We start from the raw sequence: 72,089 nt of genomic DNA on the forward strand, positions 1-72,089 counted from the left end.
GCTGCTGCAGCATCTGTTACTCGAAGCAACTATGCCCATTTTCGTGATTTCTCATTGATCTAACTAGTATTCATCATACATATCACAAAATATATCATGACTAGCCATACCAAAGTAATTTCAACTTTAACACATATTAGCCTTATACATGCCAAAATGTTCTCCCTAGACTGACTAAAAAGAAGATTACCAAAAGTTTGCTAGCCGGTGTGATGACTCTGATGACGGCCCGATCACGCAAAAAGAGACGAGTCCAAGAAACCTAAAATAGGTGACAAGGAAACACCGAGTGAGTATTATAACTCAGTAAGTCATAAGCAATGCACTACCATCCATTAATAACATTATCACAAGAGGAAACAAAATGGAACGAGGCTAGTTACTCCATCCATACCGAACCATACCATAGTTCCTTAAACCTATCGGTTCAATCTCTACCAAGTCATGCATTCACATTCCATATACTATCAATAGGATATTGAGGCATTTTCATACATCATTTTATTTTCGTTACATCATACAACTAAACGACCTTTCACTATTCCACGATAAATCTTATGTACGTGACTTCAATTATAATTGTCACATAGGTTCAAACTTACCAAGCTCAACTTCAAATATAAACATAGCGCCTATTAGTCACGAACTCAAGGTACTTACCCGATCCGCTGTCCGTGATCAACTCAATAATGTCGCACACTTAGTGTCCATAGTGATTCAAAAGTATATATTAAGTCCGCACACTCAGTGCTATATAATCAACTCGCACACTTAGTGCTATATAATCAAACTCGCACACTTAGTGCTATATAATCAAACTCGCACACTTAGTGCTGTACAATTTAAACCCGCACACTTAGCGCCAATCTCATGATCATAAATGTTTATACCCGCACATTAGTGCGAGATCAACTCAATACATCACCTCTTTTTTATTCACACTTCATACCATAATACATGTATATATATATTTATATCCATTCAGCATCATTACATAGACGTTATGACATTAAATAATAAAACTATATGCTATGATTCTTTATGTTGGTAAATAATTCAAGTCGGCTACTCGATGACCTTCGATTTCCCCTTGTTGGACGCCTCTCCTTTAGGTTCTTGAGCTTAAATAAATAAATCAACTAGTTTAATTACCTTGCTAGTTATTTATATCCCATAACATTAATAGTTTCATATCAAAAGAAGCATACGGCAACATTTTATTTTTATTCACCTTATGCTTTTTACTAACTTTAAGCCATTCGGCTATTGATCACCTAAGATCAATTACTAAAATTAACCCAATAAATATTTCAATAAACACACATAAATATTATATACACGGCAACCACCCTTGTTAATTACTCATATATATTTTAATAATTTTCGTTTCATCTTACAACCATTCTTGTTCAAAACATTAGAACCTTAACTAATACTTATAAATTGTCTCAAGGCCGAATGCATTCTTACTTCCAAAGTAACATAGTCGATGATATATTTTATTTCAAGGTACATATTCATAAATCAAATTCACCATATAAACCAATATCACCCACTTGATCAATTATAGAGAATTAAAGTTAATATCACAATGTGTACTCTATATGGCCATATACATAATCAAATTTAACATCATCTATATATTTACTCATATGGCCGAATATACATACCCCCATATAATATCATTTTCATTCCATTTAACACTTAATTTCCACCACATAAACACTTGGCCGAATAATCCTAAACTAGCAAAACTCCACATTTGTTCATACCATCTTTTAAATTCACATATATCTATTTAGGTAGCTCATATTTTCCCCTTTCTAATATTTCAATCCAAATATCAAAACACCATCCTTTTAGCATTTATCCAATAATACCGTATGCACAATTTGTCACCAAAACTAAAGAAAAATCAACATATGGGTTACAATAAGAGCTTGACTACTACTAGATTCTCATAAAATCAATAGAAATAACATGAACTCCTACCTTATTTAACCTCCAAGATAGCCGAATGCCCTAGACAAATTCCTTCCTCTTTCCCTTTTGTTTCGGCTTTGCAAGAAGGTAAGGAAGATGAACACACTCTTTCTTTTTTTTTCTCTTTTCTTTGTCTAGTTACGGCAAATGGAGGGGGGGATGGATGAGACAACTTTGTTTTCATCACCCCTCCCTTTTCATTACTTAATTACTAACCCTTTTATTTATCTTTCTAACATAACACACTAAGCCACATGTTCCCAACATGTTTCCACCCATAGCATGGCCAGCCACTAGCTCAATTTTGGGTAATTTGACATGCAAACCCATCATTTTCATAACATGCATTAATAGGCCACTTCACATTTGCCTAGCACATTTCTAAATTTTCTCACATAAGTCCTATTTAATAAAATTCACTTACAATTAACAAAATTCAAGCATGAAATTTTCACACATGCATATATACATATAATAAGCATCAAATATGATGGCTAATTATTAGTATGACTCGGTTTTGTGTCCGAAACCACTTCCCGACTAGGGTCAATTTTGGGCTGTCACAACTCTCCCCACTCAAGAAATTTTCGTCCCCGAAAATCTTACCGGTAAATAGGTTTGGGTATCGTTCTTTCATCGAGCTCTCGGTTTCCCAAGTAGCTTCCTCGATCCCGTGTTTGAGCCATAACACCTTTACTAACGAACCCTTTTGTTTCGCAACTCCTTCACTTCACGAGCTAGGATACGCATCGCTCTTCTTCATAACTCATATCGGCTTGAATTTCAACCTCCGACGGACTAATTATGTGCGAAGGATCAGATCTATAGCGTCGAAGCATCGAAACATGAAAGACGTCGTGAATCTTTTCAAGTTCGGGGGTAAATCAATCGATACGCAACTGGACCGACTCGTTCGGATATTTCGTATGGCCCAATGAATCTCGGACTCAACTTGCCCTTTCGGCCAAATCTGAGTACCTTTTTCCAAGGCGAAACTTTAAGAAACACTTTATCTCCCACCTGATATTCAATGTCTTTTCGTTTCAAATCCGCATACGATTTCTGACATCTGTGGCTGCCTTTAGACTTTCACGGATTACCCTTACTTTCTGTTCGGCATCTTTAATCAAATCGACTCCGAAAATTTTACTTTCACGAGCTCGGTCCAAAACAATGGTGTACGGCATTTACGACCGTACAAAGCCTCGTAAGGTGCCATCTTAATACTTGATTGAAAACTATTGTTGTAAGCGAATCAATCAAAGGTAAATACCGTTCCCATGACCACTAAACTCGAGGATGCAACTCTCAACATATCCTCAAGTATCTGAATTATCCGCTCGGATTGACCATCGGTTTGTGGATGAAACGGTGCTAAAATGCAGCTTGGTACCCAAAGCTTCTTGCAATTTCTTCCAAATCGCGAGGTGAATCTCGGATCTCTATCCGACACGATAGAAATAGGTACCCCGTGTAATCTCACAATCTGAGAAACATAAATTCGGCTAGTTTTCCAATGAAAATCCGTACGCACGGGGATAAGTGAGCCGACTTAGTCAGTCTATCAACAACAACCCAAATCGCATCCTTCTTACTTGCTGACAATGGCAGTCCGGACACAAAGTCCATTGTGACTCGATCCCATTTCCACTCGGGTATCATGATCGGCTGAAGTAATCCTGAAGGCACTTGATGTTCCGCTTTCACTTGTTGACATATTAAACATCTCGAAACAAAGTCGGAGATGTCCCGTTTCATACCATGCCACCAAAACCGACTTTTCAAATCGTTGTACATTTTCGTACTCCCCGGGTGAATTGACATTCGGCTACAATGGGCTTCGTTCAGAATCATCGAAATGAGTTCTGAATTTCTTGGAACACACAACCGACTTCTGAACCTCAAACAATCGTCATCATCAATTTGAAATTCGGATTCCATATTCGGAATACATTCAGCCCGTTTTGCAACCAATTCATCGTCGACTTTCTGAGCTTCACGAATTTGATGAATCAATAATGGTTTGGCCTTTAATTCAGCTACTAACACATTGTCGGGTAGAACAGACAAGTGCACATTCATCGTTCGTAAAGCAAACAGCGATTTCCGGCTTAAGGCGTCCGCAACCACATTAGCCTTTCCGGGTGGTAATCAATGACAAGCTCGTAATCTTTCAACAACTCAAGCCAACGTCTTTGTCGCAGATTTAAGTCTCATTGAGTCATCAAATATTTGAGACTTTTGTGATCCGAAAATACATGGCACTTTTCGCCAAACAAATAATGTCGCCATATTTTCAAAGCAAATACGATGGCGGCTAGTTCGAGATCATGGGTTGGATAATTTCTCTTGTGTGGCTTCAATTGTCTCGACGCATAGGCCACAACTCGACCTTCTTGCATCAATACGCAACCCAACCCGAGTAGGGATGCGTCACTATAAATGACAAACTCTTTGCCTGATTCGGGTTGCACTAAAATTGGAGCTTCAGTCAAATGAGTTTTCAGTTGATCGAAGCTTTTCTGACATTTCTCCGTCCATTCGAACTTAGCATCCTTTTGAAGTAGCTTCGTCATTGGTGTGGCTATCATCGAGAAACCTTTTACAAATCGTGGTAATAACCGGCGAGCCCCAGGAAGCTCCGAACTTCGTAACATTTCTTGGAGGCTTCCAGTTAAGTATGGCTGAAATTTTACTCGGGTCAACTCGAATACCCGATGTGGATACCACATGACCCAAGAAACTAACCTCTTTAACCAGAACTCACACTTACTGAACTTAGCATATAACTTCTTATCCCGCAAAATTTGCAACACTAATCTCAGGTGCTCAGCATGTTCGGTCTCATCTCCTGAATAGACTAAGATGTCATCAATGAACACAACTACGAACCGGTCCAAATACTGTCTGAAGATCTGATTCATCAAATCCATAAATACCGCAGGGCATTAGTGAGCCCGAACGGCATCACTAAGAACTTATAGTGACCGTACCTCGTTCTGAAAGCAGTTTTGGGTACGTCCGAATCTCGAATCCGCAACTGATAATAACCCGATCTCAAATCTATCTTTGAAAACACTGAGGCTCCCTTTAGTTGATCAAACAAATCATCAATACGCGGTAATGGATATTTATTCTTTATCGTCACTTTATTCAGTTGACGATAGTCAATGCACAACCTCGTGGTTCCGTCCTTCTTTTTCACGAACAATACTGGTGCACCCCAAGGTGAGAAACTTGGTCGAGCGAAACCTCTATTCGTCAACTCTTGCAATTGAGCTTTCAATTCCTTTAACTCGGTTAGTGCCATACGATACGGAGCTATCGAAATTGGCGTAGTTCCAAGTACAAGCTCAATACCAAACTCTATCTCCCGAACAGGTGGCAAACCAGTAACTCTTCAGGAAAAACATCCGGGTATTCACAAACCACCGGCATAGATTCGGGTTTCTTTTCTAATTCTTTGTCATCAAGTACATACGCAAGGTATGCTTCGCACCCTTTTCTTACATATTTCTGGGCCAACATTGCTGATATTACAGCTGGCAACCCCCTTAAGTCCGTAGACTCAACTCGGATTATCTCGTTATTTGCGCACCTCAAATCAATAGTCTTGCTTTTGCAATTCACAACCGCATCATGCGCGGTCAACCAATCCAAACCAAGAATAACATCAAATTCGTCAAACGGCAAAAGCATCAAATCGGCCGGAAAATAGGATTCTCGGATTATTAGAGGGCATCTCTTACACACTTTATCAACAAGTACGTATTGACCCAAAGGGTTTGACACTCGAATTACGAACTCAGTGGACTCAATAGGTAGAGTCTTGCTGGATGCTAAGGTTTCGCATACATATGAATGAGTAGAGCCAGGGTCAATCAATGCAATCACATTAGTATCAAAGAGAGTGAAGGTACCAGTGATGACGTCAGGGGAGGATGCCTCCTCTCGTGCGCGAATGGCATATGCTCTAGCAGGAGTACGGTTCTCGGCTCGAACAGCCGTATCAGAGGCCCCTCTCTGACTACCACCCCTACCTCCTAAAATTCTCGGTGGTCTACCTCTAGTTGTCACTCCACTAGGTCTTGCACCTTGAATCTTATTCTTCTCATCAAGCTCCGTGCAATCTCTAATGAAGTGGTCCTTCGAACCGCATCTGTAACAGGCCCTGTTAGTAGACTTACCCCAACATTCACCTAGGTGTCGTCTTCCGCATTGGGGACATTCAGGTTTCTCTTGACGATTATTGCCCACACTAGCTACCGAAGTAGCTCGGGAGTCCGTCGATGGTCGTGCTCTGATGGAAATTCCCGCAGTCGTCCTCGACTTATTAGTGTCCTCCCTGAACTTCTTTACAGCTGAGAACGGAGCTTTACCCGTCGATCTTTTACGATAGTCTCTAGCTTCAAATTCAGCCTTCTTCTTCTCCTTTCCAAGTTCTTCCGCCTTGCAGGCCCGTTCGACTAGTGTCACGAATTCTTTTATCTCCAAAATACCCACTAGTAGCTTTAAATCTTCATTCAATCCTTCTTCGAATCTTTTGCACATAGCAACCTCATCAGCTACACATTCCCGGGCATACCTACTGAGTCTTACGAATTCATGTTCGTATTCAGATACTGTCATACGGCCTTGCTTGAGTTCCAAGAATTCCTTGCGCTTTTGATCAATGAACCGTTGACTAATATATTTCTTTCGGAATTCCGTTTGAAAGAAGTCCCAAGTAACTCGTTCGTTTGGGACTATGGAAATCAGGGTCCTCCACCAATAGTAGGCTGAGTCCCGCAACAAGGATATAGCACACTTTAGACATTCATCGGGTGTGCATGACAGTTCATCAAACACCCGAATGGTGTTATCAAGCCAGAACTCGGCCCTTTCAGCATCATCAGTAACTATGGCCCTGAACTCCTCAGCCCCGCGCTTCCTAATCAAGTCTACAGGTGGCTTACTCAGCCTCACAGGATCAGTGACTGATGGCATTACGGGCTCTTGGGGTGGATTATTCAAATTCGGGAATTGTTGGACAGCCGGATTGGTTCGGGCATATTGCGCGACCCACTCATTCATCATGGTAAAGAAGGCTTGTTTAGCCCCCTCACCTTGATTATTCGCAGATGACTGAGGTTCAACAGGCGGCGTCCCTTGTGCAGGAGCAGCCGCTACACTTTCAACGCCATCCGCCAAGGTTCTCTCTACACCGGGATCCATTTACTAATCAAAACAAAAATTTTAACCGTCAGAAGTCATCACACATTTAAACATTAACATTAAGGCATGTATAGCTAGACTCATACGTGCTATGGTAGTCCTAGAACCGACTAAACCATAGCTCTGATACCAATAAAATTGTAACACCCCGAACCCGAGACCGTCGCCGGAGTCGAACACGAGGTGTTAATAGACTTCAAACCACTTATTTGACATTTCCCAGACAAGCTGCCAATCTGCGTACTAGTCGCTTTAAAAATCATATCTTGAGTTCTGAAACTTGAAATCCAGTTCCGTAAATTTTCCATGGAACTAGACTCACAAACCTATATGCTAGAATTTTTTTAGGATTTTTTGTCGGGCCAATTAGTACAGTTTATTAGTTAAATTATTTCCTATTACAGGGTGTGACTACACTGACCTTCATGCATTACGATTTGGATAACTCCCTGCACAGAGCTTCAATACTGATGCCGTTTGTTTCTATAGAAACTAGACTCAGAGAGAAATCTATACATATATGGCATGACTCCTAATTATCTCTGTTTAATTTATAATGAATTTCCAAAGTCGGAACAGGGAACCCAGAAACCGTTCTGGCCCTGTCTCACGAGAACCTGAATATCTCTTAACATACTGTCCATATGATCGTTTCGTTACTTCTATATGAAAATAGACTCATCGAGCTTCGATTACATAATTTATTCACTATTTAATTCCATTCCTACTAATTTTTGTAATTTTTCAATCCCACGTTACTGCTGCTGCCAGCATCTGTTACTAAAGCAACTATGCCCATTTCGTGATTTCTCATTGATCTAACTAGTAATTCATCATACATATCACAAAATTATAATCATGACTAGCCATACCAAAGGCTAATCATTGTCAAACATCTCCCTACTACACTATTGCCATATCATGAATCTTAACACCAAAATTAATCAGCCATGACATATGGCATAAAAATCGAATTACCAAGACTTACGACCTAACGTTATAAAACCAAATCCAACCGAACATTTATGCCATTTTCGCATGGCTAAAAGTTTACATACCAAATTTCAACAAAACATATTAGCCTATACATGCCGAAATGTTCTCCTAGACCGACTAAAAAGAAGATACCAAAAGTTGCTAGCCGGTGTGATGACTCTGATGACGGCCCGATCACGCAAAAAGAGACGAGTCCAAGAAACCTAAAATAGGTGACAAGGAAACACCGAGTGAGTATATAACTCAGTAAGTCATAAGCAATGCACTACCATCCATTAATAACATTATCACAAGAGGAAACAAAATGGAACGAGGCTAGTTACTCCATCCATACCGAACCATACCATAGTTCCTTAAACCTATCGGTTCAATCTCCTACCAAGTCATGCATTCACATTCCATATACTAGTCAATAGGATATTTGAGGCATTTTCATACATCATTTTATTTTCGTTACCATCATACAACTAAACGACCTTTCACCTATTCCACGATAAATCTTATGTACGTGACTTCAATTATAATTGTCACATAGGTTCAAACTTACCAAGCTCAACTTCAAATATAAACATAGCGCCTATTAGTCACGAACTCAAGGTACTTACCCGATCCGCTGTCCGTGATCAACTCAATAATGTCGCACACTTAGTGTCCATAGTGATTCAAAAGTATATATTAAGTTCGCACACTCAGTGCTATATAATCAACTCGCACACTTAGTGCTATATAATCAAACTCGCACACTTAATGCTATATAATCAAACTCGCACACTTAGTGCTGTACAATTTAAACCCGCACACTTAGCGCCAATCTCATGATCATAAATGTTTATACCCGCACACTTAGTGCCGAGATCAACAACTCAATACATCTCACCTCTTTTCTTTTCATTCAACACTTTCATCACCACATACATACATGTATATATATATATATTTATCATTCCATTCAGCATCATTACATAGACGTTATGACCATTTAAATTAATACAAACTATATGCTTAATGACTTACTTTATGTTGGGTAAAATAATTCCAAGTCGGCTACTCGATGACCTTCGATTTCCCCTTGTTGGACGCCTCTCCTTTAGGTTCTTGAGCTTAAATAAATAAATCAACTAGTTTAATTACCTTGCTAGTTATTTATATCCCATAACATTAATAGTTTCATATCAAAAGAAGCATACGGCAACATTTTATTTTTATTCACCTTATGCTTTTTACTAACTTTAAGCCATTCGGCTATTGATCACCTAAGATCGAATTACTAAAATTAACCCAATAAATATTTCAATAAAACACACATAAATATTATATACACGGCAACCACCCTTGTTAATTACTCATATATATTTTAATAATTTTCGTTTCATCTTACAACCATTCTTGTTCAAAACATTAGAACCTTAACTAATACTTATAAATTGTCTCAAGGCCGAATGCATTCTTACTTCCAAAGTAACATAGTCGATGATATATTTTATTTCAAGGTACATATTCATAAATCAAATTCAGCCATATAAACCAATATCACCCACTTGATCAATTATAGAGAATTAAAGTTAATATCACAATGTGTACTCTATATGGCCGAATATACATAATCAAATTTAACATCATCTATATATTTACTCATATGGCCGAATATACATACCCCCATATAATATCATTTTCATTCCATTTAACACTTAATTTCCACCACATAAACACTTGGCCGAATAATCCTAAACTAGCAAAACTCCACATTTGTTCATACCATCTTTTAAATTCACATATATCTATTTAGGTAGCTCATATTTTCCCCTTTCTAATATTTCAATCCAAAATATCAAAACACCATCCTTTTAGCATTTATCCAATAATACCGTATGCACAATTTGTCACCAAAACTAAAGAAAAATCAACATATGGGTTACAATAAGAGCTTGACTACTACTAGATTCTCATAAAAATCAATAGAAATAACGTGAACTCCTACCTTATTTAACCTCCAAGATAGCCGAATGCCCTAGACAAATTCCTTCCTCTTTCCCCTTTTGTTTCGGCTTTGCAAGAAGGTAAGGAAGATGAACACACTCTTTCTTTTTTTTTTCTCTTTTCTTTGTCTAGTTACGGCAAATGGAGGGGGGGGATGGATGAGACAACTTTGTTTTCATCACCCCTCCCTTTTCATTACTTAATTAGTAACCCTTTTATTTAATCTTTCTAACATAACACACTAAGCCAACATGTTCCCAACATGTTTCCACCCATAGCATGGCCAGCCACTAGCTCAAATTTTGGGTAATTTGACATGCAAACCCATCATTTTCATAACATGCATTAATAGGCCACTTCACATTTGCCTAGCACATTTCTAAATTTTCTCACATAAGTCCTATTTAATAAAATTCACTTACAATTAACAAAATTCAAGCATGAAATTTTCACACATGCATATATACATATAATAAGCATCAAATATGATGGCTAATTATTAGTATGACTCGGTTTTGTGGTCCCGAAACCACTTCCCGACTAGGGTCAATTTTGGGCTGTCACATTAACCTTGAAGTTCAAACTTCAATTCTTTCTGAAAATCCTCTTTCAGTTCCTTGAATTTGTCCTCGATGTAGTTATCCAACTGGGAGAACTCAGAATAAAGCCTGGTAACTTCTTGCTGTAGGTGAGTGACCTATTGCTTCAAACATGTGGAAACCCCAGCCCTGGCCTTGAGAATCGACCAGCTCTGATACCTTTGCTATGAGAAAATTTCCGAAAAAGAAAAACCAGGAAGAATAGAGAAGATACAAAATAAAGAATAGATGAATTTCACTGATTTAATCAATGATTGAAAACATGCATTCCTCCTTCCCTCTGGTTCTATTACATCAAGGAAGAAGAATTGCCATGTGGAACAAAAGAAAAGAAACAGTTACAAGGCTAAGTAAAACATAATGTTTTGCACCAACGGATTAAAACAATTCGTTTCATTAAAGTCCCCCCTAAATGTTGCATTGCATACTAAACTTAAAACATAACAGAATAAATAGACATTTAAAACCCATTTCAGCTTATTAAATTATTCCTTAACAAAATCCTTCATGTGATAATAATTTACAGTGTCAAAGAAACTTTTAATTTTAATTTCAGTTTCACACTAAGAAGAGTTACCTCAATTGGGAAAGATTATCATTAATTTATAAAAACGACAATTATTTAGAACGAATTTTATAAAATTTGCGTAAGAAGATTGGAAAAAAAATTATAAAATGTAGGGGTAAAAGAAAAAAAAATATCTTAAAAGAGTTTAAATTAAATTGTCAGTTTTTTTTTTAAATGTAATTGTTATTTTAACTAATTTAGATACTCCCTTGATTTTCTCTAGCAACACTAGTCCTTTTAAGGACATACATGTTAGCTGCGAGACAAGACAAATTTTAACGGGCAGTGATACAATGAATGAACAAGGTTAGAAAAAAAATCTTATTAGAACTTATACATATTTGGGTCATGACATTTGTTGAGAAAACTTGTTAAAAGTTAAGACTGATGAAAATACCGAACGTGAATGTTTAATCTTCGAAGCCAAATAGAATGGTTAATCATGTGGAAGACATCATATCGCTTTGGAGTCGCATTCACCACAAAATGCCTTTGTACTTGTTTCACTCTCCTTTGCATTCTCAAATATTGCCTTTGAGAAACACCCATCAATATCTTTTTTATGTTGGGGATGTCCTTCACTGCAATCTGAATGGAGAAAGATTTCCAATTCAATACATCACTGAATGGGGGCACATAGTTGTCTGAAATCAACACCGGAACACATTCAGCATAGATTGCCTCCACAATTCTTGGGCTCGCCACTTCGTATCCGCTAGGACATAGGCAAAACCTGCTGTTCTTCAGCTTGGACATGTAGGAAACTCCCTTGGGGAGTTGGTCGAAGACTTGGACATCGGGGTCCCGCTTGTCTTTCCACTCGTTAAGAAGGAGGTACCGGATGTAACCATGGAGACGGCCTGCAAAAAGGCGAGAATGGACCGATGAGATGGAGAAGGGCCTCCTAAGAGACCTTCCACTTCACCTGTTAAGAGATTGATTTCTGGGAATGAGGCATCTTTAGATGGATTAAATCCTTCAGACGTGTTTGCATTACATAAAACTCTAATGGATTTATGGAACAAATGTGGAACATAGGATGATGTTCGCGGCCCCTGCAAAAAAAAATTCATTCAAATCCTTGTAAGAAATTTTTTTTTAAGGCTTGATTGAAGTTAGAACAATTAGTTACCCAATCATGGCAGGAGAGCATGAAATGGTCAGCTCCGAGGCTTCGATTCCAGTAAGGATATTTACCGGAAATGACATCGATGTAGTCTACAACAGTCCGTCCGATGGCATCGGTGTTAGAGGTTTCTGGTTCGTAGAGGTATTGAACCAGCATGACAACACTGAAGGGAAGGAAATAAACCAATGCCTCATCAGGGTCTTCAGTTGTATAAAAATTGCCCTTTTCCAGTTCGTGAATGAACCTTCCCTCTGAGGAATATATACTTCTGCAAGGACCGTTATGGAATATTGGTGGTTCCCCTTCCTTGTACACATAAATCTTGAACACCTTCTCCATCTCCAAGTAACTCCTGAATTATCCAGGTTAATATATTTATAAATTGTGAATTTGTAATAAATAAATACAAATTTGATGTCATTTTGGAGTATACCTGTGAAAAGCATTGGCATTCCTATAGATTGGACCATGGGGCACATAGTCAGGGTCTTGATGGGTCGATGTCAAATTCCTAACTAAAGCAGCTTGTTTTATGGATGACCGAACTCTTGCCAAATTTGCTTCATTCCTCTCCAACTTACTGTTTTTCTTTACAATTTTCGACGTAACGATAACAACGGATTCAGATTCATTATTCTTCGAAATGTCCTGCTTTTATCCCACAGTATAGAATTTCATGTAAGCAAACATAGAAAGGGGTTCTAAAAAGAAAATAAATAAATAAATAAATAAAAAGTAAAAGGAAATTTTTACAAGTTGAATCGTGTGTTTCTCAATAATTGCATCCGGAAGGGGCATATTAGAGACAAAATAATCAGTTTCAGCTTCCAGCTGGAAAGAAGAATCAATGGAGGAGCCATTGAAGATGGAAGAGCCTTGGAGGGAATTATTAGAAAATGACACTTGTAGAAGCGAAGAAAGAGGGGAAATAGAGGGTCGATGAGGACCCAAAGTAGAAACAAGAAAAAACACAGTACTAGGTACAACAAGGAACCAAACCAAATTCAATGATGAAAAGCGGAAAGATGATGGAGTGTGAGGCCTCTTGTGGTCAGAACTAGGAGGTGTCATTGCAACTTTGTTGAGACAAGTCATTCAATAAATTTCAGACAGTGTGGTAGTTAACTTGGGTTATGTCAGAAAAAGACAAGTGAGTGATCCATTACTTGGTTGCTGGTTATACTTATTCTTTGCTGCTAGCCAGAGAGATTCTCGAAACAGATGGGATGCTTGCATTGCATGGTAATGTTCAACGTGGAGAAGTTAAATGAAGTTTTCTTCGACTCACGCTTCCTCTTTTGTTTTTCAAAGTTGGTTCTATTTCCCAATGAAAACAATATAATACTTTGCACTTCCTCTAATTTTATGCCCATTTATTTTATTTTATTATTTTCTCTTCTCAAAGTTACCAAATTAATTTATTACTTGCTATGCGTATCTGCAACGTTGCTCCTGGGAAAATAAAGTCAGCTCAGCAATTCAAGTCACTGGAGAATGACACGCCATATTAAATTTCTATAAAAGAATTAACCTCTTTTTTTATTTTCAACAATTTAGTCCAATTGGATTTAAAATTCTAAGTACAATTATTATCATTGTTTAAGTTTTTCTGTTAAAATTACTAGCCTGACATTTTAAAATAAAAAAAAATCACTTGATAATTATGTAACAATGAAAATAATGTTAAAATGTGGGTGTATAAGGACTAAAACTAAAATTTGATCATTGTTTTATAGTGTAAAAAACTGCGTAAACCCAAAATAAATGGAAAATATGCGTCAGTCCTGAAGACCTTCAAATTATATATAATCATGTAACATTTTAATAAAAAATGTTAACGGTATGAACTATTATAGGAACCAAATTATGTTAGAAATTAAAGAATGAATATTAAATTTCAAATTTAGACATAATAGAAAGACAAGAAATCATCTTTGGGAATGGAGTATATTTCATGACTAGTCGTTTACCTCTTTAGAGAGCACCCGTAACAAAAAGATTACTCACTACTACCAACAATGGACATCTACTTTTGAAAAAAAAATCAAAAGTGAAATTTAACCAAATTTGCATGTGGAATTAAAAAAAGTTGCACCAATATCAATATATTCACATGTTAATAAAAGAAAATATCTTAGGAACTTCATTTTAAATATAGTTATATATTTATCTATATATAAAGTAAACTCATTAATAAAGTTAGTGAATCTAACTATTATTATTTATCAAAATTGATCAAACTAGGCTGAATTAATTAATGCAAGTTCTTTCTTTGGATAGTTCCTCTTTATTATACTTTTTTAAATCATTTCACAGTATTAAATTTAGGCTTTACAGAGGACTAGGGACAGGGGATGCCTCTGGTTTTAGTTAGAGGAACGTCGCCATCACGGACACTCCTGCATTGGATTTAGAAATTAGAAGCATTGATCTTTGAGACGTAGAAACGCAGAACAATCTAAGCTTATTAATTTTTTATTGTAAATAAGGGTGTTTTTTCACTCCTATAATATAAAAATTAAAAAAATATATTCAAAATAGTATTTCACCACCATTAATTATAGAAATGGTATCTTGAAGGTGGTGGAAGGTAGTGGAGAGGCAGCACTATTTCATTTTTTGACAAATGTCGGTAATTTGCTTTAAAAATTTTAAATATTTTATTGATGGAGGCTGACTGTAGGCGACCACAAATTTAAATACAGGTTTAAATCTTAACCCAAATGCAAAAAATACAAAAAATTAGGGAAATCGTAAAAGGGATTAATGCTAGTGAAGCCTTCCTGACAGGCGGTACCAGTGTCAACCCTTGACTCCATTAAAACATTGTTGTTGGGTGATGGGACGAGACCTTTAAAGGTTTCTTAAATTAGGGGTTTGGGGACCTTAAAACTATGGACCCCAATGTGAAAAAAAATAGAAAATAGAGTATAGAAGAGAAGAGAAGAGAAGAGAAGAGAAGGCAAAAGGTTAAAAGAAAAAAAGAGAGAGATTTGTAGAGAATATAGAAGAGAAAGAAAGGAGAACGAAAAAAAAGTGGGTTAGAGAAGAGAAAGGAGAAGTTCAAAAAAAAAAGGTTGTGTTGGGTTTTGGGGTCTAAAAAAATCAAAAGAGAGTTTTGTTTAGAGTTTAAACAAAAAAAATAAAAAAAGATTAAAAGAGGATTTTACTTAGGGTTTAAATAGAAAATATCAAAAGAGGTTTTTTTAGTATTTATAAATTATTTGTTTAGTTTAATGTTTATTTTGATATATAGGTTATAATTGTTGTTTTTTTGTTGTTCTTTATTTATTTTAGAAATTTTTTTTGTTTATTCATATTTAATTTTTATTTTTTGATTTATTTTTGTAAGGTATTATTTTTGTAAGGTATTAGTTTTGTAAGAAAGGAAGGTTGTTTGAAAGAAAGTTTGTAGACATGTTTCTGTTTTATTTTTTGATCGGCATGTTGTTGTTGTTATTATTATTATTATTATTATTATTATTATTAGATACAAATAACAACATATAATCTCTTAGGTTTATTTTGTTTTGATAATTTCTGTTATTTTAACATAATTTTTCTTTTATTTTTTACGTAGGTAAAAGATGAGACCATTGAGTTGGAATTTATGAGATATTTTTATTTTGTTATTTACTGAACAAGTGTAAATAAATTTATTATATAATGCAATAGTATGACAAAAAATGTGATACGGACAAAACTGTTTAGTTTTTTTGTAATGATATTATTGTACTATATTTATTGTAATATTTATTGTATTATATTTATGTGTTTTGATAATTATTTAAAATGGACCATCTTAGAAATTAATTACTGAAATATGTTATTCGCAACTCCGTGTTAGGGTGTCTCATTTCTGTATTTTAATAATACTTTTCCTATTAGTGAGATAAAAATGCCCAAATTACAAATTAATTACCGAAATGTATTTTTTGTAACAAACTAATTGAACTCATTTTTTTTAAATTACAGATATCCAAATGGGTTCTTTGATTAACGATAATAATCACATATAAAAAACGGTTAATGTGATGGTAATAAAATTGTTATTTGTTACTCATGTGTCCCTTTATAAAAAGATCCAAATCATTTATGGATTTAAATTAGGTTATAATCACTATTTGGTAATTTAATATTGTCACGGCTCGTACCTCGCATTGAGGGGTCGTGTGAATGGTGTAGGCTATCTATCGGATGAACGCCTTATGCCATACTTGGAGTTAGCGGGATTCGAATCAGCGGCATTGATCCGGACTTTTGATTTGCGATACGACTTAATATCCGCTTTGGTCGAGCGGTGGCACCCAGAGACCCACACATTTCATTTGTCGTGTGGGGAGTGCACCATCATTCTGGAGGATGTTGCACTGCAACTCAGGCTCCCAATCGATGAAAGTGCGGTCACAGGCGTAAGTACGATCTCTGAGCTGACCGCCCTTTGTTATGACTTACTAGGATGCTTGCCCGGTGATATTGAGTCAAAATTTACGAGTTTGAGGATTTCATGGCTAAAAGCCAAGTTCAAGCATTTACCGAGTACTTCCACTGAGCAAGAGGTCATGTGCGTCGCTCGAGCATACATTATACACATTATAGAGGGTGTACTCAAGCTAGATGCAAAAAACAACAAGGTCTACTTGATGTACTTGACCTTGTTAACTAATTTGCATAACATTCGTTCGTATAGTTAGGGTTCAACAGTAATAGCTATGTTGTATCACGAGCTTTGTCGAACGACAAAGCCTTGTGCCGTGGACATATACGGGCTGCCTGATATTGTTGCAATCTTAGGCACTTTACCAAATGCTTTTCTTAGCATCAGTTAGTCACCAAACATATGTATTCCTACTCGTGAGTAGGTGATAAAATTTAAGCTTTATAGAAATTATTTGACATTTTTGTGTAAATTTGTTTTAACAAGTTTTCTTTTTCGTAGATGGAGTACTTATCCGGGTATCGGGAGGTCATACATGGTTCCGATATACCGTCAAATGATTGAGACATACGCCGGGAAGGGGGTAAGTTATTAGTGACATGCAATTACTTTATTTATCTTATTTGACCCGTGTTACTATAATCATGTTATTAATTGTGCAGTTCATCTGGATGCCCTATTCCTTCCTAGACATTACGGTTGTTATTCCCTTGTCTACTCATATCCACTCACACATTTAGTGCATTAACGCACCATAGTTCGGGTGCATATAGTATATCCCGTCACTGTTAGTGGAATTGGGGAAGATCCATGGAATTAATAAGAGGGCGAAATATGGAATGAACTAGGCGGTAGTGCATCAACAATATATTGCAGTGTGGAACAACCAGATAGGGCAAAGACCTCATATGAATCTTTCTTTCGTTTTGCAGCCCTCATTAGAGTACTATATTTAGTACACCCCCAGGTTCGGCTGAGGATAATGTTGATCATTGCGATCATCAGCAACGTCAACATCAAGCACCACAACGATTTTACCCCTAGGACCATAGCATTGAATCATCAATTTTAGGGGTTTCTGTAATTGCAATGTTCAAGTTTCTTTTTATTTAATTATAGTAAAATTTGGTTATTTTAACTTATTTTTACTTAAATTTCATATTTATATCTAACTTAATTCTTTTGGAACAAACTTTGGATATTTTGCTACTAAATTTAAATGAAATGGTGTCTAAGATATAAATTATCGACTTATATACATGCAAAAATGAGATGCGTTGTAATTTAAATGAGATGTAATGGAACAAACTTTGTAATTTAAAAGAGATGCTTTGGAATAAGCTTGGAACAAACTCCGTAACATATATATCCAAATTCCATCATGGAGTACATTAGCTCAATTCCTACCCGATCGCAATAATTGTCCAATATCTTAAGTTCGCTGCAGACATTTATTTCGAATATGCCCAACTAATCTACACACACCACAAAGCTTCCCATCGGTTTTCTCCCTCATGTCCATTTAATTATGGATTCTGGTCACTTGCGGACGACCTTTCGAATTCCTACGCAATCCTTTGTTCAGGACAAGCTTAAAAGTTGACGGAAGCACCTTACATGTAGAAAGATCACGCAGGACGGGGAACTCATTTTCCCAAACATGCAATGTGCGCTCGAGAGTGTACACCTCACTGGTAAACTATTCAGCATTGATCGAGGCGCAAGCACAAGCTACAATGGCATGCGCACAAGGATAATAAAATGAATGGAACTTCCCACAATTGCATTGTCTATTTCGGAGATCAACTCCGTAGGACCTAAGTGGGATCTTAGGTCGATGATCAATGACTCCGTAACTCTAAACATTTCAAACTATCGAAAAAATATTTCTACATTCATCAACCTTGTCCTTTGACGGTTCGTATCCATTGCATTCCTTACATGTTCAGTAAATACGTGTCCTGCCTCCATTTGGTTGACTTGTTTCAACCCCATTCTTGGCATCAAAGTAGCCAGCCTGTAGAACATAGCTGAGAACACATATAACATAAGAAGATGTCGTGTTTTCCTCAAGACGGAGTTAATCGCCTCTGCTAGATTGGTGGTTATTTGCCCATATCAAAATCCGTCATCAAAACTTTAAGCCCATTTCCATGGTTTCATGGTACCTAACCACTCTTGGAAAGGAGTGTTCATTTCACCTTACATGTCACCCTCAAGTCTGGTCATCTTTTGCTAAAAAAGGTGTGGCTCTAGCTCATACGTTGTGTATGTATTAAGAAAAGACAAGTTATAGTCTCATATTAATTTATTCTAGTATTAGTAATATTAAAACATATTTTGAAACTAAATTTTACCCATTTTCACAACTTGTCTCTATCAGTCTGTATTCTTGTACTCTCGGTGAAAGTTAGTCGTGATGTACCGGATGTAATAAATAGATCTCCAAGGAAAATCGAAATGCCTAATGGCAGAAATTATTCCCTTCACTTTATCAGATATGATACAAATATTATCGTCCCTAATAACATACGTCCATAGGTTTGTGAGAAATAATTCACATGATTCCATGTTTTCTTGTCCACAATGGCAAACATTATCGAGAGCACGTTCTTGTTCTCGTCTTGAGCAACCGTAATAAGTACGACCTACGTATATTTTTTGTATAGCATTGTCCCATCTACCTGCACAAGTGGCTTGTAGTGGGGAAATGTCCATACACATGGATCAAACATCCAAAACATCTGGTGGAAAATTTTTCTTCCCAATTGTAGTTGGTCATCGAAGGAGTAATAAAGTCGTGTCTCCAAGTCAATGACAGTCCCCGTCATGTACTTTCATATAACAGCTATCCACCTCTGTAGCTCATTGTACGACGTATCCCAATCTCTGTACTACTGCTCCATTGTCATTTGTTTAGCTATCCATGCTTTCCGGTATGATACTCGATACAAGAATCATGCTTGCATTTCAGTAATCAGTACTAAAACAGGAATGGTCGGCATGTCATTCACCATTGGCATGATACAGGTGCATATAATTTTGGAATCAAGTTTCTGTTGATCTTGTGTCACATGTGTTGAAGTGCATGTGTGAGGCCTAACAAATTTTTTGATCTCTCACATTTGTGACTTTTGGATAAATGCGGCTCGTACCCCTCCAATTGTAGCCTTCTGTCGACCTCCAACACTCCTCAATATACAATGTCAGTTTAGACATGATAACTTTATAGTCCACCGACACATTCATGCTATACCATTTAATGGTAAATACACATTCTTCCTTAGTTGCGAATTTTTGGCTCACGAACAACTCTTCAAGTTCAAAATCTACAGTTAGCAAATGAGCAGGTAGTATATCAGGGTACTCTAGGAACTCGGCTGCATGCGCCACATCAGGGTCTATGAGCGACATGTGTGCCCTAGCATAATTGCGTATCACAATGCATTGAATCGAGTTCTCGACTGAAGACGTGTTAATATTTCCATCGTCATCGCTCCTTCGTCATTGATATCATCCGTGACCTTATCTAGATTAGGAACACTATAATCTGTAACTTCATGATCAGAAGGACCACTATTATCATATCCATCATCACCATTCACATTAGTCTCAAACACCACGGGATGTATTTGTAAACAGGGGCCCGAGTTAAGGTTCTTAGACGCAGGTGCAACATTCAAATCGATGTCGATCCTATGTAAAGTCGATCGACTATCAACGTACGCTATCGAAGTGGGATCTTGAACTCCATGTTCTTCACCTAATGAAGTGGAATCTTTAGTTGGCTCCATATCAGCCAATTCAGCAAATAATTGAATCAATGCATTTTGGTGGTTCTGATTTCCACAATAAAGATCAACTATTGTCTCCACATCTTGATCGCCTACAAGTTCCATCTCGGTGAATTTGATAGGACCTGTCGAAACTGGATACTTGTAGAATAGTTTCGAGATTCTTCTTCTACAATGTCTAACAATTTTTGCACTAATCATTTCTTTCATATCATCAATCAAGATATTTCTATTAAATCTCATTGCTATTTGTTGGCGACATTCAAATATACATCCAACTGTTGTTGTCAAAATTAATCCATTGAAATAAACGCATATGAAAAATTGATTATCCATCTTCAATACTAAATATGTTAAAAAAGAATTAAAAATTCTCAATACAATTTAAAAAAAATACTGTAAAAAAATGAAATTCATATATACTAACCTTGTGAATTCTTCTTTGTCTGTTTACTCTTCTTCTACAAATTTTCTTTTTTGCTATTCTTGAATTTTCTCAATTTTTTTGCACTAATTTTTTTGCACAAAACACTGGTTAAATACTAGTATGGCCATTGGTGCCGCCCCCAAGAAAGGCTTGACTGGTACTGCCTCTAAGAAGGGCTTCATTCCACTGATACCTTCTCTAGAGTGCCCTTAACCACATCGCCTGTTAAGAAGGCACCACCAAATCGTATTTGACCGATCTAAACCCGTATTTAACCTATATAAATAACTCATTTTGGTCTTGCCAATCAACAAGCCTTCACCCACTATAAAATTATTTTTTTTGTTTAACGATTGTTGACAAGTGTCAGAAAAGAGGGGTGGTGCCGCCTCTCTAACACCCTCCACCACCTTAAACATCCCATTCCCATAATTAATTGTGGTGGGATACCATTTAGATATTTATTATTTATTTTATATTATATAGGTAAAAAATCCAAATAAGGGTAAACTATCAAAATAGTCATTTTTGTTTACCTATGGCTATACTTTAGTTATTTATATTTGAAATGTTACGTTTTAGTCACTTACATATCATTTTGTTATGAAATTGTCACATTTTCATTCAGATATGTTATCTCCCAAATAGTAGTCCAACGAGGCAGTTAAAATGAGTTTTAAATGCCAGCATGAATGTCCAATCAAGTAAATTAATTGATTTTTTAAATTAATAAATTAAATTAATTAAATTTTCTAAATTACTTAAAGGAAATTGTTAATTTGATTTCTCGAAATAATCAAAACCAATGCATCAGATTAATCATTGAATGAGAAAAAAGAACCTTTAGTCTCATTTTCCTTTTAGTTTTCATTTCCATTTTGACTGAAAAAACCATCCATTTTCACAGCCATCTTTGTTGCATCGAAACAATAAAAATCAAATTGAGTGTTCCATCAATTGGTTGGAATTTTTTATTCAAAATGGATAAACAAATGATCGATTCAATGGAGGGTCTAGGTATGGATTACAATAAGTAATAGTTTTTTTTGTTCTTTACTTGGGTTTTGGGTTCAGATATTTTTTTTTAAAAAGGTGGTCCATGTTTTCATGTTTTTCTATTTATGTGACAGAAAAAAGGGACATGCTTCATCTCAAGCAGATATAAAGGTTGGTGCGTCCATTTCTTCTTCTTCTCCTTCTTCTTCTTCTTCTTCTTCTTCTTCTTCTTCTTCTTCTTCTTCTTCTTCTTCTTCTTCTTCTTCTTCTTCTTTGTCGATCTACTCTTCTCTTCTCTTCTTTGATGGTAACAAAAAAACCCAGTTGTTACTTCTTTTTAAATTGGTGAAATTAGGTTTTAGGGAAAAATTTTGTATTCTATTTTCATAAAAAAAAATTTAACTTTTTGCATCCCAACTTGACATCCACGTTGGCATTTAAAACTCATTTTAACTATCACATCAGGCTATTGTTTGGGAGGTAACAAATCTTAATGGTAGAGTAACCATTTCATAACAATACAATAACGTGACTAAACCATAACATTTCAAACATAAGTGACTAAAATGTAACCTGAGGCAAACAAAAATGACTATTTTGATAGTTTACCCTATGAATAATAACACTATCCTAATGAATGAAGTAAGCATCAATGCACATTTCGAAAATTTTAAAATTAAAACTGCAAAAGAAAATATGGAAGAATTGAACCAATATAAATATTACTGAGAACCTCATAAAGTTGAATTTGATTTAAAGGAAACTAAAGTCTTGTTAATTTGGAAATTAAATTAAGACATCAATATTATTTACTAATCAAATCTAACTAATTATGCCCTATATAACTTTAAGACTTCAAGAACAAACAACTATATTCTTAATGTGTTTTTGGGTGATTATCTGATGTTAATTATGAATTTTATGCTCCTAATCCTTTAAATTCATGTTTTAATGCTTAATAGAGCACTTGAGAGTAACAAGAGCGAAAAACGAGTGAAAATTAGAGTGTAGGAGTAAGCTGCAGGAGCCACACAAGTTAAACCATTCCATATGGCTAGAACACATGGCCGTATGACCTATATAGGTATGTGGTAGGCCATGCCAATTTCACAGAATTACACATCGAACTACAGAAAATCACGATTTTTAGGTTTTTCAAGCATTCTAAGACGTATATATGATAAAAATAAGAAGATAGGAGGGAGCCGTCAGAGAATATTCAAGAAAACAACTTGAAAAAACACCATTGAAGCCGAATTTGAAGCAGATTTTTGTCAAGATTGAAGATTCCTAGTTGATTTCTTAGGAGATTATAATGAGTTTCTTTATTTCTTTTAATTATAATGTATCTTGGATGTTTTTATTTTCAAGCATGAACTAATTTTCTAAATACCTAGGGAGATGAACCCTATGATGGATTATGTCATTTGATTTTTATTTTACGCAATAAATATTTAGTTTCGTATTCTCGATTATGTGTGTTTAATTCTTGGTTTGTTATTTTTAGATTATTAATCCATGTTTGAAGTGCTTAAATCGGTGGTTAAATAGACCATGTTTAAGAGTAGATCTTGCGCAATTGAATGGAGTTGCATGCAATCCTAGAAATAGGATGATTTAAATCTATTGGATTAGAGTCAAATCAAATAAGGGAATTGATAGAACAAGTTAATGCAATAATAGGAGTTTTAATTAGAAAGAAATTTCAATTAATCAACCTAGAGTAAAAAATATTAGGATAATTTAGAGGGTTTCTACAGATCAATGTGCTAAGTAAAAAAATTGTGTAATTTAGATTGATAGTGACAGATGAAACCTAGGTAGATTGTAACACCCCTAACCCATCTCTGTTACCGGATTAGGGTTACTAAGTTTATGACACACATTCAATCAAATCATATCACAAAACCATTCAAATATTAATTTAAATAGCAATATTTAATCCATATTTAAACATAACATATATATACACTTTTAGGTCTTAAATCGAGCTTACGGGACCTTAAAAATAGTTTGAAAATAATCAGAGGCTAATTTGAAATTAAACAAAAAAAACATGGAAAAAATTGAAAACCTTAGAAACAGAGGTCACACGACTGTGTGGCCAAGCTGTGTGACAAAACCCAGACTGTGTGGCTTAGAAATATGGCCATGTGGCCAAATTGTGTATAATTCAAAATTTAGGTCACATGACCGTGTCACAAACTATGTGCTAAACCATGTGAGATTTGAAATAAGGTCACACAGCATGGCCATGTGGAAAAACCTACACTTAAAATCAAAATGACATAGGGCCGTGTAAGGAAACCGTGTATGGCACATGACCGTGTGACGACCCATGTCTTAAGCCGTATGCACTTAAAATGACTTCTAAAACAAGCTAAAACACTACCTATTTCTTAGGTGCCAAGCCAAACCAAAATCAAACATTTAAATAACTTCACAACACATTCAAATAAGCTTAAAACATACCAAATCATTTGGTATGTTTTAAACTTGTTTGAATAACACCACATTTTATACCCCTGGTAACATGCTAGAATCACTGTAAATATAACACGATAGTCTGCATCAAATGCTGAACTCTGGTATATTTAGTGGATAATAACAAGTCAGGAATCATCATCTCATCACAAGTCAATCCCGTATGTAACCTCCCTAACCCGGCCTAGACGTTATGGCTAGATTGAGAAGGCTACATTAGCCATTGAAATGGCTAAGCTAACTTACGTTACTTTTGAAAAACTTAAATAAGCTCATTTTAGAGAAAATCATAGTTGTACTTTGAGTTAGCGAAAAGGCATTCATTCATTAGGTCCTGTATACTTAAGATTCATTTTATTGTTGATAGCGTTAGTTTCGAAAAAAAAATTTCTTGTTGCTCTTCTTTAAAAGAAAAACTTGATGTTAAACTAATGTAGCGAAAAAAACCATTGTTCAAGTCATTTTGGAAACTTAGTTGCCTTATCGATTTGTTTTTCAAAAACAGTTCCTTTGCAATGCAGCGGAAACTAGGGAACAATATCAAATTTTACTTAAGCCCAATATCATGCATTATCTGGTTATTATGCTTGAGTAATCCATGCATGCAAAAAATCCAAGAAGAAAAGTTACCAAGCCACAGGCTAAAAGTCATTAAAAATTACAAACCAAAACCATTAGAAACTGATTAATACTTATTAAAAATAGTCTGAGGTTCAAGGTGATTCTCCGGATGCTGAGTCTGATCCTAATTTCAAGGTTTACCTGAAAAGTTAAACTCTATTGGGGGTGAGCTTATGAAAAGCTCAGTGTGAGTCGAACAATTATTTAATCAGATAAAAAAATAAATATCGAATACAGTGAAACATATTAGCATTAATAGAAGAACACAAAACCATCATTGGAATTTCATATCATTACATAGCCATTATTAATATCGATGTCAAACGGTGTATGAGTATGGGACATCCTTCATTCGAGTAACAATCATTAATTTCGATACCATTCAATGCAACACAATGCAACACATATCATGAATCAATAACATTTGAATATGTCGTGAGCATGATGCAATGCAAAAAGGTTCCTACCCACACCATCCGCTACACACCACGGGTTCCCCAAAACCTGTATCCGAACTCCAAAACATTATGGGCTTAAGCCCGTTGTGGTTAAAACCACCGATAACAATATACAGAAAATTTTGCCAATAAAAATACAGACAAGATGCCAATAAAAATGAGATAAATCACCATTTCCCTCAATACTCCAGGTGTAGTGCACTGACTGTGAATAATATGGACTTAATATGCCGCCAGTACTCCACGGAACTCCTCCGTCAACCACAAAATCCCAACCCAATGCATATGCAATATGTCACAGAATTCCAAACATAATCATATCTCAATACTTTTCACATTCATTAGACATGCTAAGCATGTCCTCAATAATCACATACTTTCAGTAAATGGAAACAGTGTTCCAATCTTTCAAATTACCATTGTGCTAGTATCAATCAATATCGCTCAATTTCACATACTTTACGGATTTTCATTGTGCATAAATAGCACCCTTTTCAGTACACAATATAACAAATATCTCATGCATTTAAATCATACATAAACTTAATATCTCAACACATTATATCATTCAGTCAAACATTCTCATATCTCATAACTCAGATATGCAATTACAAACTAAATCAAACATTCATACTATCAACCTAGCAATATTTCCAACAAGTTAATCTTTCAAGGCCCGAAACATGCCTAGTTCAGCCACTCACAAAATCAATAATTTAGATATTAAGCTAATCCAACCAGCAAGCTAATTTATCAAATATAACATGATATTTAATATTTTCAAACAATTTTATGAGTTTAGGACCCACACCTTATTTTTTGCTTCCTCGTAGTACACTAGCGAATCTTCCAAATTTCCTTAATAATCCCTTAAACGAACCAAAACCAAAATTCAGTATAAATTCAATAAATTTACCATTAAAGAAGCCCCCAAACACCAACTTATGAGTTTAAAATAATTCTTGAAATTATAACAATTTTATGAATCGAAACTAATTAGACTCCTTACACTGTATCAATGTTAATCGTACATACAATCGTTCTTCGCCTTTACGGATGATTTGGGGCGTTTGAGTCAGCACCTAATTCAATAATATACTGGAAAATTAGTAGCTTATTAATGATTAAATTCCTTAATTTAATCAATTCATAACCTTTACCCAACAACTATGTCGAAATAACAAACTAGCTACCTTTAATTGCACTTACGCTTCACGATTTGTAGGTTCCGAATGACCAATTGGTCAAGAATTTTTTCCCTAATTAAAATGGGTTTAAAAGCTGATTAGGAGGGTTCAAGAACTCAAATTAAGTCTGGAAAAACATAAGCAAGAACCAAGAAACAAAACAGCCCCCTTTCTTGCACATAGGCGCACGCACTACCACCCATGGTAGCCAAAATTGGGGCTGAATTTTAAAACGGTTTGAGATCTCATTAAAATCTGGAAAAATAACTTTGAAATCATTTAAAATCCCCTAAATTAAATATCTATAAAAATTTTGGTTTTTAACTTACATTATTAATCAAGAAATTAAAGAGAAAAGAGATCATACCCAAGCTAGTTAAGAGAAACGACAATGACACTTTCTTGGCAATGTTCGGGATCGATCTTGGGGTTCAAGATTTTAGATTTGGGGCTGATTTAGATGAGGATATATTTCAGCAATAGAGTAAATGAGATTGTGCACAATCTTGATGCAAAAAAGAAAAAGAAAGAGAAGGGAAAATGGCAGGTGTAGGCGACGACAACAATGAGAGAAAGAAAGAAAATTAAAAAGAAAATGGGAGAGGAAGAGGGTGAACGACTAGGGTAGGAAAAAATTGAACTAAAGGATGAAAAATACAATAAAAATTTTTATTTATACTTAGGGTTCAAGGGTATGTTTGACACACACATTAAAAAAAAGGGATTTTGCAAAATTTATTTATTTTACAAGGGAAAGGTTTCAAACTTGAGACCTCATTTAATTTCCATACTTTCTCATATTTCTTTTAACCATTAGGCTTTCTCCTCATTCTTGAAATAATTTTGCAATATTTACTTTAAAAACAAGGCATGCCACATACTACGGTTTAAGGCAAAATTAGCAAAATAATAAAAATGATGCGAGAGAAGGGATTTGAACTTGGGTTTCAAGAAACGTTTCACTAAAACTTAACCAAAAAACTAATACCTCGTTTATTTCCTAAAAATGCATAGATAATCTCCAAAATTAAGGCATGACCACTCTCTCTCAATTCACAAACCCGATTCTACTAACCCCCGATTTTTGGGATGTTACACTGTACACCGTGCAATATAACCTATTGGCATGCCAATTATACTCTATCCTACGTTCATCTAGGCTCTAAACATTTCATCGTTTAACAATATTCAAATCTATTACTTTCTCAACTCACAACAGTTTATAACAATTCAATTATACTATAATTTATTCAACAACCACAATTCACAATCAATATAACATTTCAAACTATACTAAACTAAACCAAACGAACTACAGAGAGATCGAAAAAACTACTTGCAGAAATCGTAGAGAAGTTAGAGAAGCAAGGCAAGGTCAGCATATTTTAATAGATGATCAAGAGCAAAATGACATTATTGTGGAGATGGATAATAATCTTGTTAATCAACAACCTCCTGCACGTTTTGCTCCTTGGACTATGTATGACTGTGCTAAGCTTACTCTAATTGGGGTTGAATCGAGTATTATCAAACGGACTATTGCTGTAAAAAATTTTGAGATTAAGTCAAACACGATTTAGATGGTGCGACAATATGTTCAATTTGATGGCTTGCAAGATCAATATCTAAATACTCATTTAGCTAAATTTTTAGAGATCTTGGACATATTTAAGATCAATGACATTACTAATGATTTCATACGCTTACAGTTGTTCCTATTCTCTTTGAGGAATAAGGCGAAACAATGATTAAATTCACTTCCATGTGGTTCCATCACGACTTGGGCTCAGGTGACTAAAAAGTTTCTATGAAGTATTTTCCACCACCCAAAACAACTAAGTTGAGGATTGACATCTCTTCTTCTACTCAATTTGAGCTTGAGAAACTATATGATACATGAGAGAAATTTAAGGATCTTTTGAGAATGTGTCCTCATAATGGGTTACCTTTGTGGCTTTAAGTTCAAACATTTTACAATGGTTTGAATCCCTCAACTAGGCAAATAATTGATGCAGCGTATGGTGGAACACTAAAAAATAAGACACCTGAGGCAGCCCAAGAATTTATTGAATTAGATGTCATTGAATAACTATTAGTGGCAAGTTATGAGAACAAAGCCTATTAAGGCAATCAGTGTTTTTAATATGGATGTAATTGATGTTGGCAAGTCAGTGGAAGCGCTAAGTAAAAAGATTGGTGGTTTGAGTTATAGTAAATAGGTAAATCTGGTAATGCAATGCAATACGACTGGAGCGGGGATGATCAATCTAGAGTGTTTGTCCTTCAAGTCTAACATGGAGCATGAGCAAGTTAACTTTATGGGTAACAATTTTAGACCTCAGAATAACCTCTACAACAAAAATTATAATCTGGGATGGAGGAATCACCCAAATTTTTCTTGGGGTGGTCAAAGAAACCAAAGGTCATAACCCCCTCTAGGTTTTCAACAACCTTAACAGCAAGAAAAGAAGCCACATCTGGAAGAGATGTTGACTAAATTTATTTCAATGTCAGAAACTAGACTTTAGAACACTGAAACAACTTTGAGGAATCAACAAAAATTTATTCAGGACCTCGAAAATCAAATTAGTCAGCTTGCTAAATTAGTTTCGGAAAGACAACAAGGCAGTTTACCTAGTAACACTGAAACCAACCAAAAAAAAAAGTTCACACAATCACTATACGAAGTGGAAAGGTCTTAGTCGATCCTGAAAAGAAGCTGAATCTAGAATCTGTTGAAAAAATGGAGTTGAGGAATGAAAGAAAGAGCATAGTCCAGTGATTAAATAATACAAATCACTAATTTCATATCCAGTAAAAGTGAAGAAAGACCACATAAATGAATAATATGGTAAATTTCTTGAGCTTTTAAAAAAATTGCATATTAACTTACCTTTTGTTGAAGCCCTTTTGCAGTTGTCCAAATATACAAAATTTTTAAAGGAGTTGTTAACAAATAAAAGGAAGTTAGATGAATTGTCTACTGTAGAGCTTAATGAGAAGTGCTCGGACATTCTTCAGAACAAACTACCCACCAAGCTTAAAGATCCAGAGAGTTTTACTATCCCTTGTTTTATTGGTAGCTTAAATGTTGAAAAAGCTTTGACCGATTTGGGTGCTAGTATAAATCTAATGCCTTATAAAATGTTCTAACAACTTGGTCTCGGGAACCAAAACCCACTAGGATGAGTATTCAATTAGCTGACAGATCAATTAAGTATCCTAGGGGTATTATGGGGATGTACTTGTTAAAATAGATAAATTCATATTCCTTGTTGTTTTCATTATAGTGGACATGGATGTGGACGTTGAGATACCCATGATTTTGGGTTGACCCTTTTTAGCTACTGCGAGAACTGTTATTGATGTGGGTAATGGTGAACTTGTGCTGAGGGTGTTATACTAGCGATTAGCTTGAGAAAGGTCAATCAAGCTGAAAGCTAATACTTTTTTCACACAGCAAGAATACACTAGGTTTCTTTTTGAAAGAACAAGGATGAATAAAGAAACGAAAAATAAAGTCCTTCTCCGTTAAGCTTTCATCCTATTTATATAGGAATTTGCTCGTAATCCCACTATAACAAGTTACCTAATTACTTTTCATGCACACACAGTTCCACTAATCAGACACAATTCCACTAATCAAACACCATTAACGAGGTTTTACAGGTCTCATGCTAAATGAAACGTTCTTTATTAAGAGCTTGACACATAACTGATATGTGTCCCACCTACCCCAGATTAAAATCTTGAAAAATTAACTCGGCGATAAAAGGATCCGCCCTTAGCGTGTTCACACATAGGAGAATTCACCAAAGTAAGAGTTCGCCAATACTAGAGAAGAAAAAGTCCACTAAATAGCGGATCACAACGACATAATTATCCAGACGATTCCGCCCCAAAAATCAGTCTTATCTTGTTGATTAGACGAACTAACTTACAAGATTAAGCCACCGCGTCAACCAGTCAAAATATAGATTCTAAGACTTGGGGTGTGACAAATGGAGACCATCTCCCTCATTTGTAATCACTCAATGTAATTCATTAAAAGTAACCAAACACTTTGAGAGCATTTGCTTTCTTTTGGCTTTTCTATCGCACATTACTTCTTTACTTTTGAGAGTTTGCTTCTGCTTAGTTTCAGTGCTTTAGAGAATTTCTTTGAGAATTGTTGCCTTTTCAAGAGATAGGGTAAATTAGGTGAATTTGAAGTAAATGAAACACCTAAAGTGGCGTGGTTTGCTAGCCTAAAGTTCTAGCCCTATTACACCATCACTTGCATAGGAGGATTCAATTATAAGAATTCAAATTTATTTTGAACATTCAATTAATTTGATGGTAAAAGTATCATAGAGGTTCCTATATTAATAGTCTGTTTGCATTTTGCCCCCTCTAATTAAAAAAAGGGCAAATTAATTTTTATACGTTAGATAAAAAGCAAACTAGTCTTTCTGTTAAAATTTTCATCCATTTCTATTGTTAAAATTTGGTCCCTATACATCAACATGGGGTACAAATGGCATGCCATATATCATTGTCTGGTTATTCTGTCAGGTACACTAGTTTTTAACAATAGAAATAGATGAAAGTTTTAACACAAAAGACTAATTTACTATTTGATCTAACATACGTAGTTTAATTTACTTTTTATTAGTAAAAGGATAAAATGCAATCGGACTTCTAAAATTATGGCTTCCATAATACATTTACCTTAATTTGATTTGAAAAAAATAAATAAATCCATCCAAATAAAATATCAAGAGATTAAATGATACGATTTACATAAATTAAATGAAAATTCCAAAAATGATAGGATCCAAGTTCATTTAGAATAGATCTAAGTTTCCAACATCACTCGATGTGATGTGTGATGTTGGCTAAGTTTCATTACCAAATTTTGATTTTTTTTCTTTGTTGTTGCAATATTTGGTATATGCCAAAAAAAAATCAGCTATAAATTCGTACATTCAACCTACGAAGCCAAACCGAATGAATAATCATATTAAACACGTCGTATCTCTTGGGAGGATCATTCACCAAGAAATGCTTCTGCACTTTCTTAACATTCTCCACCATTCTATCATATCGTTCTTCAGATATCCCCATCAAAATGTTCTTCAGGTTGGCTATTTCGCTCACTGCTACCTGGATCGAGAAAGACTCCCATCTCAGAACATCACTGAAAGGAAGAACATAGTTCTGCGATATTATCACCGGAACACATTCTGCGTAAATTGCCTCCACAATTCTTGGACTGGCAACTTCATGCCCGCTCGGACATAAGCAAAACCTGCTCTTCTTCATCATTTCACTGTAGGAAACCCCCACCGGGAGTTTTTCGTAGATTTGTATGTCATTATCTTTTCCCTTCCAATGCTTAAATACAAGTGCCCTAATTTTACCGTGATATAAGTTGCCTGCGAAGAATGCTAAGATGGAACGATTTGAGGGAGGCAAATGGGCTGTTAGGTTGGTGATTTCCCCCGTCACAAGATTGATTTCAGGAAAGGATGCGTCTTTCTTTGGATTGAAATACTCTGAAGTATTGGCATTGCATAGAACTCGAATGGAATTGTAGTAAAGTTCTTTCACGTACCAGGTTGCCCTTGGCCCCTGTCAATCCATCATCATCAACAAACATTATTTCACTTCCATTTGGGATTCAGTTTGATTAGTAGTATGGAATTATATTATTTACCCAGTCATGGCAGGAGAGCATGAAATGATCAACCCCAATGCTTCGATTCCAAAAAGGATACTTGTTGGATATGATTCCAACATAATCGACAACCGTTCGCTCCATCACAGCTTTATCGCGGATGATGGGATCGAAGAGATGCTCTAGTATCATCACAACACTGAAAGGAAGGAAATAAACATGTGCTTCATTAGGATCCCATGTACGATACCTTGTATCCTGTTCCATCAAGCTCATGAACAGTCCTTCCATGGAGTATATATCTTTGCATGATCCGTAATGAAATAAAGGTGGTTCCCCTTCTTCGTAAACGAATATCTTGAACATCTTTTCCATTAACAGATAACTCCTGATAAAACACAGCCAAAAAACAAAGCAACTGAGAATCCAATCCAAGTATTAGTCCAAGCTTGACTTCTTCAAGTAGACAACATTTTAATTTTATAAAAAATAAATATAATATAACATTTCAAAGCAGGTAATTTTTTTTGCCGACAGGGTTAGGCCGGGTGTAAAGTAATAAATTTAGTTTAGGACGAAGTCGGTTCAAGTCTATATAAAAGTAAAAAATCAAAGTTGAGGTTGAGCAAGCTAGAGAACCACCTCATATAGTTGCCATTAAAGATTGAAAAAAGAAAAGTTCATGAGCTAGCTTATATCATTACATTTTTAACTAAGTTGGAAAGATAAGTTTGTCCAATATTTCTGTTTAATATTTAGTAATTTATACATCTTTTATTAAAATTTTAAATATAATTTGTTAATATTTTCATATTATAGTAACTTGATTTGTTTAAAAAACAAACTTCGAAGTCCGGTCGGTTGATTTAAGGTCACTGGACTTTAAAGAAAGACGAAAATGAAAAAAATATTGGTAGAGTACCGGTGAAATGCGTGAGGGTTCCTGTAAATGTCGCCTTGGGGAACGTAATCGGAGTCGGGAAGTTCCGAAGTGCTGCTGTTACTGGGGTTTAACGACGCTTCCCGTATCAAAGCTCTAGCTTTAGCAAGAACCGCTTCCACCATCTCCAGACTTCCATCTCGGTGTTTACCTCTTCTTTTAACGGAGTCGTCGTTCCAAATCCTTTCCAGATTTATATATTCTTTGGCCTTCTCCTTTCTTTTATCCTGCATAACCAACAACGGCGAAATAAATGAATTAACCTAAATCAATGGGTACATAGAGGAAGATGGAAATATATATACAATGACATGACGGGAAGAGAAGGGTCCTCCAAGTGTTGAAGTCCATGTCCATGGAGATGCCAAATAATGCCATGAAAGTCCTTTTGAAACCTTGAAAACGACAATGGCGGAAGCCACGGCTATGGATATCACTGCTAAAAGAATTAAGCTTGAATGATGTTTTCTCGTGTACCTCCTCATCTTTGTTGGGGATTTTTTTCTTATAAAACTCCCCAAGTAATTTGGGCAATGTTGTGTTAGATCAGTTGGATTCGGCTCCAACTTAATAATGAAATTCCAGTTCCTGTTCATACTTAAAATATCAATTTTTACCTATTCCTGTTCATCATTAATTTTACATGATTTGGATTCTAAAAGTAATAAAGAATTGATGGTTTGGATCCAGCAGTTCAATTGTTTTTTTTTTAATTTAATATTTTATTAGAATCTTACTAAATATCAAACAAACCATATTTTAAACGAATTACCTATTTATTTTTATTTTAAATCAAAATTGGGTGGATCAAGATGGCTTGTTCATGTTCAAGTTTTTACAGCATGATCAAAACTAACAAATGTAAACTAAGCATGACATATCTAACTTCAAAAATAAAAATGAAATCAGATTCACCTGTTGAAATAAATTAATAAAGCACATTAAACTACATAACCATTTTTAGCAGATTTTTTTAAGTATCGTCCTATATTTTTAAGATAGGAAAAATACAATATCATCATTTTAATAGTTTATATGTTTATAATTTTTAAATGATTAAATTAAATTTTTTGAGGTAAAGTGTAATTTTACTGTATATTAATTTAAAATTTTATAAATTATAAAAGATCTAAACATTAAAATTTTCATTTTAAGAGGACCCAAACTCTTGCCAACCCCCTTCATTCAATTCATTCAGAATTGGACCATTCAAGAGACAGGACATGAGCCATTAACGGTTCTCATAGCCACCTAGTCTGCCACTCTATTTACGATATGAAGAAAATAAACGCACATTGTAAATACAAATTTCAAGTTTAAATAAGATATAAAAAAATTAGAGTAAATAAAAGAATTCGATTTATAAAATTTGAGTTGTAATCTTTAAATAAATTCTTTGATTCTTCTTTTGAATGGAGTTTCAAATGTCATCTAGACTTTATTTTAGATGGATGTAAGGGTCGTTGATACTTGATCTTGAAATTAAGTTTGGAGAGATGCTTACTTGAAATTTTGATTTGATTTAGATTAAAGAGTCTTTGAGACTTAATCTTGAATCAATGAACTCTACTCCAAGCGTCATCAAGACTTGATCTTAAAAATAAGTTTGAAGAGAGTTTGGATCCAAGGGTCTTCGTAACTTGATCTTGAATGGTTGATTCCACTTTAAAGGCCACTTGCTAGGCTTGATCTTGCTGAACGAATTTGCTCTCCTTCTATTGGTTGCACAAGATTGGAGAGCAACTTTCTTCAAAACTAATGCGGCGTTCTTTAAAAGTTCTTCGAGTTCTTCAAATGTTTCTTGAGATTTTGGAAAGGATCTCTAGTCTTTAACATCTTCTCTCTAAGCTTTGATTTCTAAACTTCTAGACTTTTGAACTTCTGAAGTTGCGTTGAATGGCTTAGAGATGACCCACTCAGTCAAGTAGAAGACAGTTCTTATAAAATGTAACATCTTTATATGAGTGATCTACAAGGAATAAAATATTTATTTATTATTTTTCTGATGATAATTTAAATCAATTAAAGATAAATAATCCATAAAGAATACAATTTATTTATAAAGACTTTTAAAAAAGTTTAAATTATGAAATTATCTCTCAATTAATTTAAGGCTTAATATAATTTTTGGTATCTAAACTTGATTTTTTTTTTAACTTGGTACCTAAACTTTTATTTTGGCCCAATTTAGCATCTGAACTTGACGCTTTTTCCTAATTTGGTACCTAAACTTGGTATTTTTTTTCCTAATTTGGTACCTAAGCTTTCTTTTTTAGGTTCAATTTGATACCTAAATTTATTAAATGTTATACAAATTATGCAAAACACTAATGGTGTTAATTTTTTTTGTTATGCTACAAAAATATCGTCAGTATTAGAGGAAATTCATGTTAACAAAATAGGTATTGATCTATGCTTAACAAATTAATATTAAATAAGAAAAAAATACAAAAAGAATAATATCATCTATTACATGTCGGTCATACATTGATTATTTTTGCTACCTCATAAAAAAATTACATTACTAGCATATTGGAATAATTTGTAAAACGTTTGACAAGTTCAAGTATCAAATCGAACAAAAAAAGAGATTAGGCATCAAATTAGGAAAAAGAGTCAATTTAGGTACCAAATTGGGTCCCAAAAAAGATTAAGTACCAACTTAAGAAAAATTGTCAAGTTTAGGTGTCAAATTAGATAAAAAAAATATTTAAATATTAAATTAAAAAAATATCAAATTCAATACCAAAAATTATATTAAATCTTAATTTAAAAATAATAACATAACATGAAAGTAGATTGATACAAATTTTCTCCTACTCATACGAACCAAAGTTTGAAGTATGAGAAACAATGTCCCTAACAGTTGTACATACAGTCCAAGATTTCCTCAAATAATTCATATAGTCATAGAGTAGTTGGATTCAACAATAACTTTTGCCGGCCATTAGAACCTAACCTTATAGCTAAAGTTTTAACCACAAACGCATTTGAAGATTTTGTTTGTGCGTTGATTCTGTCAATAACTTTGTTACTGTTATTCCTAGAAACCACCCTAAGATTAGCTGTGCTTGAGTTACTAACAAATCCAACTCTCACTCTTATTTTTAGGGTAAACTACATTTACTTCACAAAGCTAGATATTAGTAAGTTTACGATTTGATCATTAACTTTTAAAATGTTGTAAAATGGTTATTGAAATATTTGAAAGTATTTAAGTCACAATGCTGTTAAGTTTTTTTTTTAAAGTTCGGTAGTGAGCTTTAAGCGAAGATTCGACGATTCATTGATCAGTACGGTGGATTAGTAGCCGTCGAGGAGTAGAAGATTATACCTTAAATCTAAATTGATCTAATGGCCAATGTTGAAGATTGAAGAAAAAAGCTATTTTGATTTTAGTTTGTAGATTTATATCGCTTAAAATTTTTTTATGAAAAATAAATAAATTGTATAAGAGAAGAGAAATGAGAGCTTTCGATTGGTGCAGACAATACGAATAAAGAATGTCATATAACAATGATTTTAATATTACAATGATTTAAATGAAAACTTTCGAATAGTTCAATAATCATTTCGTAACTTTTTGAAGCTGAACGATAAAAATATAAACTTACCAATAGTTTAGTAGCCTTGGGTGTAGTTTACCTTTATTTTTAACAACTATTTTTAGCTTGAAGCATAATAATTTGAAATAAAAATAAGAGGATGGATCCATTTACATAGATGTAATGTAAAACTTGAGTAGTTTTACACTCTTTTCTTGTTTTTTATACGATTAATATTTTAACAATTTAATTATCATATTTTATGTCCCGTTCATATAAATAATGCATGTCAAGTTTTTCATAAATTAAATTATTTTAACAATTAGCTTTATCTATTGTTAATGTTGGCACTCAATTAATTGATTGAATTATTATATTAATTATGAAAGATGGATTGTATTTGATAAATAATATGAAGTATAGGTTGCCCAAGGCAGAGCAATTACTTACCACTGAATTATCATTTTCGAAACAGTCCTTTACGATCTCATCACTTTCTAGGAAAGAATCCAAGCAGATGCAATGCATTAATTGAAAACCCAAAAAACAATATGAAGAAGTACGCAAACACCAGACAATTCAAGCATCATAAAGTGGTTGGAAATTGATTCCTGTCAAAGAAAATGTCTATTTCACCGACACAGCAAAAAAGGAGAACAAAAATAGCTTTTACATTTATTGCCCTTGGTACATCTCCAAATTTACCCCCTCTCAAAACCTCAATTGAAACATCCATGAAGGTTCTTGTCTCATAATTCCCACTAAAAGCCCTGTGAGAATTTTGAGTTGCCACTCTTTCATGGTTAAGATTAAATCCCAAGTAAATCTAAATGTTTCTACTTTAGATCACAGCCACAGACAAAGGCAAAGTCAGAGGGATTCAACCATTAATTAAATGTAGAGGTGAAGGTAGAAAAAAATTTTAGGGACTAAAATTAAATTATCATTTTTACAATGTGAAAATACAATTTCATCATTTTAATAGTTTATATATTTTTAATTTTTAAAAATTTAAATTTTATCATTTTTAGGGAGGGTCAATGTAAAATTTTACTTTTACTCATTTAAATTTTTAAAAATTTTAAAGAATTTAAATGAAAATTTTTATATTTTAATGGGACCGAGACCTTGCTAGTGCCCCTAACTACACTCCTGATTAAATGTAGATTTTTATTTATACTCACTTATCTATATCATTTTTCTAACTCTTTGATAAAATGAAATAAAAAAAATTCGGCCTCTTCAAAAACTTAGACAGTTTAATTTAGATTATCTTAATGCATTTTAGCTTTGATTTTATATTTGTCCAACACAAAATTTTTGGCTTTTATCTCTTACTGCTGATTTAGATTGTGATTGTAGACATGCTTTTATTGATAAATTGTTCACAAATGTGTTCTTGGTTTTATGATTTTTTTCATTTTGCATAATTTATTGCAAAACCTTTAAATGTTATTTTCCAAATGGTGTAGGATATTATATGATATGCTATATTTTATTTATAAAAAAGTATGTATGTATATTATATAAAATGTTTAAATGAATTTGGTGATACTTAGGATTGTGCAAAACTTGGCCCAACTCGTTTAAATAGACCGAATTGACTCCGTTTATGATCGATTTTTAAAATCGACTAAATCCATTAATTCGAGTGGAATTGACTCATCTTTGACCGTCAGTCGTCGGCTGCTTGCCAATTAACGGAGGCCTCTCTCAATCTTTCAAATATGTTGTAAGGTAATTTGTAGAGTTTTATCGATGCTCCTGGTTCCTTTCATGTTCACCAAATGTTACACATGTTTGAGTTAATTTTCCTCGTTCTAGCATGTAGGTTTTGTTGATTCATGAAGTGGGGATTTGTGAAAGACCTTTATGCTTTGGTGATTTGAAAATAATAAACGATAATAATATGAGGTTAGGCTTAACAAAGTTAGAATAGGATGGAGTGATTTTAAGTTAATTTCTTTCGTTCCCTTCTGCTTAATTGTGCTTTTATCATTTGCAATACAAAATGGAAGAAAAGAGAAGCAACTCTCTACATTTTCACTTTATTTTCTGCAGCATCCTGAGTGATAGCTTCTTACAAATGCTGAATTGTGAATTTGCCAATTGCTATATTCATTTTATCATATTTGGCAGCAAAAAACAAAACAGCATATTAATTTCGATTTGATCAGTCGGCTTACCAAACTGACTTCCATAAACTTGGGTAAGTTTTTTGGATTTTAGCCCAAGGTTAGTTCGATTTCGGTTTCATCAAATGGGGAAGTTGTTTTTGTCCGTTTTCGATTTTTCTACACAGAACTGTTCAATTGCTCACCCCTAATGATTAGACATGTTCAAGGGTTGAGTAGCCCACCCGCCCCTGTAGGCCTGAGTTTAGACAAAGATTTTCACATGTTAGCTTGATCAAACAACCGAAATAGTCAAGAGGGGGTGAATTGACCTTTAAAATTTTGTGGAAGCAAAAGACTAAAGTATGAAACAATGAACAAAAGGATTTAGAGTGGTTCGACCCCAATTGTCTATTCCATTACCTTAGTTTTCCACAACTAATGATTTTTCCAAATTCACTAATTTGATGAATCTTTGTGGACAAAGTTTAACTTTATAACTCCTTTAAGATTTCTACTAAAATCTTAAGATACAAACCCTCCAAAAGAGCAAACAAATAAGTAAGCTAAGAAACAATCCTTACAATATGAGAATGTTTGTCAATTAAGCACTAATACAAAGAAAAACACTTGAGCTAGGTTAAACTAAGCTGTATTTGATAAATTATTTGATATAAAAAAGAAAATGTTTTTGAATAAAACTTAATTAAGTTCAAAGTCAAAATGTTTCAAACACTTTGAGAATCACTTGGAACACTTAAAAAACATTCCAGACAAATTTCAAATTTCTTAAAACAAGTGAAAAACTACTCCCTAATACTTATAACATTGTTTTTGAGCTTTGAAGTTCAGAAACATTGAGAAAAAAATAACAAGTATCGATACCTAGACATTTTTATCGATACCTATGCATGATATCAATACGAAAATACGATTTTGAATTTTTTTTATCAAAGTAAAAATATAAATATTTATCATTAAGTATCGATACAATGATATTTTTATCGATACTTTTTTAGTATCGATACGAAATTGGCATTCTGACTTCGAGAGAAATTTGAGCAAAAGTGTTAAGTATCAATACTTGTAATTACGTATCAATACCTATAAAAATTTATTGATACGTTCCTCTAATATCAATATGATTTTAAGGTTCGATGTTTTGAAAATTATTCTAGAAATTACCCAAATATAAGTACTTTTAATCAAGTATCGATAAATCTCTCTAGGTATCGATGTGAGAAAGGTCCAACAGTCACTAAATTAGACATTAAATGCTTTAAGTATCGATACACATCAAAAGGTATTGATACCTGTTTTTGCTTGTGACATTAATGCTCTGGATTTTATATCCCACAACTCTATTCAATTCCACAACAACCACAATGGTTGGAAATCAAATTGGGAGCATAAATACCATATTCAAAAGTACCTACAACAACAAGTGAGTGCAAAAAGATCAAAAAGCCATCCTATCAACCTTTGTGTTTAAAATTATTCATAATTTTCTTGTATACACTTGTGAGGATTTATTGTTTTCCATCAGCTCAAGTATTTTCTTTGTACTAGTGCTTAATTGACAAGAATCCTAATCTTGTAACGATTATTTATTTGTTTGCTTATTTGTTTGCTCTTTTGAGAGAGTTTGTATCTTAAGATTTGGGTAGAAACCTTAAGAGATTTGTAAGGTTAAACATTTTCCTCAAAAGTTCATCAAATTAGTGAATTTAAGAAATCCTTAGTTGTGGAAAGCTAAAGTAGTGGAGTAGACAATTAGGGTCAAACCACTCTAAGTTCTTGTTTCATTGTTTCATATTTTCTCATTTGCTTCCATAAATTTTTAAAAGATCAATTCACCTCCCCTCTTGGCTATTTCAATTGATTGATCGAGCTAATTGTTGGTATTAGAGTTAGTCTTTAAAGACAATCTAACAACCAAGAGAAGATCCTCAAAGAAGCTTAAAAGATCATTAACATTCTCTTCAACAATGACGTCCACTTCCGGATCTATTTTCTTTTGCGAATCTCAATCTATCTTCAAGCTTCCATACTTCAATGGAGACAACTACTCATATTGGAAAACTAGGATAATACTATTCCTTCAAGCCAACGACCTTATGGCTTGCGATATTATTAGCTTGATTAATCAATCTAAAATCAACAATAGGGGGTGTGGAAGCTTGAAGGAAAAGATAAATCAAATGAACACAACGATTTACAGTGGTTCGACCCCAATTGTCTATTCCACTACCTTAGCTTTCCACTACTAAGGATTTTCCCAAATTCACTAATTTGATTAACCTTTGAGGACAATGTTTAACATTACAACTCTCTTAAGGTTTCTACCCAAACCTGAAGATATAACTCTCTCAAAGAGTGGAACAAATAAACAAACTAAAAATGAATCATTATAAGATTTGATTGTTTGCCAATTGAGCATAAATGAAACAAGAAAACACTTGAGATGAACGAACAACAATGAAAGCTCACAAGTGTTTACAAGAAAAGTAAGAAAATTTAAGCACAAAGGTTTTTTATTGAAATTTGAGCTTGGATAATCTCTCTTATTGTTGTAGAGTCTTTGGAAGCTGGTATTTATACCCTCTAAATGATTTCCAACTGTTGTGGTTGTTGAAAAATTGAATAGAGTCATTGTGTATGAAATAACCATTACATTAATGTCACCTGCAACAACAGGTATCGATACTTTTTTTCTAAAAGTATCGATACTATTAGCATTTAATGCCCAATGTAGGAACCGTTGGAGCCATCAATATCGATATCAAGGGAATTTTATTGATACAAAATAAAAGGTATCAGTACCGTATCGATACTTGATAAATACTTTGAAAGTCAAATATCGATACTGAAAAAAGTATCAATAAAAGTGCACCACTATTGATGCTTGAAGAAATTCATTGATACCAAGCAAAAGGTATTGATACCGTATCAATACTTGATAAATAATTTAAAAGACAATGTCATTTCGTATCGATACCGAAAAAGGTTTTGATAAAACTATGAATCTATGGATACTCAACAATATTTATCGATACTTGACAAAAAGTGTCACACCTGGTTTAATTAAAGACCCGAATTTAAAGAAGAGATGGGGACAAATTGAATAAAAACAGAAGTTGGTGGGTTATACTGGGAAAATTTTGGAAATTTTTTCGCTGTTTGGCAATTAGTTGATTTTCAAATCTGATTTGGTTAAGATGGAACCAGTTTGTTCCATAGTGGGAGACACAATGATTATTGATGGATGGCTATTTGAGCTATGGAGATCGTGCTAGAGAAGTTATAAATTTGGGTGAGAAGGGATATTCCTGCTAAAGGAATTCTTCTCAAATATGTTTGCATATTTCTTTTCCTCTATGTCGTCTTCTTCGGTTGTTCCGAAGAAGAGGAAAATTTAGGAAAGCTCTACTTGGAGTAATAGTCGTAAGATTTGAAGTCTAAAATTGAAGAAATTGATAAATTGGTAATCTTTCTTATCTTTCTGTACTCGTGGGTTGGATGAAGAAGAAGAGTAAGGACTCTTAATAAGTTTCTGTAAAATAGGTTTTGGGTTTTAAGATTTGAATACCTTCAATTTAACCGATACATAATTATCGTGCTTAGCTACCAGGACAATAGATGCTTTGGCATTTGGAAAAGCTAAGCTATCAAGGATAAATGAGTTCAAGTGAGCTTCTGTATTCTATCTTTGGGTGACCGATGATGTTGTGTTGCTTGCATGAACCACGTTTGTGTCTACACTAAGTTTTGCCTAAGCCCATGGTGTGTATAAACTTGATGAATGAGTATGCTATGTATGCATAACAATTGTGTGAGGGTGTGTACTCTTGCAAGTTTGCTTGCTGGATGTTATATTGTTATGAAATGATGAATAGATAATTGACATACTATATGTATAGTAATGAGTTCAATGAGTCATATGAAATGCATGTTTATATTGTATGCGGAGTACGAAGGAAATTACCGTGACGGGGTAGATGAAGATAGGGAAAGATGGCATAATGAAGGAATGGGCGGACTGTTATGGGATACTAGGGATTTTGCGACATCGTGGAATGGTTATCTACTGGCTCGCTAAGGCGACATCGTAACGACGGTCTATCTACTTTGTGGAGCAACACCGCGATGGCAGTTATTGACTGATCCTTCAGGGCGACACCGTGTAAATGGTATATAGGTCCTTCGGGGTGACACCTCGAAAAGGGTTTATCAATTTTTTAGAATTAAAAGACCATGGTTAAGCCATGGTGTAATCCAATGGTGAACAGGTGCAACTCATGGTAACAACGTCGTCTTCCAGGATGGCAAATAAGAAGCGTATCAAGTCATAAAAGGGGGATATATGTATGACTTGCGCAATAAGTAGGTCGACATAATAATCAAAGTGCATTGAAAACACGAATAAACATGCTAAACAAAATAAAAAAGGCCAGGTTAAAAGGGCCTTATTCATTTGTCTCACTATCGGGAGGAAGTTTTAAAAATACTCCAAAATTTTCTAAAGTGAGACGAACTAGTGTTTCAAAATAAAAGAATTTATCGAAATAACCGTCTCACCTGACAAGTCATGTTCAAGGAAGGCATTTGAGTAAAATGCTCAAGCAAGATTTCCATGGGTGGTGGAGCAAATTTTGAAAAAATCAATCCAATTACAATTATTTAAATTTTGAATATAAGAGAAGTTAAAATAAGTTAAAGATTCAAGATCAAGAGGACAGGAAATATTGATGCATTTTGAAACTTCAAGTACCCAATTGAGTGCTAAAAACAAAACTAGTGGCTTACTTGCTTTTTTTTTTAAAAATTGAGGGTTTTTTACACCCTTAAGCCTATATATATAAGTATAGTGAGATTGATCCTAATTTTAATTATATCATTTCAACTAGAAATGTATTTAATTTTTATATAAATTATTTATAAAAGTATTTGTCAAAACCTTTTTGGAAATCGGCATTATTTTGAAAATGAAGATGGGAGTTGCTACCAATCTTTTTATTTAGGTGTGATTGGATCACCTCAAAACTTATTTTAATAAAATGTTAGACTCATTAAAACAATACTTTTTAGTCTACAAAATTCAGGAAATAGGTTGGGGAGTCAGTTTCGCACGATGAAGGATTAGAACCCTCGTGACGCCCAAAATTGGTACCTAGTAGATTACTTGATGTCTTAGTATCGAGAATTGAAAATTTGAAGAGAATTTAAAACAAGGTCCCTTTTTGTATTAAGATATTATTTAATTAAATTAATTTTCGTGAAAAGGGTCTATTTTAGGTTAATCGAGAAGAAAGGGTCCCGTAAGTTAGGACACAATGCCTTAAATCCTCTAAGACAAGAATAAACGCCATTTGTTCGTTACTTAAATCTCGTTTTTTTATTTTTTTGAAATAGACATTCGACTATTTCGGTTTTAGAAGGAAGTCATATTCCGTAAGTTAGGAACATGACTCTTCTAATTCCAAAAATAATGAACATTGTCTCGATTTAAAAATTTTCCTTTTTATGCATCGTGCAAAAACGAACGTAACATTTAAAATTATGTGCATTTAACTTATTCGGGCATAGTATGAAACAGGCAAATATGTTTAAACACAATGTAGGATATAGTGATAATGAAATAATATAAAATTGCTATATGGGTAGAATATTAGAATGATAAATAATAAATAAATAATGAAATACTATAATAACAATGATGTAATTATAATAATAATAGTAGTATTCATAATCATATCATAATAACAATAAAATAGATAAGGTGACTTAAAATAAAACAAAAAGGAAAATGCATGATTAAAAAGATAAATAGTCATGACATGAAAGTGCCAAAATTAATAAAAGAAATAATAAAATAACCAGAACAAAAAAAATAAAAATAAAGTAAAAATGACAATAATAATAAATAAATAAAGCAGAAATAAAAGAATGTATACAATCTAAATTTTAAGTACACATAAAAATAAAGAAACAATAAATAAATAAATAAACAGTTTGTAAAAGGGTGGAAGTCAAATAAACCAAGGACTAAATTGAAATTAGAATGAAATTAGGGGGTATAAATTGTAAAAAAATAAAATATAACTAATAAAAACAGAATAAAGGACCAAACTGGAATGCACGAAAAGAAATAGGGACTAAATGGGAAATTATCCCAAACTCCAGGACAAACGTCATTCCCCAGAAGGTCAGTGCTGAATCAAGGGACTAATTTGTAAACGATTCAAAATTACAGGGAAAAAAATAAAATAATAAAAAAGGAAAATGACTATATTGAAAAAAATCACAAAAGCAAAAGGACCAAAGGCACAAATAGACCTCACATCAAAAACACGCGGATCTTAAGGCAAGTCGGTCGGTTTTGGTGGATCACGCTCGAAATGACACCGTTTTGGAGTTTATAGAACCAGGCCAAAATGACATCGTTTCCACACCTTATTTATGTTAAAAAAATTCCAAAAAAGTTCATTTCAGCCCAGTTTTTTTTTTAATTTCTAAAACCTTTTTTTTTCCTCTCCAAGCCATTCCCACATCCAGCCAAGAACCGTCAGACCTCCGTCGTGGCCGTTGGTCGCCGACAACGGGGACCACCGTCTTCGATGACCGAAAAATCCCCCAAAATCCTTTTTAAAACCCCTTTTAGCCTAGAACCCCGATTCAAAGTAAAACATTCTAAATTAAAGCCAAAACTCCCAAAAAAACAGGGAAGACCTTTCAACTCCCCACGTCATCCGCCGTGGCCTTGGCTGAATCCACAGGGATTTGACGGCCTCTCGAACCGGAAAAGGCACCGACAGTGGCGCGAAGATGAAAAAGCAAGTAAATGTTTTATTTTTCCTTATTATTTTTATTTACTTCTAATAAAATAAAAATAAATAACCTTTTTTTTAATATTTGTATCGGATTTATCTTTCTTAAAAATCTAGTGAATATAATCTGTTCTATGGATTTTATAGCCATTATACACGGTTTATTTTTTTATTTTGTCGCTGTTCCTACTTCCATTTTTACTATTTCTACTTTCGTTTCTACTATCCTTATTTCTTTCCTTTCATTTTTCTTTTTGCAGGCGACAATGTAGGGTCAATGACGAAGGGAGAAGCATGCCCTTGCCATTTTGGTGAAATGGCGGCAAAGGCGTGTAAGGCCTCAGGCAGCGAGCACGCTAACGTGGGGCACGGTGCAGAGGGCTAGGGTTTTTTTTCTAAAAATTTAGTTTAGGTTGTGGGCTATTGGGCTATTTTTTTTGGGCCATTTGTAATTGGATTTTTTTTTAACTTGGTTTTTTTGTTTTATTTGTTTGGGTCGATAAAATTAGGCTTCTACAGCTGCCCCTCTTTGCTTATTGTGGTGTAATAAGAATGAAGCAAATACTTTAAGAAGGGCCAATTTTGTTTGGTCTTACCGAATCTCGACTTCTTTGGTGCTTCTCTTTTCCAAGTAGCCTCATTTTAACCTACTACAACTTCAGGGGTATAGGAATTGTAGTTTTAATCTACTCCACTGCAACTTTTGAGAGATAAGATTCGTAGCTTTAATCGATTCCGCTGCAACTTCAGGAAGATAAGACTCGCTACGGTAAATTTAATTTGAGCACCTGCAACTTCGGAGGTATGGGATTCATCGCTTCAGTCTAGTCTATTACAACTTCAATGAGATAAGATTTGTAGCTTCAATCTGCTCCACTGCAACTTGAAGGAGATAAGATTTTCTATCTTCAATCTGGTCCACTACAACTTCAGGGAGATAAGATTTGTAGTTTTAATCTGATCCACTGCAACTTCAGGGAGATAAGATTTGTGGCTTTAATCTGCTCCACTACAACTTCAAGGAGATATGATTTGTGGCTTTAATATACTCCACTGCAACTTCAGGGAGATAAGATTTGTAGCTTCAATCTAATCCACTACAACTTTAGGGAGATAAGATTCGTTATGATGACTTCAATCCGTCCCACTACAACTTTAAGGGTATAGAATTTATAGTTTTACTGATCTGTTACACCGTTCTTTAGGGAACATGACCTGTAGAATCCATTTCATGGGCTTATATTTATGCCAAGCAATTAGGATGTTATGATCAGAATGAATAAAATGCTCCTAACTAGATGTATATGAATGATATTTACGTGCATACAGAATGTCATTTTTCAAGAATGATTCCCTTTTTAATGCTTAGGTTGACATTGCTCATTGTTCGTTAAGGTTCTATCACTGATGTGTTACCATGCCTTCTTGTTCAGATCTGGTATCTTTAACAGGAGACCCAAAAAAGTAATCACAATTTATACTATTCGTTCCCAAATATCTCCAACCCTTAGATTTGGTTAGTTCTAACTAGGGGTCCTGTTTCAGGTCCTTCTACTATTTAGAAAACCTTTCAGAGCAATATGCAGAAATCCTTTTACTTGAATATTGTTAGTCCATTAATCGTTATTTCAATGTAAAAATACTTGAAAAAGATTGTAACAATGGACAAAATTAAAATTTATTGGGAGCAAAGCTCAAAATGAATAGATTAATCAAAATAGCAAACATTGCTAAAATACAAAATGAGTAAGATGAAAATAGGTGCCCCAAATATAGCAGCATGAACTTCTCTACACAAAATTCTCGAGAACCCTTTCGAACCTAATATGTGTTTAGGATATCTAGATTATTTTGTTGATGCCCCAAGATGTAACGTTTCTCCTTCTTGTTATTTCTGAAGGGACTAGACTACCACATGCCCTATTTTTTATCAAAATTTGAGTTGCCCTTTCCCGGGTTTTCAGCTTAAAACCCTTTTGGTCTCAAAGCGCCCTTTACGAGTTTTCACCTTGGCCTATCTATTTCTCTCTCTCTCTCTCTCTTCTTTTTTTAGGTGAAGTATTTCTTGACTGAATCTGAATTCACAAGATTAGACAGGTTTTTGCCATCCATCTCGATCAAAATCAGCGCTCCTCTAGAAAAGGATTTTTTTACCACGTAAGGTCCTTCCCAATTATACGTCTATTTCCTTCTGAAGTCCTTTTGTATGGGCATGATCTTTTTCAATACTAGGTCTCCCTCATGGAATTCCCTAGGAAAAACCTTTTTTTCATAAGCTCGCATCATTCATTTTTGGTATATCTGACCATGACGGATATCCTTTAGCCTCTTCTCTTCGATCAATTTCAACTGATCATATCGAGATTGGATTCATTCTGCTTCATCTAACTTCAACTCTAACAAAAATTGAATAGAAGGAATCTCGACTTCAATGGGCAAAACTAGCTCTATTCCATAGACTAATGAGAAAGGTGTTGCCCCGATGGAGGTTTTGACAGACGTTCGATAAGTATAGAGGGTAAATGGTAACTTCTCATGCCAATTGTTATAAGTCTCTATCATTTTCCCCATAATTTTCTTAATGTTCTTATTAGCCACCTCCACTGCACCATTCATTTTTGGGTGATATGTTGACAAGTTGTGGTGTTTGATCTTGAATTGACTACAAACCTCTGTAATGTTGTTCAAATTCAATGCATTGTCAGATATAATCCTTTATGGCATCTCATACCGATATATGATCTCTTTCTTCAAGAATTTGTTGACTGCTAACTTCGTGACATTGGCATAAGAAGCGGCCTCTACCCACTTGGTGAAGTAATCAATGAACACAAAGATGAATCGATGCCCATTGGAAGCTTTTGGCGAGATCGGCCCAATGACATCCATGCCCCACATAGAGAAGGGTCATGGAGAAATCATAAAATGAAGAGGTGAAGGAGGCACATGAATTTTATCTCCTTAAATTTGACACTTATGACATCTCTTGGCACAATTGGTGCAATCCCCTTCCATGGTGGACTAATAATATCCAAATCTCATTATTTGTCTGGCTATTGTAAAACCATTAGCATGTGTTCAGCAAACACCCTCATAAACTTCTTTTAAGATTTTCTTGGCCTTAACAGTGTCCACACATCTTAGTAGCACCTAATCCTTTCTTCTTTTGTATACGATCTCCCCATCTAAGATATATCCATTGGCCAATCTTCTCAATGTCCTTTTATTATTCTCGGTTGCTTGATCAAGGTATTCACGATTCTTCACATATCGCAGTATATTGTGGTACCAAGGATGATCATTATTTTCTTCTTCCTCGATGTTGTAACAATGGGCTAGAGCCTTATAAATACTCATCTGGATAAGTTTTACATCCTTTTGTCTATTCACTTTGACCATGGAAGCTAAAGTAGTCAGGGCGTCAGTCATCTGATTTTCATCTTTCGGGAGGTAGCAGAAAATGATGTCATCGAACTCCTTAATTAATTAAAGGACCAGCCTTTGATAATTGGTCAACTTGGGGTCTCTCATCTCTCATTCTCCTTTGAGTTGATAGATTACTAGTGTAGAATCTTCATATACCTCCAGTACCTTGATCTTGCATTCTATTGCTTCACGGATACCCATGATGCATGCTTCGTATTCTGTCATATTGTTCGTGCAACCAAAATTCAATTTACTAGTAAAGAGATAATGATCTTTGTTTGGGGATACCATGACTGCCCCGATTCCGTTACCCATAGCGTTTGAAACTCCATCAAAATTTAGTTTCCAAGGATGTCCTTCTTGAGCATCTTCTTCAGTGGTTGCAACATACATTAGATCTTCATTCGGGAAATCAACGTTCAAAGACTCATAATCTTTTAGAGCTCTACTGGCTAGAAAATTTGCTATTGCACTCCCTTTTACTGCCTTTTGGTTCACATAGACAATATCAAAATCGGAAAGCAGAATTTTCAATCGGGCCATCCTTCCATTCAAAGCAGTCAACTACATCATGTATTTTAGAGGGTCTATTTTTTAGATTAGCCAAGTTGTATGGTATAACATGTACTATCTCAGTCTCCGGGTTGTCCAGATCAAGGCGCAACACAACTTCTCAATTGGCGATATCTTGTCTCACATTCAGTGAATTTCTTACTGAGGTAGTATATCTTTTTTTCTTTCCTTATTGACTCATCGTGTTGGCCAAGCACGCATCCCATAGAATTCTCAAATACTGCTAAATACAGTATCAGTGGCTTATCTAGACTAGGTGGCATCAGTACTGGGGCATTAGACAAGTAATGTTTGACCTTATAAAAAGTTTTCTAGCATTCCTCATCCCATACACCTGGATTGTGTTTCTTAAGGAGACGAAATATGGGGTCGCATTTCTCAGTTAGTTGTGAAATGAACTGGATGATGTAATTTAGTCTTCCTAGGAAACCTCGAACTTCTTTTTGAGTGTGTGGCAGAGGGAACTCCTATATAACCTTGACTTTATCTAGGTCGATCTAGATTCTCTTTTCGCTGACTATGAATCCTAGCAATTTTCCTGACCCAGCCTCGAAGGTACATTTTGCTGGATTGAGCTTTAGCTGGAATTTTCTCAACCTTAAGAATAATTTTCTCAGGACTTGTATATGCTCTTTTTTGTTTGGGATTTTACGATCATATCATGGACATAAACCTCAATTTCTTTGTGCATCATATCATGAAACAAAGTTACCATGACTCTTTGATACGCTGTTCTCGCATTTTTCAGTCTGGATGGCATCACTTTATAGCAAAATATTCCCCACATGGTTACGAATGTGGTTTTTTCCATGTCTTCAGAATGCAGTTTTATCTAGTTGTATCGAGAGAAGCCATCCATGAAGGAGAACAGTGAATAACCTATCGTGTTGTCCACTAATGTGTCAATATGAGGCAATGAGAAATTATCCTTTGGGCTGGCTTTGTTTAAATCCCTATAGTCTACACACATTCGTACTTTCCCATCTTTCTTAGGGATGGAAACTATATTGGCTACCCACTCTGGGTATTTAACCACTTGTAGGAAACCAACGTTAAATTGCTTCTTGACCTCTTCTTTTATTTTCAACTTGACATTGAGCCTCATCCTTCGGAGTTTTGGTTGAACCCACTTGTATTCTTCCCTTATGAGAAGCCAGTGTACCACAATATTAATACTTAGACTAGGCATGTCTTGATACGAACATGCGAAAATATCTTTGAATTCTTTGAGTAATTCAATGAGGACTCGCTTTGTCTCTGTAGTGATACAGTCCCCGATCTTTACCTCTTTTTTTCTTGTTTGTCTCTCAAACTCATAATTTCTACTGACTCTTTGTAAGGTAGGATTTGTTTCTCATCTTGTTCTACCATCCTTAACAAATTAGGAGATATGTTACAATCTCGATCATTTTCAAAGTCCTAAGATTCTTCTAGGCACATATCTTGCTCAAAAGGAGACTATGAGTAAGCAGCAGTGTCGCTCGTATCATTGATATCCGAAGACCTGTTGTAGGAATAAAGGAAGACCCAAAGAACAAATGAATCTAAGAATAATTATCTGTGTGGTATGAGTATGAATGAAATGGAAAAAATAAAAGAATATTTTCCAAAAGGAGACACAAAGATGCATTTTATGGAAATAAAGATATTGGACATATGCCTATTTTACAAAAGGATTCTTATTGCTCCCAAGCTTAGAGCAATAAGTTTGTTTAAAACATTACTCTAAATTAGTTCTAAAATTATAGGGATATCTTCTGCAGCCCAATTGTTCAGAACACTTTTGAGGATATAAGGACAAATGCCTGACAGGTTTTCCCCAATTCCTTCTTCGGATATAGAATTAGCACAAATGTTTTGGATATATGGGGAAAGGCTATCGGTTCCCATTTGACCTCTCCCCCACTCAGTCGCGCTCTTCTTCTTTCTTGTTTCTTCTCTAGTTCTTTCTTCTTTTGTCTCACATCTGGCTTGTACCCTAAGCCGAAGTGGTCTTGTTTGTCCATCAACATTGGTGCCTCAACTCTTCCTTGAAGGTATTTTTTGAGTCCTACGTATTAACAAACTCCAATGATCGAAAGGAACATTCTATTGCCTCTTTATTTGCTCTTATGTATGGTGCGTCACTAGTTACGAATGTAATGATATCCTCTTCAGCGTTTATCGTCATCAGTCGACCCTCCATTACCAACTTCAGTTTTTGGTGTAGTGACGACGGCACTACCCCAGCCTTCCTAACAAGAAATTATAAAAGGGTTTGATATCCATCACCAAAAAGTCTACCTCGTATGTGTTCAGATAAATTAAGAGAGGTATTTCGATCCTTCCCATCACCCTCCTTTCTGTACCATCAAATGCTTTCACTATATTTTGGAATGTCTTCATATGGAAACTATCCACTGACAATCTATTCAGTGTGGATAGAGGCAAGACGTTCGGTGCAAATCTATTGTCGATTAACACCCCTGGCAATGTATATCTTTTGCATCGGATAGAGATGTGTAGAGCCTTCGTGGATCCCATGCCCCTTGGAGGTATTTTATCGTCATTAAAAAAGATGAAATTGTCGGCACTCAGATTGTTAACCAGACGATCTAGCTTGTTTATAGAGATATCATCAGCGACATAAGTTTCATTTAACACTTTCATCAACGCGCTACGATATGTCTCTTAGCTCAATAGCAATGCTAGTATTGATATGCGAGGTGGTTATTTTTGTAGCTGTTCTACAACATTATACTCACTATGTTTCAAGAATTTTAAGAATTCCTTAACCTCATTCTCAGTTACTGGCTCATTAACCGGTGATTCCAATCTATCTATCTTTTATTTCTTATGTTCAATTGCCAGGGTTTTTCTTTTAACGGGCTCTGTTCTTGCATTTACAGGGTCATAGTGCCTCCTATTGCACGTGTAGAAACCAATATACTAGCCCTCTTCTGAAGTGCCAACTGAATTCTCCTCTCCTGGGATCATCACGTTGCAGTCATAATTTTATGGAACCTTTTTCATATCCTGATAGGGAAAAGCCACGAGTTTTTGAGTTATGACTCTCGCCGCAGCTTGTGTTCCTGCTTCATTATTTTTAGGCCATGAAATAATCACCACCAGGTGGTTGACCTTATAGACCTTCTCTATTGATTCTTCCTCTGAGGTGCAGATATCTTCAAAGAATCCCAACTCATTATTATCCATAATACTTTGCACCAAATCTCTGAATTCAGTGCACTCTTGGATCTCATAACCTTTTTTAACATGAAACTTATAGTAGCTCCTCACCCCTTTTGGTACCTCTTTTGAATCTTGAAGCATTAATCCTACGTCTATCATATTTTGCGAAACCCATTTTAGTGGGGTTTTTACTTCTGTCACATCAGTTTTGGTCATCTTTCCTCCACTTTCAATTATCACATTTACCCCTTAATTTGGATGATGGGTAACGAATTTCCTGCCAAATTAGGTCCTGATGGATCATTGAACCTTACGATTCCCATCTTGATGAACCTTTCAATTAACTTTTTAAATGTCGTGTAGTTCTCAATTGAGTGTCCCGTTATTCCTGCATAGTACTTGCATTGAGCATTCGTATCATACCATTTTGGGAATGATGGCTGCATGGGTTTTAAGTAAAACGAGGATACCACATGCGCGTTGAACTAATTTTGATATAACTCTCTATATGTCATCGGGATGGGTGTGAAATAGAGTTTTTCCGTGTTTGGCCTTAAGGCCTTGATGACTGGTTGTTACAGTCCTTGGTTGGCCTACAGTGATCGGTTTTGAATAACTTTTATTATACATATTCGCGTTATTCACTTCATTTTCTTTCTTTCTCAGGGTTGATTCTTTGGTGTTTTCCTCTTCATCTATTTTCTCACTCCTTACTGCATTTTCAATCATTTCTCCGGACATTGCTATATCTGAGAAGCTCTTGGTAGCACTTCCCAACATATGGTTAATGAACGGGGCTTTCAGAGTATTTATGAAAAGCACTGTTGTCTCCCCCAGAAGAGGTGGTTGGACTTGCGTTGCCACCTCCCTCCATCTCTGAGCTGACTACCTAAACCTTTCACTTTGCATCTTTTCCATATTTTACAACGTAATTTTATCGGGTGTCATGTTGATCACATGGCTATATTGTTTCATAAAAGCTTGTGCCAAGCCTTTCCATGAGTTGATATTGGCACGACTTAGCTGGTTGTACCACTTGGCAGGTAACCCTATCAGACTATCCTAGAAGTAGTGGATTAACAATTGGTCGTTATTGACGTATCTCATCATTCTTCGGCAGAACATTGTGATATGGGCTTCAGGACAACTAGTCCAATTATATTTTTCGAATTCTAAAGTTTTGAATTTTGGTGGGAGCACTAGATCTGGGACTAAACTCAATTCCTTAGCATCAACCCCGCAAAGGTAATCAAAATTCTCCATAGCTCTAAATTTCTCCTTCAACCACTTCCATCGATCTTTTAACTATTTTGGTAATTCTACTATTGTTCTATCCATTTCCTCCATGTCGTCTAAATCGGGAACAACTGGGTTGGTCGGATTAACCCCGAGATTGGAACCTGAACTTGTTGGGTAATTAACCGTTACTGAGGTGCTGGCTTGATATTGTTGAGGTCTTATAGTAACGGGTACCCTTCGTGGATATTTATCTGGTTGGGCTTGGACATTCATCGGGGTAAAACCTAAGGGGTATGTAGGGTCTTCATTATCACCCCAGAGTTAATCACAACACTTTTCCCTTTTTCAATCCCCCCACCAGTAATTGGGTTAACTGGCTTATCATACTTCGTTGGGATTCTTGTATTTGATCCCTAATGTCTTGTTGTACCTTGGCTAATTGTTCTCATAGCTACACTTGTAACTGATCTTGCATGTCTTTTTAAATTTGTTCTAATCTCTCTAATTTATGATCCATGGCTTTGGTTTTGCCACGGTTATCGTAACGAAATTCAGTTGGCAGATTCTTGTTAGTTTCCAGGGTAACTGCCATAATTTTGATTAATTAGGGTCTTTTTATGAAATTTAATGCATATGATGAAATGTAATGCTGATGAATGAAATGAATGAAAAAAGATGCATTGATTCTGATTCAATTCTATTAGAACAACTTTACTATAAAACAAATCTCTTTACATAAAACAAATATATATTACATATGCAATCTTACCCTAATACTCAAAGCCTTGGCTTTCTTTAGAAGCCAAGCTAATTCTGGGCCTCAGTCTAATTTTGATTCATATTTTAAGCTCAGCATGTCGGCTTGAACCACTAGGGTTTGCAAATGGTCAGCTACTTCCCGTACTTGAGTCACAGTTTCGCCTATGATATGATCTCTATCCCTAATCTGACCTTGAGAGTGTTGAATTTGCTCTTTCCAGTGTTCATTATTCGTTTCAAGAAGCTCAACTAGAAGTTCACAACTTTATAATATGGTCTCGAGCTCTTATATATTTCCCTTCAACTCTTCAATCTTATTTAGGCTTGCTTTCAACTCAATTGCGGAGTTACGACTACGATATTGATACAATAACCTTTCTAATTCTACCACCCGAGCTCTCAACCCAATATTTTTATTTCGACTTTCTAACAAATCCCTTCTAAAGCATCTTCTCAAACTCGAGTATCTTAGAATTTCTTTTCCCACTGATCAGCCCTAATCTTTTCTTCTTTGATTTCTTACCGCAATTGTTCTGATGTTATACCCAACCCAGCAGTCCTCATCGACAAACGCAGCTTCTTATAATCTGCTTTTAGATTGCCCAAGTCTTCATCAGTCTTGTTCTTTCTTTTTCTCATTTTCTCACCTTCTAACTTATGGACATCGACGTCTCATCCTAGCTGAATATTTTCCTCTTCCAACTGCTCTATCTTTTTCCCCAGCTCTGAACTCCTCTTTTCAAACTCTTGTTTTATGATTTCCAACTCGAATGGGATCACTTGTAAGTGCTCTTCTATCAGTCGAGTTTTTTCTTAACATGACACAGGGGCATTGTCATTGACTCTTTTACCCCACCACCAATCATATTCGGGGGTCGTCATGGGGTTTACGACAAATTTTTTCATTCTGTGGGTTTGGCTCTAAGCGTTCGATATTTCACGAACCTTCTTCTTGTAATTATCACCCTTATACGCAAACTCACACTGAGCCAACCCTTGCGTTGTCGGTATAAACCGCCTCGACCTATACTGTCTTAATACAAATAAAGGGGCATATCCAATAGCTCCCCATATCCCGAGTAGAGGAACCCAGTCGAAGTCTCCACATCAGTACAAAATTTCATCAGGGATCATCTAAGGGGCCCTCCATTCGACATATTTGTCTTGGAGACCTTGGAAAATTGCCATCTACTTTTCTTCCGAAATGTTGTCTTGCCTTGGGGTAGCCACGAACTCTTTCAACGGAGAGCAGTTCTCGGAGGTGAAGACCTCACGAAGGAATAGTTTCTCACTCCTACTTAAGAAGGGAAAAATCGAACGATTATGCAATACAATATGCAGAAATATACCAAGAGAATCGAACCAATAAAGTAAACATATCATTATGTAAAAAAATGATCAAGAATCGATTTCCAACAAAAATGAAGGATGAAATACAATGAAGGGATCGTTAATTTAAACTAAATTATCAACTCTCAACACAAGACTAAAAAGTAATCAACTCGCAGCTTAACTCTCTTATTTTGAAAATGAAGATAGGAGTCGCCACCAATCCTTTTATTTAGGTGTGATTGGATCACCTCAAAACTTATTTTAATAAAAAGTTAGACTCATTAAAATGATACTTTTTGGTTTACAAAATCCAAGAAATAGGTTCGAGAGTCGGTTTCGCACGAGGAAGGATTAGCACCCTCGTGACGCCCAAAATTGGTACCTAGCAGATTACTTGATGTCTTAGTATCGAAAATTGAAAATTTGAAAAGAATTTAAAACACTATCCCTTTTTGTATTAAGACATTATTTAGTTAAATTAATTTTCGCGAAAAGGGCTTATTTTAGGTTAATCGAGAAGAAAGGATCATGTATCTTAAGATAGGACACAATTCCTTAAATCCTCGAAAACAGGAATAAACGCCATTTGTTCGTTACTTAAATCTCGTTTTTTTTTATTTTTTACAATAGATATTCGACTATTTCGATTTTAGAAGGAAGCCATATTACGTAAGTTAGGGACACGACTCTTCTAATTCCAAAAATAATGAACATTGCCTCGATTTAAAACTTTTCCCTTTTTATGCATCGTGCAAAAACGAACGTAACATTTAAAATGATGTGCATTTAACTTATTTGGGCATAGTATGAAACGGGCAAATATGTTTAAACACAATGTAGGATATAGTGATAATGAAATAATATAAAATGGCTATATGAGTAGAATATTAGAATGGTAAATAATAAATAATTAATGGAATACTATAATAACAATGATGTAATTATAATAACAGTAGTAGTATTAATAATCATATCATAATAACAATAAAATGATAAGGTGACTTAAAATAAAATAAAAGGGAAAATGCATGATTAAAAAGATAAATAGTAATAATAAATTGAAAGAAATAATAAAATAACCAGAACAAAAAAATAAAAAATAAAGTAATAATGACAATAATAATAAATAAATAAAACACAAATAAAAGAATGTATACAATCTAATTTTTAAGTACACATAAAAATAAATAAACAATAAATAAATAAATAAATAGTTTGTAAAAGGGTTGAAGTCAAATAAGCCAAGGATTAAATTGAAATTAGAATGAAATTAGGGGTTATAAATTGTAAATAATAAAATATAACTAATAAAAATAGAATAAAGACCAAATCGAAATGCACAAAAAGAAATAGGGACTAAATGGGAAATTATCCCAAACTCCAGGACAAGCGTCATTCCCCAAAAGGTCAGCATTGAGTCAAGGGTCTAATTTGTAAGCGGTTCAAAATTACATGGAAAGAAATAAATTAATAAAAAAAGGAAAAGGACTAAATTGAAACAAGTCGCAAAAGAAGAAGGACCAAAGGCATAAATAGACCCCCCACATAGAAACATGCGAATCCTGAGGCGGGTCGGGTCAGTTTTGGTGGATCACGCCCGGAACGACGCCGTTTTGGGGTTTATGGAACTAGGCCAAAGCGACGTCGTTTCCACACCGTATTTAAGTTAAAAAATTTCCAAAAAAAATCATTTCAGCCCAGTTTTTTTTAAAAAATTTCTAAAACCATTTTTGTTTCTCTCCAAGCCATTCCCACATCCGGCCAAGAACTGTCGGACCTCCGTCATGGCCGCTAGTTGCCGAAGACGGTGACCACTGTCTCCGCTGGCCAAAAAATTGCCCAAAATCCCTTTTAAAACCCCCTTTTAGCCTAGAACCCCGATTCAGAGTCGAACGTTCTAAATTAAAGCCAAAACTCCCAAAAAAAAAAGGGGAAGACCTTTCGACTCCCAATGTCCTCTGCCGCGGCCTTGGCCGAATCCCCAGAGAATCGACGGCCTCTCAGACCGGAGAAGGCACCGATAGTGGCGTGAAGACGAAAAAGCAGGTAAAGGTTTTATTTTTCCTTATTATTTTTTATTTGCTTCGAATAAAATAAAAGTAAATCACCTTTTTTTAATATTTGTATCTAATTTCTCCTTCTTAAACATCTGCTGAATACAATGTGTTCTATGGCTTTTATAGCCATTATACATTGTTTATTATATTTTTTTTATTTTGTCGCTATTCCTGCTTCTGTTTCTACTATTTCTGCTGTCCTTGTTTCTGTCCTTTCATTTTTCTTTTTGCAGGCGGCGGTGGAGGGTCAATGACAAAGGGAGAAGCATGCCCTTACCATTTTGGTGAAACGGCGGCAAAGACGTTAGGCCTTGGGCAGGGAGCAGGCTAACGTGGGGTGTGGCGCAAAGGGCTAGGGTTTTTTTTTTTTTTTCTAAAAACTTAGTTTAGATTGTGTGAGCCATTAGGTTTTTTTTTTTTGGGACATTTGTAATTAGATATTATTTTTATTTTTATTTGTTTGAGCGGGGTAAAATTGGGCTCCTACAATATTTATAAGTTTTTTCCATCAAATCATGAGTGTACAATAATTAAACCAATATTTAAATGAGAAATATATGAGTAATAAGTACTAGGTGTAGTCATAAAACATATTTTACTTCTAAAAAGAAAATTCGAATTAGAATCATAGAAATAATATTGTTGAGAAAGGTACCTATGAATCTCGAAAAGATTGTGTTTTAAATCGGAGATATATTGTTTATAAAAAAAAATGAAAAGATATGAGCTCTACTACCCATGTTATTGCGGTTAGGGATCTTGCATTTCTGTTAAGATACAATGGTAGAATGTATGATTTTCCTTAAGAAAACTGTAAGTTGTTAATTAAGTAGTCAAACTGACTGACTGTATATAGCAAATAGAGCGTTAGATTTTGAGCACATTTTCTTGAGTCTTGACCCTCATGTTTCGGACACCATTTCCAGTTTCAACCTCTAACATCATGGACATCATTTTTTCATCCATGGGCAAAATAAAACCAAAAAACACAAAAATTCCTGTCTGGTTTTCTGTTCCTTTCAAATCTGTCTCTTTCCCCAGATCAAAAAGAAATTACTAACTTTCGGTAAACAAACCAACCCTCCACCGGTTGCATTAGTTTCAACTGCAGAACTTTTGGCACCAGATTTTCTTTTCTCGGAAAATCTCAGGTTTACATTGATGTCTGGAACTTTCCAAGCTAAGGGGGGAAAAAAACTTGATTTCCTCCTGTTTTCTTGGTGACCAATCAAAATTAAATCTCATCATAATCATATTTATATATATGATCAGTCCTTAGGGTCCTGGTAAACCATTTTAACATCAGTTGCAATAGGATTACATCATTATATGCTTCATCTTGAGGGTCATAGAAGATTGGATTAATTATCCCATTTGCATGCAAATTGCATTACAATGGCATTTTATTTCCCCAGGAGACACCAGTCTGTAAGAAGTTCAGATCATTATTCAGAGAAAACAACCGAAGAACCACAGCCTTACGTTAATAACAAAAATGCTCAGACCACCGTCACGTTGATGTACCAAACAAACTTAGTACGGTATTTGCAAAGCATTACGATTTTGTGGTGCAAGAACCTTATGAACCATTCTCTCACCATAATGGTAAACAGTATGGAAGGAACTTCTCAATACAGTTGCAAGATTGATCTTAAGCCCTGGCATTTCTGGAGCAGAAAGGGGTATAAATCATTTCACGTTGATGGCAAACAAGTTGATGTCTACTGGGACCTTCGTTCGGCTAAATTCAACAGCGGCCCCGAACCGACGGCGGATTATTATGTAGCTCTAGTTGCAGATCAAGAAGTGGCTTTACTGTTGGGGGATTACAAGAAAAAAGCCTACAAGAGAACGAAATCAAGACCCGCATTGGTTGAACCATTGCTGTATTACAAGAAGGAAAACGTGTTTGGCAAGAAGAGCTTCGCGACAAAAGTTCGGTTCGGGAAGAAACGAAAAGAACACGACATCATTGTGGAGAGCGCGACGAGTGGATTAAAAGACCCTGAAATGTGGATAAGCATGGATGGGGTAGTGTTGATTCATGTTAAGAATTTGCAGTGGAAGTTCAGGGGAAACCAGACAGTTTTGGTGGATAAACAACCGGTTCAAGTGATGTGGGATGTGCATGATTGGTTGTTTACCAGCCCTGGAACGGGGCATGGTTTGTTTATATTCACGCCCCTTGAGGCCGAAGCTGATAGTGATATAGAGGGGAGTGGGCATGGAGGAGACAGTGATACCAGCACTGGGAGTAGGTATTATTCCACGAGAAGCCCCGCCAATATGTTCGATTTCAGCTTGTTTCTTTATGCATGGAAGACTGAGTGAGATTCAATGTATGCATTCGAAAATTTCCATTTAAGAAAAGAAAAAACCATTAAACAGTTCTTGTATAGCCATTCTCATTCATGTATACTGTATATTCTTCTTCGAGTAACGTAGATTATAATCATTCAAGTTACTGAAGCAGATATGTTGCCGCTTTGGGCTACATAGAAATTGGCCACGTTATTTAGAAACAATTACATATTCACCTGTATTCATGTCAAGTTACATAAAAAAAACTGAAGCACCTGTATTCATGTCAAGTTGCATAAAAAAATCTTAAACAATTACATATTCTCATTTGTTCATATCCATGTTAATAATGTCATGTTCTCGGTTTTAATAACATATTCATATCCATGTTATTTGTTCATGCTGAAGCACCTGTATTCTATGGACCTAAGTTTCGCCTCCTCACACTACTAATATTTCTACGTGATACTTGCATCTGATATTCTCTCCCGAATACGACTCCCATTATACAGACTAGGAAGTAGAGTGTATTTTACCTTAATACACTACACCAAAACAGACTTTTAGCGGCGTTTTTAGTGGCGTTTGGATAAAAAACGCCACTAAAAATCAATCACTAGCGGCGCTTTAAAAAAAACGCCGCTAAAGATCGAGTATTAGCGGCGCTTTTCGGAAAACGCCTCTAAAAATGAGCATTAGCGGCGTTTTCCAATAAGCGCCGCAAAAAACCTGAGCCCAACGACGTCGTTTTCTGAGTTTTCGAGGCTTTAGTAGCGTTTTTGAAAAAGCGCCGCTAATGCTCTATTTTAGCGGCGTTTTTGAAAATGCGCCGCAAAAAAATTTATCTGTCTATTTATTATTTAATTGGTTTATTTATATTAATTCAAATTCAAATTATTTTTAATTGAATATTCAAAATCTTCATAAAAAAATAATGACACGTAGAAATAATTTGAAATAAAAAACATAGAAAAATATTTGTTAAAAATGGAAAATTTAAAATACTATTATTTAAAATAATTTTAAAGTTTTTTGGGTACATTACTGAGTGTTTTTTTAATTTACATATTAAATAATTTCTTATATAATCGTAAAAGAGATAGTATTAATTTTAAAATATTGAATTAATTATCACTATAGTTTAAGGTTTTTTGTTTATGGTATATGGTTTAGAGTTTAAAGTTTAGGAGAGTTACTATTTTAAGGTTTATGGATTATGGGTTTAGGGGTTATGATTTATGGTTTATGGTTTAAAGGTTGGGGTTTAAGGTTTAGAGGTTATGTGTTAAGGGTTTAGGGTTTTAGGGTTTAGGTTTATGATTTAGGGTTTAGATAAACTAGTGTACTCTAATTTATATATTAATTAATTTCTTATATAATTGTAAAATAGATAATATTAATTTGGTTCTTCAAAATTGTATCGGTGTATTTAAAACCGTTAAAGCGGCATTATATTTGTTGAGGGAATAATAAAACAATAATACTGAGTTTTTAAATATTTTCAAAGAATTTGACATTAAATAGTTCCAGAACGTTTTAATAAGTACATGGTTAATATTCATTCTTATTCTGCTCTAGGGATATCCCTTTTTTTAATAAGATTTTTACAATATTTTTAAAAAATTTTAATTTTAAACTATGTCACTTAAGGCTTGACGTCTCATTTTGTAACACCCCCTTACCCTTATCCGTCGCCGGACTAGGGTTACGAGGCATTATTGAACAAAACACACCTCAATACAAACGTTCAATAGAATTCAAGAATTTAACATTGATATGCAAATTCGTTTGAATACATGTTTAAATCAACTATTTCTAAATCAAAATATAAGCATTGTATATATATATATAAATGGAAATATATTAAGCTTAGCGAAATTTTAAATAAGTATAATTATAAATTCTACTTTAACCTTTTTAAAACAGAACATAACATTTTGATCCCGTTAAACCATAAGAAAATAAGCCATTTTCATATGGCTATTAATTTCATATACAATATATCAAAGTACGACTTTCCAAAACATTTATCTAGCCTGTACATGCTAAAGTTAAAATTTAAACAGTTTAATACCGAGACAGTAGATAGAATGATGAACTTGCTGACGATCCCCGAGCTTGAAGCTTGATCTTAAGTCTAAAAATCAGAAATACATAAACAAACAAAGTAAGCTTTTATAGCTTAGTAAGTCTATAGCATAACAGAAATTATAAAATAATTATGTAATTTCCTTATACTCTTAATAAATTCGCAAATACTATATATGTTAACTATTACATATAGTCAAAAGCATACTTAATTATCAACTCTTAAAACCAAATGTAAATTCACCATAAACATGAATAGCCGAATGCTTATATACATATATGCTTAACAAATATTAGCTCCAAATGTATATACACTTATTATAACTAAATGTATATATGTATTTATCACCTGCATATATCTAAATGCATATATGTGCTTATCGCTTGTACTTCATCGAATGCATATATATATTATTCAAATACATATGCCAAAAGCATATACTTATACTTATCAACCACATGTGCCGAATGCACATATATATTTTTTACTATAATCCACATATGTCGAGTGCATACACATATATATCCAACAATTTCATGATAACCAACATATATATATACTCACTAAACACAAAGATTCGAACGTTTATATGCTCATCAAATACTTAGAAACAAATGTTCATATATTTATCCATTACATATAACCAAAATCATATATATACCTAATGCAAATAATCACTTAATTTAAACAGATTCACTGTCACTTAGCTTGTTAGGCTTAAAACCTGATTTAGATCACCGGCACTTAGCCTGCTAGGCTTATAGCCTAATCCAGTTCACCGACACTTAGCCTGCTAGGCTTATAGCCTGATTCAAATCACCGGCACTTAGCCTGCTAGGCTTATAGCCTAATTCAAATCATCGGCACTTAGCCTGCTAGGCTTATAGCCTGATTCAGTTCACCGGCACTTAGCCTGCTAGGCTTATAGCCTGATTCAGTTCACCGGCACTTAGCCTGCTAGGCTTATAACCTGATTTAGATCACCGGCACTTAGCCTGCTAGGTTTATAACCTGATTTAGATCACCGGTACTTAGCCTGCTAGGTTTTAAAACCTGAAATCTCAATTTCTCATATACAGAATAATTCCTCAAATATTTATTAACCGCAAACACATATTCACCGTAGTCCATGCTCAAACATAAATGAGTTTGCAAATCATATTTTCAATCCAATTCAAGTACTAATAACTTATAATCATATAAATATATATATTCGAACCTCATTTATAAAAACATAAAGTTTTATGTCTTTAATTCAATCTAAAAACTTGTACACAAATGTACATATAGATATATATTCAAACTCCCGTATACATATTTAACATTTGTACCTTTTAAATAAAAATTAAAAGCCCATACAAGTATGTTTATTTATATTCGAACCTATATGAATTTATATATACACATTCTTGCCTTTACCTAAGTTCACAACTTATTCATGTATATATAAATATACATAACTAAATTTAATACAAATAATTTACATGTACTTATGTATACACACCTATTCGAGCATAATATATATATATTTTGTATCTAAGCTCAATATGAAAACATATTTATGTACATCCATACATATTCAAAACTATACATACATGCTTAACATTCATATCTTATAATATAATCAATACTTAATTATATATATAAATGTTCCATCTCACATATAATCACCTTATTTAAAAAAAAATACCTATACAATTACAATATACATATCACTAATCAAAACCCAAAGTTTTTTTTTACATATATATATGTATATTCGAAAACCCATGTATACATGAGTATAATACGTACCTTTTATCAAAGCAAGAATTTATACATGTGTTTATTTTCTCATATTCGAATCTTATGTGTATATATATATAACCTTTAAACAATCAATTAAATTCAGAACATATTCATATAGATACATATATAAATATTAATACATTATATATTTATATATATATATGCTTTTATAGCATTCCTACTTTAACTTAATTCAAAATTTTATATAAGCATATATATATATTCGAACACTTCATACACATATATATACCATTTATAATTCTAATTTATTCAATCAAATTACTTCAAATTAAAGCTCAACAACAACTACAATCGATATACATACATATATACTAATTTAATATCATTAAATAGCTAATAGACTTACCTCGAATATAGACGAAGACGTTCGACTATTCGACTACTTTTGTTTTTCCCCGATCCAAATTCGACTTCTTTAATTCTTGATCTAAATAAATTCAAATTAAACTTATTTAAACATTATTCCATCAAATTTAGCCTAAATTCACATAAATGGGAAAATTACAATTTTGCCCCTAACATTTTACATTTTTCACAATTTAGTCCTTTTTTGCACAAAACACAAAATATTCCAAATTAATTTTACTATAGTATGGCCGAATACTCCTAATCTCATATAGGTCCTTGCATGTCATTTATTTCACATTCTAGTCCCTCAATTTAATATTTTCTTAATTTAGTCCTTAATACACATTTTTATCAAAAATTACTAATTATAACATGAAAATCTAACAACATATATTTATTTTCCACCTATTAACATCATAAAACTCAAGCATTCATCAATGACACATTTCAAAATTATCCACAATTCACAAAATTAAGACATGGGTTTTAAAGTATACGAAGCAACGATCTCAGAAACGTAAAAATTATCAAAAGCCAAGCAAAATACATACCAAATTTTAGCTTCCTAACTGCCGAATGTTTAAAACACCAAAGGTGTTCTTTGTTCTTCAATTTTCGGCAAAACAAAGTCAAATGCATGGCCACTTTCATGTTTTATTTTATTTAATACATATAAATACCTAATTTACTATTTTAACCTTTATTTATTCATTTAAAATCCACTAACACTTGTCTATAATAGTCCACTTATAATTTATTTGGTATAATATCAACATAAGGACCCCACATTAGAAAAACCATAGCAATAAAGTACTTTAACAATTAACTAGCCACTTTTGCATTTTACGCGATTAAGTCCTTTTATCAAATTAAACACACAAATAGTCAAATTATTTTACGAAAATTTCACACAATCAAATTCAAATATCACAGACACAGAAAATAATACTAAAATATTTTTTTCAGACTTGGATTTGTGGTCCCGAAACCACTATTCCGATTAGGGTCAAAAATTAGGCTGTTACACATTTAACTATTAAATTAATGATTTTAGTAAAGGAGGGACCATATTGATATAACGTCGTTAGTTTAAGGATGTAATTAGAATATTTTAAAGACTTGGGAACCAATTTAAAATGAAAATTATAGTTTAGGGATGTATGATGTAATTAACTCTATTAAAAATTAATTTTAACTAAAACCTAACTTGAAAAGATCATAGGTTGCGTTTTGTCGGACTTATGTACTCTATTAACATGCATTATATTTTTTCAAGTCTAGCTTAACTTGAAATACGAGTCTTAATTTTTACCTAAATTTGTCTTTATTTTATATAGCTAACTCAAATCCATTTTAGACCACTCGTATTATTATTAATTTAATATATATTAATTATATATGTTTTCCATTTAAAGGAAATTTTAAACATAGATAAATTAATACATATTTTAAAAACTTTTCCAACTTCAAGCTCGTTTTACCCGAATCACCCATTTCATTGTTTAAAAACAATAAAAATTATTTTATATTTAAATTTAATTAGATCTAGCAAAATATGCGATATTTGTTTTCTAACTTAAAAACTTGGTTTTTTTTATAAAAATCTAATTTATAAAAAAAAGTAATAATAAATGTTTTATGAAATCACTTAACTAATAATTTTTAATAGACAAAATAAGAAATTTTTAGCATAGCAAAACAACGTCGTTTTATTCAAAATAAAATAATTTTTTGCGGCGTTTTTGAAAAAACGCTGCAAAAGTTAAGCAATAGCAGCGTTTTTATAATAAACGCCGCAAAGAATAATTTTACTTTGCAGCGTTTTTATAATAAACGCTGCAAAGAATAATTTTACTTTAAAAAATTCCTGCCATTTTATTTTACTTTAAAAATAAAAGATTTTGAGTATTTTTTGCGACATTTTTTTAAAACACCATAATAGATAAGCAATAGCGGCATTTTTATTAAAAACCCCGCAAAAAAATTATTTCATTTTAAAAAATTCGTGCCTTTTTATCCCAAAATTTCCCGGCTGAAACCGCTAATTTTTACTTTCGCCTCTTCTTCCCTTTTCAAACTGATTTCTTTCGCTTCTTTTTTCTTTTTCTCGGATTTCTCTCTCCCTCTCAGCAAAGATCTTTGATTCTTTCCGTCTCTTTTTCGTTCGCTCTCTGGTAATTTCATCTTCTCTTTTTGTAATTTAATTTGTTCTATGCTGATTCATATATCGTTACTGTTACTTGTCTAGCTTTGTTTCTTTTATTTTCTGTTTCTGAATGATTATCTACTTGGTTGCTGAGAAAATAGAGGCTAGAAACAGGCTCGTCAAACCCCCGTCGTCAGTCGCTGAGCTCATCCCTTTCCTAGACATAATCCCTAATCCATCCTTTTACTATTTTTCCTTAACTTCGTTTTGCTTTTCGTTAATTTTTTTTCCTTATTATTTGACTGCTAAAATTCTAACCTTGCAGATGGGCCATGAGTTCCTTAACTCTTAAAGGCAAAGCTTCTGATCAAGCTCCAGCCTTGGCAAATATTCAGGCAGCTCAGAAGCGTCCTGTTTCGCAACCAGTTTCACAGCCTAAACCAAAAGGTAGTATTCTGAACATCTCTACAATAGAAATTAGTATGAAAATTTAATGAAAGTAGTGAATTTCACAGCCTCTTTGAATCTTCGGTACTTTTTCACCTTTGGTTTGGGAAGCATATTTGGGAAGAAAACCTCTCAGAAAGCATTCTAAGATTTTTTTTTTGTTAGGCTTCTAAAATTTGTAAGTCTCTTTGTCCTACCCTTTTTCTCTTGGCTTACTGTTATTTAATTGCATCTATTATATGGAAGATAGAGTCCAATATATCTGTTATTTTTAAGTGATGCTGTTGTTTTTACTTGAAAGCAAGCATATCATAGCTTAAATGATCTATCATTTCCATCGTTTATACTAATTAGAGATTTAGCCAAGATTTACTGTTTAACACATACTCATATCTGACACCAGTTAACCTAGGTTTCATGTGTTTCTGTTTTGTCTTTCCTTCGCATATTTTTTGCTCTAAATGAATGGTCCGGTCTATGGTGTCTCTGAATCTAGTTTCATCTCTAATAACAAATAGATAAAGTTTTTTTTTCAAATTTATCTTTTCTGCTGAGAATGGGAGTTTACCTGTGAGGAGGAAATGCTGGAAGTTTCCTATAGCAATTGATGAAGACAAATGTTGTATTTCTTTGTTAAAATATTTACTTTATCTTCTGGATTTTCTGTGTGGTTGATATCGCAATATAATAAAACTAAATCTAATTTAACCTTGTGTCAATTTACTTGCTGGCAACTAGAATTCGAGGTACTAATGACGTCGTTCAGTTAAATATGATGATATCAGTGTTCGATTAGTTTGCTATCTTAACTGGTGTAGATCAGAGTGATGGATGATAAGAGTTAATTGATTGCCTTCCCTGAATAAGGTAAACGGGATTTTATAAAAAAAATATATAAATAGATGACTTTTCTGCGTAAGTCCATATTTTGATGTAGAGTTCCGTTTGAAATTTGACGGTAGGTGTGAAGGGTTGCCTGAAAATCATTATGTTCCTAGTCTGTAAGGATATAGCAAAATTGAAAATTGTTATCTTTCTTTAAGAATTTGAACCGTGTCAAAATTTAAAGGAACCATATATGTAGCTGTTATTTCTCCTCTAAATTGCTGACTGAAATTTAATTTATATCGTAAGTTGGTCTCCAGTAAGGCTTCGATAAAAAATGACTTGGAAGAGAATGATATTGAATCTGGTATTGACCGACTACTAAAACAGCTACAAGAAGTAAATATGAAAATGCAAGACTGGGTCTCATCTGGTGGATCTGAAATGGTTTCTCATACCTTGACTAGAGCGCCAGAGGGTTTCTATTGAAGAATGCAAGAAAAACTTATTTCTATTGAAGAACGCAAGAAAAACTTAAGGAAATATGAGCAAGACAAACTCAAAGAACAGTAAGTATAGGAACTGATGTTTTTGTTAGCTTGAATGTGTTTTCTTGGACAAATAAGAGAAAGATCTTGCCTTTGAGTTCCATGTCTTTAACATTGGTTATCTGAAATAACATCTGTAGTATCTTGGGATTTGTCGGAACTGTTTTTCCCTGATTGTTTTGTAAATAAAATGAAAACTTAAACTCTTCTGTGTTTGTTGTTAGATTTTTTGTGCAAACAAAATTTCTTGGATTGTTTGTACAGGAAATGAGAACTTGAACTCTTATTCTTTTCCTGCTTTGACTTTATGCTCATTTTTCCAGTAGACTTGATGCAAATATGGCCATGAGAATTTAGGCTCTTATTGGTTGTCACTTCTACTCTTTCGTTTCTCTAGTTGATTTTTGCTTCCTAAAAGGTTGCTAAAAAATAAATCTAAAAGAGAGAAGCAAAGTCGTAATTGATTGAGAATATATAAATGACTAGAATATTATAAAATTTCTAGTATGATTGTTCACGACCAGCTTGTTGTGAAAGCATTTGTTTGCCATATCCCCGTTCATTTTTATTCTATAGTTAAGTTAAGTTGCTAATTTTATTTTCTTATCTACCTGCGTATCTGAATGATGTTTTATAAATACAGCCATGCTTCCAATAATGTGTTAGATGGGCTGAACATGTTTGATGGAACTGATGGTCATTACTTCCACACGGGGTCAAGGGGTCACCACTCGGTGTGGGATTCTTGTCTTTTTAATTATAGAAGCTGAGAAGTATGTACTTCTACCTAAACATTTCTTAATGAATAGCTTGTTTAAAGATTTTGGCTTCCTCCCTTCCAGTTGTAAATATTATTTCTTAATTGTTGCTTTAGGTACTGAGGTGTCTTCTTTCAAATGCAAGATGGTGGCTGGAAGAGTATAAGTTTGATGGGTACAAATTTGATGGTGTGACTTCAATGATGTACAAGATTTCCTTAAGTAAATGTATTATATCTTTTATTACCAAGATTTACTTGATTAAGAAAATGTATTGTATGTTTTATTACCTTGCATATGTATTATTTATTTTAGTTTTGATTCTAAATTTTTATTTTTACTTAAGAGTTCTAACTTTTGGATTTTAATTGTGTTATTAATTTATTATTTTAAATTCTAAATTTAAATTCATTAATTTTATATTTAGTTTTAAAGTTAAAATTTTCGTAGAAAATTTAATTTAAATAATATTTTTTATTTATCCTTAAAACATAATATAATATTTATCATAGAAATAAATATTATTTAAAAAAAATTATTTTTTTAAAGATATGTTTTTAGCGGTGTTTGTGTGAAAAGCACCGCTAAAGGTTTGATATTGAGCGGCGTTTGTGGGAAAAGCGTCGCTAAAGGTTATGATTTTTAGCGGTGTTTGTAGGAAAAGCGCCGCTAAAGGTTTTGTTCTATAGCGGCGTTTGTGTAAAAAGTGCCATTAAAAGTTGTGATCTTTAGCGGCGTTTGTGGGATAAGCGTCACTAAAGGCCCTATTCTATAGCGGCGTTTGTGTGAAATGCACTGCTAAAGGTCTTGTTCTATAGCGGCGTTTATTGCTAAAAATGCCGCAAAAGTTAGCGGCGGTGTCAATAGCGGCATTTTTTGCGGCGCTTTTTGAAGCGCCGTAAATACTTTTAGCGGCGCAAAAAAAATGCCGCTAAAAGCCTATTTTGGTGTAGTGATATAATCCTTTTACTGGTATCATAATCCATTAGACTTATAGAAAGAGATAATGTCCTAATCCCTATAAAATATTGAAAGTTTCTAGATTAACCATGTTGAATCAAGTCTTCAAAGTTACCATTGACCCACAATTGTATCAATTACTATTCATATATAATGATTTTAATTGTTTTCTACATTTCTAATTCTATTTCTTTTAGAAAAAAAATTCATATTTTCTTAAGGTTTTCATTATTTAAAATTGAATAAACTATACTAGCAGTCACTCTAAAATACTAAAATAGCGTTATTTTTATTTTGGTCACTCTAATTATTTTGTCAATTTAGCTACTCTAATTAAGATAATTGATCAAATTGATCATTGTTGTTAAAATTTCTGCTAGTCCACTAACAAATTGTTAACGTAACACTTTTTTATACTTTTGACTAAAGTTAAAAACTTTTTATAATCAATTCAAAATAACTTTTTTTTGTTTATTTGAAATATAAAATTACCCATCCTCGTCACCACCAATCCCCTCTATTCCCCCATTTCTATCACTCCTCACTCTGCTGCCCTTACACCATAAAAACCATCTTGCACCACTGCTTCTCCAACATGGATAATGCAAATGTTAAGGTGTGTTTGTTTCGTGTTTTTCTTCTTTTTCAATTTTAATGGATAAAAGTTCACAGATCAACTAGTAAAACTCAACTTTAAAACAGGTTTTAGCTATTGGTCTATTAAATTTTATTGAATTTGGGTGTTTAAAAAACTAGAAAAGAACAAATCTTTTTAATTGCTTTGCATAGAGTAATTAATTTCAGCTGTTGGGTCTTTAAATTTTAGTATCTTACTGTTTTAAAAGCTAAAAAAGACGGGTGCTTTCATTACACTATGTTTAGGGTTATTTATTTTGTTGATGCAAGTGTGTTGACATTTCTGGAATGGAGTTAGACTTGAATTCATGGCTTTTTTAACTTATGAGATTTAGCATCCACAAATTTTAGCCGTTGTGTTTAATTATTGTGGTAACTTGGGTTTTTGTTTTAAATACTAAAATTTACTGGATATTTGCATCACTCTTGCTGGAGAAGCAAGGTGATTTTTAATGGTGCTGGAACAGTAGAGTGAGGAGCGATAGAGATAGGAGAGTAGAACATGGATGGAGATGAAGATGGATGATATTTATGGTTGGTGGTTTTTATAAACCAGAAAAATGTGTTTTTTTAATACTTATAGAGAGGTCCTTAATTTTAGTCAAAAGTAAAAAAAATGTCACGTCAGTAATTCGTTAGTGGATTAATTGAATTTTTAACGGCAATAATCAATTCACACAATTATTTTAATTAGTGATTAAATTGAAAA

The 72,089-nt window shown here is 34.0% G+C and overlaps 2 protein-coding genes, 1 long non-coding RNA gene and 1 pseudogene across 7 annotated transcripts; 2 read left to right on the forward strand and 2 right to left on the reverse strand.

Annotated features, from left to right (window-relative positions):
• Positions 1-10,987: 10,987 nt before the first annotated feature.
• Positions 10,988-13,668, reverse strand: LOC107893873 (probable glycosyltransferase At3g07620; annotated as a pseudogene).
• Positions 13,669-31,633: 17,965 nt separating this feature from the next.
• LOC107893872 (probable glycosyltransferase At3g07620) lies at positions 31,634-34,209 on the reverse strand. Its single transcript, XM_016819011.2, has 4 exons — positions 33,776-34,209; positions 33,453-33,697; positions 32,570-32,918; positions 31,634-32,484 (listed from the first exon to the last, which is right to left on the reverse strand). The coding sequence occupies exons 1-4, from the start codon at positions 34,064-34,066 to the stop codon at positions 31,819-31,821; spliced, it is 1,551 nt and encodes a 516-aa protein (XP_016674500.2). The 5' UTR covers positions 34,067-34,209; the 3' UTR covers positions 31,634-31,818.
• A 25,699-nt stretch (positions 34,210-59,908) lies between these two features.
• On the forward strand, positions 59,909-60,844 carry LOC107894568 (uncharacterized). The gene has a single exon (XM_016819828.1). It carries the CDS (start codon positions 59,909-59,911, stop codon positions 60,842-60,844), a length of 936 nt encoding a protein of 311 aa, XP_016675317.1.
• A 6,236-nt stretch (positions 60,845-67,080) lies between these two features.
• On the forward strand, positions 67,081-70,112 carry LOC107893871 (uncharacterized). 5 transcript variants are annotated; one of them, XR_001683038.2, is made up of 6 exons: positions 67,081-67,234; positions 67,532-67,653; positions 67,722-67,831; positions 68,799-69,047; positions 69,670-69,799; positions 69,901-70,112. It is a non-coding gene; the product is annotated as an uncharacterized lncRNA (long non-coding RNA). The 5 variants fall into 5 exon arrangements; XR_001683037.2 differs by having other exon boundaries at positions 67,083-67,234; positions 68,788-69,047; XR_001683039.2 differs by having other exon boundaries at positions 67,083-67,234; positions 68,869-69,047.
• Positions 70,113-72,089: the final 1,977 nt, after the last annotated feature.

This window comes from Gossypium hirsutum, chromosome D07 (genome assembly GCF_007990345.1).
Source record: "Gossypium hirsutum isolate 1008001.06 chromosome D07, Gossypium_hirsutum_v2.1, whole genome shotgun sequence".
In the NCBI taxonomy this organism is placed as follows: Eukaryota; Viridiplantae; Streptophyta; class Magnoliopsida; order Malvales; family Malvaceae; genus Gossypium; species Gossypium hirsutum.

Coding starts and splice junctions, on each gene's coding strand:
- LOC107893872 (XM_016819011.2), bottom strand. CDS start 34,066: ATGAACAGGAACTGGAATTTCATTATTAAGTTGGAGCCGAATCCAACT. Junction 33,698..33,775: donor TCTCTTCCCGTCATGTCATT/GTATATATATTT, acceptor TTGGTTATGCAG/GATAAAAGAAAGGAGAAGGC. Junction 32,485..32,569: donor TGCTCTCCTGCCATGACTGG/GTAAATAATATA, acceptor ATGGATTGACAG/GGGCCAAGGGCAACCTGGTA.
- LOC107894568 (XM_016819828.1), top strand. CDS start 59,909: ATGGCATTTTATTTCCCCAGGAGACACCAGTCTGTAAGAAGTTCAGAT.